We start from the raw sequence: 67,784 nt of genomic DNA on the forward strand, positions 1-67,784 counted from the left end.
GGGAACGGGGATGGCAACGTCACAGAGGGGGGGACAGCGAGGGGTACCGAGGGGCACCGGGGGGCACGGGGGACACCGAGGGGCACTGGGGGCACCGGGGGTACCGGGGACAGCGAGGGACAGCGGGGGGCACCAGGGGACACCGAGGGACACGGGGGGTACGGGGGGACACTGAGGGACACGGGGGACACCGAGGGACAGCGGGGGGCACCGGGGGGCACCGGGGGGCACCGGGGGGGACACGGGAGGGCACCGGGGGGACAGCGGGGACAGTAGGGGGACAGCGGGAGGCACGGGGGGCACTGGGGACACCGGAGGGTACGGGGGGACAGCGGGGGAACACCGGGGGACACTGAGGGACACGGGGGGCCACGGGGGACACCGAGGGACACTGGGGGTCACCAGGGGACACGGGGAAAGGGGGGTAATGGGGGGGTCAGGGGGTCACAGGAACGCGCCCGGCGGGAACGGGGATGGCAACGTCACAGAGGGGGGACAGCGAGGGACAGCGGGGGGCACCGGGGACAGCGGGGGGACAGAGGGAGGGCACCGGGGGACACAGGGGACACCGAGGGGCACGGGGGGCACCGGGGGGACACGGGGGCAACGCTCAGGGAGTCACAGGAACGCGCCCCACAGCGCCGGGAGCGCGCCCGGCGGGAACGGGGAGCGCAGCGCCACCGCGGGGGGACAGCGGGGACAGCGGGGGGGAACGGGGGGCACCGGGGGGCACCGGGGGGTACGAGGGGGCACCGGGGGGCACGGGGAAAGGGAGGTAATGGGGGGGTCAGGGGGTCACAGGAATGCGCCCGGTGGGAACGGGGATGGCAACGTCACAGAGGGGGGACAGCGGGGGGCACCGGGGGGATAGGGGGGGACACGGGAGGGCACCGGGGGACAGCGGGGGGACAGCGGGAGGCACGGGGGACACTGGGGACACCGGAGGGTACGGGGGACAGCGGGGGGCACCGGGGACAGCGGGGGGAACACCGGGGGAACACTGGGGACAGTGGGGGGACACGGAGGGCACCGGGGGGTACGGGGGGGGCACCGGGGGGGCACGGGGGGGCACCGGGGGGCACGGGGAAAGGGGGGTAATGGGGGGGTCAGGGGGTCACAGGAACGCGCCCGGTGGGAACGGGGATGGCAACGTCACAGCGGGGGGACAGCGGGGGGCACCGGGGGGACACGGGGGGCACCGGGGGGCACGGGGGGGCACTGGGGGGCACCGGGGGACACAGGGGGGGGACCAGGGGACACCGAGGGGCACGGGGGGGGCACCGGGGGGACAGCGGGGGGGGCACCGGGGGACACCAGGGGGCACCGGGGGGGACAGCGGGGGGGCACGGAGGACACGGGGAAAGGGGGGGTCAGGGGGTCACAGGATCGCGCCCGGCGGGAACGGGGATGGCAACGTCACAGAGGGGGGGACAGCGAGGGGCACCGGGGACACCGAGGGACAGCGAGGGGCACGGAGAGCACGGGAGGCCACGGGGGACACCGAGGGACACGGGGGGGCACCGGGGGACACGGAGGGACACAGGGGGACACGGGGGGACACCGGGGGACACGGGGGGACACCGAGGGACACCGAGGGACACCGGGAGTCACCGGGGGTGACCCAGGAAGGGGTCACAGTAGGATTTGGGGGGGGTGGGGGGGTCCAGGGGGTCAACAGGGCCAAGGGGGGAGCCAGGGGAGCACGGGGGGCTCCCGAGAAATTGGGGGTGGGGTCACAAGAGGTCGGAGGGGGGTCACAGGGGTGACCCAGGAATTTTTGGGCGGGGGGGGGGGTCACAGGGGGGGTCCCCGATGTCTGGGATGGTGACCAGGAGCCTGAAAGAAAAAAAAGGGACGCGGGACGGTGGGGGGGGGAGGGGGTCACAGGGAGTCCCAGGGGATTTGGGGGGGGGGGTCCCAGGGGGGTCAGGGGGGACCCAGGATTCTGGGGGATGGGGGGGGACACAGAGGTCAGGGGGTCACCAGGGGGGTCATGGGGGGACCCCTGGTGCCAAAAGTGGGGTTTTGGGGTGGGGGTTGGGTCTGAGGGGTCCGGGTGGGGGTCCGGGGGAGGGGGGGGGGGTCCCAGTGTCCGGTCCCGCTCCGTACCTGGTGCAGCGCAGGGGCAGCTTTGGGGGGGGTGGGAGGGGAGGGGGGGGTGGGGAGCGAAGTCCCTTGGAGGGGGCAGGGGGGTCACCCGTGTCCCTGTGAGGGGGGGGGAGGGGGTCGCTGTTAATTAATGATCGCCCCCCCTCCCCCCCCCTCAGAGCAAAGGGCGGCGAGGAGGGGGAGGGGCCTCTCTCCAGTAGCTCCGCCCCCTTGGCTTCGCCCTCACCCAAGATGGCGCCTCGCCCTTCAACCCCGCCCCTTTGCCCTCACCCAAGATGGCGCCGGCCCTTCGCTCCCATTCACTCCCTGCCCTCACCAAGATGGCGCCCGCCCTTCGCTTCCATTCACTCCCTGCCCTCACCCAAGATGGCGCCGGCCCTTCGCTCCCGTTCACTCCCTGCCCTCACCAATCCCTGCCCTCACCAAGATGGCGCCCGCCTTCGCTCCCATTCACTCCCCTGCCCTCACCAAGATGGCGCCCGCCCTTCGCTCCCATTCACTCCCTGCCCTCACCCAAGATGGCGCCCGCCCTTCGCTCCCATTCACCGCCTGCCCTCACCCAAGATGGCGCCCGCCCTTCGCTTCCATTCACTCCCTGCCCTCACCCAAGATGGCGCCCGCCCTTCGCTCCCATTCACTCCCTGCCCTCACCAAGATGGCGCCCGCCCTTCGCTCCCGTTCACTCCCTGCCCTCACAAGATGGCGCGGCCCTTCGCTCCCATTCACTCCCTGCCCTCACCAAGATGGCGCCCGCCCTTCGCTTCCATTCACCGCCTGCCCTCACCCAAGATGGCGCCCGCCCTTCGCTTCCATTCACTCCCTGCCCTCACCAAGATGGCGCCCGCCCTTCGCTTCCATTCACCGCCTGCCCTCACCCAAGATGGCGCCCGCCCTTCGCTCCCATTCACTCCCTGCCCTCACCAAGATGGCGCCCGCCCTTCTCTTCCATTCACTCCCTGCCCTCACCCAAGATGGCGCCCGCCCTTCGCTCCCATTCACTCCCTGCCCTCACCAAGATGGCGCCCGCCCTTCTCTTCCATTCACTCCCTGCCCTCACCCAAGATCGGCGCCGCCCTTCTCTTCCATTCACTCCCTGCCCTCACCCAAGATGGCGCCCCGCCCTTCGCTCCCCATTCACCGCCTGCCCTCACCCAAGATGGCGCCCGCCCTTCTCTTCCATTCACTCCCTGCCCTCACCCAAGATGGCGCCGCGGCTTCAAGCCCCGCCCTCGGCTCCGCCCCCCCTTCCCGCGCGGGGCACGCCGGGAACGGGGATTCGGGGATTCCCCAACGCGTGAGGCGCGGGAGCGGCCGGAGGTACCGGGGGGGTCCCCGGGGGGTCCCTGAGGGGATTTTGGGGGGGTCCTGAGGGGATTTTGGGGGGGTCCTGAGGGGTCCCCAGGGGACCTTGAGGCTCCTGGGGGAGCATTGGGGGGGTCTCGGATGGGGTCAGGGGTTCAGCGGGTCCCCCTTAGCCCTGGCGGTTCAATGGGGGAGGGTCCCCATCTTGAGGGGGGCACCCCAAAATCGGGGTCTGGGGGAGTGGGGGAGGGTCCCCAAATTAATGGGGGAGGGGTCGCGCTAATTGGGGGCGGGGGGGGGGTCCGCTAAGTGGGGCCTTCATTGAGGGGGAGGTTTGGGGTGGGGTCCCCACAATTTTGCGGGGGGGGGGGAGGGGGGGGCGCTGTGTGGGGATGTCCTGAGGGGGAGGGGGGGGGGTCCCTAAATCCCCCCCCCCCCCAAATTTTACCCAAATCGGGCGGGTTTGGGCTCATTTTGCTTCCGGGGGGGGGAGGGGGGGGGCTAAGAGGGGGCGTGGCTTAAGGAAAGGGGCGTGGCTTGGGGGGCTCCCCCCCCTTTGCAAAATTTGGGGGGACCCCCCCCCAAAAAAAAGGGGGGGGGGAGGGGATCAGGGGGTCCCTCAGGGTCCCCCTTGTGTCCCCTCCCCCCCCCCCCCTCAGGGGTCTGGGCAGCCCCTCCCCCACCCGGAGGGGGTCCCAGGTGCCGGTGCTGCCCCTCCCCCACTGCGACCCCTCCCCAAAATCATGGCCGAGGATTTGGAGCCGCTTTTGGAGGGCGAAGGATTCCTGGATTTGTGGAAAATGTGAGATTTTTGGGGGGATTCGGGGGGGTTTTGGGGGTGTCTGAGGTGGGGGTGGGGGTGGGGAGGGGGCGTCTCGGTGACCTTTGACCTCTGAATTTCCTCCCCTCCCCCTCCAGGCTCCCTGATAACATCAATTCCTTCCCGGAGAATCCGCTGGAATGGGTGAGCGAAAATGGGGTAAAATCACCCAAAAATGGGAAAAATGGTTGGAAAAGGGGTAAAAGGGTCGAAAAAAGAGGGGGGGGGGGGAGGAATTCCGGTGAAAATGGGGTTTTGGTGGGGTTAGAAGTGCTGAAAATGGGGTTTTTTCACTTAAAGTTGGGTCTGGGTGTTGGGGGGTTTCTTAAAAGTTGGGGGTTTCACCCTGAAATTGGGTTTGGGGTGCTGAGATCCCCCAAAAATGGGATTTTTCGACCCAAAAATTGGGCTTGGGTGTGCTGAGATCCCCCAAAAATGGGATTTTTCACCCCAAAATTTAGCTGACGTGTCCTGAATCTTCCAAAAATGGGATTTTTCACCCCAAAATTGGGCTTGAATATCTTGAAATCTTTCAAAAATGGCATTTTTCACCGCAAAATTGGGCTTGGGAGTTTTGAAATCTCTCAAAAATTGGGATTTTTCATCCAAAATTGGGCCTAGCTGTGCTGAGATCCCCAAAAATGGGATTTTTCACCTCAAAAATGGGATTTTTCACCCCAAAATTGGGCTGGGATGTGCTGAGATCCCCCAAAAATGGGATTTTTCACCCCAAAACTGGGCTTGAGTATCCTGAGATCTCCCAAAATTGGGAATTTTCACCCCAAAATTGGATCCAGGTGTGCCCAAGACCCCCTAAAAGGGTCCCGAGTGCCCCAAAACCCCCCCAAAATGACCCCAGACATTCCAAGACCCCCCAAAAATGACCCCAGACACCCCAAAACCCCCCCAAAAGGGTCCCAAGTGCCCCAAGACCCCCCAAAAATGACCCCAGACACCCCAAGACCCCCCCCAAAAAGGTCCCAAGTGCCCCAAGACCCCCCAAAAAGGATCCCAGACACCCCAAGACCCCCCCAAAAATGGTCCCAGATACCCAAGACGCCCCCAAAAAGGGTCCCAAGTGCCCCAAGACCCCCCCCAAAAGGGTCCCAGACACCCCAAAACCCCCCCAAAATGATCTGAGGTGTCCCAAAGCCCCCCCCAAATGACCCAGACATCCCAAGACCCCCCCAAAAAGGGTCCCAAGTGCCCCAAGACCCCCCCAAAATTACCCTAGACATCCCAAAACCCCCCAAATATGATCCCAGACACCCCAAGACCCCCCCAAAATGACCCCAGACATCCTAAGAGCCCCCCAAAAAGGGTCCTAAGTGTCCCAAGACCCCCCCCAAAAATGATCCCAGACATCCCAAGACCCCCCCAAAATGATCCCAGACATCTCCAGACCCCCCCGAAATGACCCCAGACATCCCAAAACCCCCCCCAAAAATGATCCCAGACATCCCAAACCCCCCCAAAAATGGTCCCAGATACCCAAGACGCCCCCAAAAAGGGTCCCCAAGTGCCCCAAGACCCCCCCAAAAAGGGTCCCAGACACCCCAAAACCCCCCCAAAATGATCTGAGGTGTCCCAAAACCCCCCCAAATGACCCCAGACATCCATGACCCCCCAAAAAGGGTCCCAAGTGCCCCAAGACCCCCCCAAAATGATCTCAGACACCCCAAAACCCCCCCAAAAGGGTTCCGAGTGCCCCAAACCCCCCCCAAAATGACCCCAGACATCCCAAGACCCCCCCAAAAAGGGTCCTAAGTGTCCCAAGACCCCCCAAAAATGATCCCAGACATCCCAAAACCCCCCCAAAAATGGTCCCAGATACCCAAGACGCCCCCAAAAAGGGTCCCAAGTGTCCCAAACCCCCCCCAAAATTACCCTGGACATCCCAAGACCCCCCCCAAAATGACCCCAGACACCCCAAGACCCCCAAAAATGATCCCAGATACCCAAGACGCCCCCAAAAAGGGTCCCAAGTGCCCCAAGACCCCCCCAAAAGGGTCCCAGACACCCCAAAACCCCCCCAAAATGATCTGAGGTGTCCCCAAAACCCCCCCAAATGACCCCAGACATCCCAAGACTCCCCCAAAAAGGGTCCCAAGTGCCCCAAGGCCCCCCCAAAATTACCCTAGACATCCCAAAACCCCCCAAAAATGATCCCAGACACCCTAAGACCCCCCCAAATGACCCCAGACATCCTAAGAGCCCCCCAAAAAGGGTCCTAAGTGTCCCAAGACCCCCCCCAAAAATGATCCCAGACATCCCAAGACCCCCCCAAAAATGATCCCAGACATCCCAAGACCCCCCCAAAATGATCCCAGACATCTCCAGACCCCCCCGAAATGACCCCAGACATCCCAAGAGCCCCCCAAAAAGGGTCCTAAGTGTCCCCAAGACCCCCCCCAAAAATGATCCCAGACATCCCAAAACCCCCCAAAAATGACCCCAGACATCCCAAAACCCCCCCAAAAATGGTCCCAGATACCCAAGACGCCCCCAAAAAGGGTCCCAAGTGCCCCAAGACCCCCCCAAAAAGGGTCCCAGACACCCCAAAACCCCCCCAAAGTGATCTGAGGTGTCCCAAAACCCCCCCAAATGACCCCAGACATCCCAAGACTCCCCCAAAAAGGGTCCCAAGTGTCCCAAAACCCCCCCAAAATTACCCTAGACATCCCAAAACCCCCCAAATATGATCCCAGACACCCCAAGACCCCCCCAAATGACCCCAGACATCCCAAGAGCCCCCCAAAAAGGGTCCTAAGTGTCCCAAGACCCCCCCAGAATGATTCTAGGACATCCCAAGCCCCCCCCAAAATGATCCCAGACATCTCCAGACCCCCCTGAAATGACCCCAGACATCCCAAAACCCCCCCAAAAATGATCCCAGACATCCTAAGACCCCCCCAAAATGATCCCAGACATCTCCAGACCCCCCCGAAATGATCCCAGACACCCCAAACCCCCCCCAAAATGATCTGAGGTGTCCCAACCCCCCCCCCAAAATCCTCCCCCCACCCCCAATAACCCCCTCCCCCTTTTCCCCTCTCCCCCCCCCCACAGGAGCTGAGCCCCCTTGGGGTGTCCCCGGAGCCCCCCAGGGGGGTGGAGGACGGGGTGGGGGAGGGGCTGGCGGGTGCCCCCTCCCCCCGCCGAGCCCCCCCCCGCGGCCCCGGTGCCGCCCCCTCCCCCCTCGCCGGTGGTGCCGAGCACGGAGGATTACGGGGGGGGTGCACGACTTCCGGCTGGAATTTCGGGAGACGGGAACGGCCAAATCCGTCACCTGCACCGTGAGTGGGGGGGGGGGCTGGGGGGGGCTGGGGAGGGGTCCTGGGGGGGTTGGGGAGGGGTCCTGGGGGGGCTGGGGAGGGGTCCTGGGAGGGCTTGGGGGGGGCTAGGGGGGCTGGGGAGGGGTCCTGGGGTCTGGGGAGGGGTCCTGGGAGGGCTTGGGGGGGCTAGGGGGGCTGGGGAGGGGTCCTGGGGTCTGGGGAGGGGTCCTGGGGGGGCTGGGGAGGGGTCTTATGGGGGTGGGGAGGGGTCCTGGGGGGGCTTGGGGGCCTGGGGAGGGGTCCTGGGGGGTCTTGGGGGGATGGAGAGGGGTCTTGGGGGGCTGGGGAGGGGTCTTGGGGGGGTGGGGAGTGGTCCTGGGGGGCTTGGGGGGGTGGAGAGGGGTCTTGGGGGGCTGGGGAGGGGTCCTGGGGGGCTGGGGAGGGGTCTTGGGGGGGTGGGGAGTGGTCCTGGGGGGGCTTGGGGGGGTGGAGAGGGGTCTTGGGGGGCTGGGAGGGGTTCTGGGGGCCCTGGGGAGGGGTCTTGGGGGGTGGGGAGGGGTCCTGGGGGGGCTGAGGGCCTGGGGAGGGGGCCTGAGGAGGGGTCCTGGGGGGGCTTGGGGTGGTGGGGAGTGGTCCTGGGGGGGCTTGGGGGGGTGGAGAGGGGTCCTGGAGGGCTGGGGAGGGGTCCTGGGGGGGTTTGGGGGGGTGGGGAGGGGTCCTGGGGGCTGGGGAGGGGTCCTGGGGGGGCTTGGGGGGGGGCTGGGGGGTTGGGGAGGGGTCTTGGAGGGGTGGAGAGGGGTCCTGGAAGGCTGGGGAGGGGTCCTGGGGGGGCTTTGGGGGGTTCTGAGGGGATTTGGGTGCTGAACAAGCTCTACTGGGGGGTTCCCAGCGACTCCCAGTCCCTCCAGTCTCTCCCAGTTCCCTCCCAGTGACTCCCAGTCCCTCCCAGCGACTCCCAGTCACTCCCAGTCTCTCCCAGTTCTCTCCCAGTGACTCCCAGTTCTCTCCCAGTGACTCCCAGTTTTTTCCCAGTGACTCCCAGTCTCTCCCAGTGACTCCCAGTTCCCTCCCAGTGACTCCCAGTCCCTCCCAGTCTCTCCCAGTTCCCTCCCAGTGACTCCCAGTCTCTCCCAGTGACTCCCAGTCCCTCCCAGTGACTCCCAGTTCCCTCCTAGTGACTCCCACTTCTCTCCCAGTGACTCCCAGTTTTTTCCCAGTGACTCCCACTTCTCTCCCAGTGACTCCCAGTTTTTTCCCAGTGACTCCCAGTCTCTCCCAGTGATTCCCACTTCCCCCCCAGTGACTCCCAGTCCCTCCCAGCGACTCCCAGTCCCTCCAGTCTCTCCCAGTTCCCCTCCCAGTGACTCCCAGTCTCTCCCAGCGACTCCCACTTCCCTCCCAGTGACTCCCAGTTCTCTCCCAGTACTCCCCAGTGCTGAACAAGCTCTACTGGGGCGGTTCGTAGTTCCCTCCCAGCGACTCCCAGTCCCTCCCAGTCTCTCCCCGTTCCCTCCCAGTGACTCCCAGTTCCGTCCCAGTCTCTCCCAGTTCCCTCCCAGTGACTCCCAGTCCCTCCCAGCAACTCCCAGTCACTCCCAGTCTCTACCAGTTCTCTCCCAGTGACTCCCAGTTCCCTCCAGTGACTCCCAGTTCCGTCCCAGTCTCTCCCAGTTCCCTCCCAGTGACTCCCAGTCCCTCCCAGCGACTCCCAGTCCCCTCCAGTCTCTACCACTTCTCTCCCAGTGACTCCCAGTTCTCTGCCAGTGACTCCCAGTTCTCTCCCAGTGACTCCCAGTTCCCTCCTAGCGACTCCCAGGTCCCTCCCAGTCTCTCCCAGTTCCCTCCCAGTGACTCCCAGTTCTCTCCCAGCGACTCCCAGTGACTCCCACTTCCCCCCCAGTGACTCCCAGTCCCTCCCAGCGACTCCCAGTCCCTCCCAGTCTCTCCCAGTTCCCTCCCAGTCTCTCCCAGTTCCCTCCCAGTCTCTCCCACTTCCCTCCCAGTGACTCCCAGTTCTCTCCCAGTACTCCCCAGTGCTGAACAAGCTCTACTGGGGCGGTTCGTAGTTCCCTCCCAGCGACTCCCAGTCCCTCCCAGTCTCTCCCAGTTCCCTCCCCGTGACTCCCAGTCTCTCCCAGTGACTCCCAGTCCCTCCCAGTCTCTCCCAGTTCCCTCCCAGTGACTCCCAGTTCCCTCCCAGTCTCTCCCAGTTCCCTCCCAGTCTCTCCCAGTTCCCTCCCAGTCTCTCCCAGTTCCCTCCCAGTGACTCCCAGTTCCCTCCCAGTCTCTCCCAGTTCCCTCCCAGTGACTCCCAGTTCCCTCTCAGCGACTCCCAGTCCCTCCCAGCGACTCCCACTTCCCTCCCAGTCTCTCCCACTTCCCTCCCAGTGACTCCCAGTTCTCTCCCAGTACTCCCCAGTGCTGAACAAGCTCTACTGGGGCGGTTCGTAGTTCCCTCCCAGCGACTCCCAGTCCCTCCCAGTCTCTCCCAGTTCCCTCCCAGTGACTCCCAGTCTCTCCCAGTGACTCCCAGTCCCTCCCAGTCTCTCCCAGTTCCCTCCCAGTGACTCCCAGTTCCCTCCCAGTCTCTCCCAGTTCCGTCCCAGTCTCTCCCAGTTCCCTCCCAGTCTCTCCCAGTTCCCTCCCAGTGACTCCCAGTTCCCTCCCAGTCTCTCCCAGTTCCCTCCCAGTGACTCCCAGTCACTCCCAGTCTCTACCAGTTCTCTCCCAGTGACTCCCAGTTCCCTCCCAGTGACTCCCAGTTCCGTCCCAGTCTCTCCCAGTTCCCTCCCAGTGACTCCCAGTCCCTCCCAGCGACTCCCAGTCACTCCCAGTCTCTACCACTTCTCTCCCAGTGACTCCCAGTTCTCTGCCAGTGACTCCCAGTTCTCTCCCAGTGACTCCCAGTTCCCTCCTAGCGACTCCCAGTCCCTCCCAGTCTCTCCCAGTTCCCTCCCAGTGACTCCCAGTTCTCTCCCAGCGACTCCCAGTGACTCCTACTTCCCCCCCCAGTGACTCCCACTCCCTCCCAGCGACTCCCAGTCCCTCCCAGCGACTCCCAGTCCCTCCCAGCGACTCCCACTTCCCTCCCAGTCTCTCCCACTTCCCTCCCAGTGACTCCCAGTTCTCTCCCAGTACTCCCCAGTGCTGAACAAGCTCTACTGGGGCGGTTCGTAGTTCCCTCCCAGCGACTCCCAGTCCCTCCCAGTCTCTCCCAGTTCCGTCCCAGTCTCTCCCAGTTCCCTCCCAGTCTCTCCCAGTTCCCTCCCAGTGACTCCCAGTTCCCTCCCAGTCTCTCCCAGTTCCCTCCCAGCGACTCCCAGTTCCCTCCCAGTCTCTCCCACTTCCCTCCCAGTCTCTCCCAGTTCCCTCCCAGCGACTCCCAGTCCCTCCCAGCGACTCCCAGTTCCCTCCCAGTCTCTCCCAGTTCCCTCCCAGCGACTCCCAGTTCCCTCCCAGTCTCTCCCACTTCCCTCCCAGTCTCTCCCAGTCCCTCCCAGCGACTCCCAGTCCCTCCCAGCGACTCCCACTTCCCTCCCAGTCTCTCCCACTTCCCTCCCAGTGACTCCCAGTTCTCTCCCAGTACTCTCCAGTGCTGAACAAGCTCTACTGCCGCCTGGCCAAGCCGTGCCCGGTGCAGGTGCGGGTGGGGGGTCCCGCCGCCCCCCGGCGCCCTGGTCCGAGCCGTGGCCGTGTACAAGAAGTCCGAGCACGTGGCCGAGGTGGTCCGGAGGTGCCCCCACCACGAGCGCTTGCGGGGGCGGCGGCGACGGTGAGAGGGGAGCCCCGAAAATGGGGAGGGGGGCCCCGAAAATGGGGAGAGGGGGGCACCGAAAATGGGGGAGGAGAGGGATCCTAAAAAATGGGGAGAGGGGCTCCGAAAATGGGGAGAGGGGCCTCAAAAATGGGGGAGGAGAGGGATCCTAAAAATGGGGAGGGGGGCTCCGAAAATGGGGAGAGGGGCTCCAAAAATGGGGAGGGGGGCTCCGAAAATGGGGAGAGGGGCCCCGAAAATGGGGAGAGGGGCCTCGAAAATGGGGAGGGGGGCTCCGAAAATGGGGAGAGGGGCTCCGAAAATGGGGAGAGGGGCACCAAAAATGGGGAGAGGGGCCTCGAAAATGGGGGAGGAGAGGGATCCTAAAAATGGGGAGGGGGGCTCCGAAAATGGGGAGAGGGGCTCCGAAAATGGGGAGGGGGGCCTCGAAAATGGGGGAGGAGAGGGATCCTAAAAAATGGGGAGGGGGGCTCCGAAAATGGGGAGAGGGGCCTCAAAAATGGGGGAGGGGAGCCCCGAAAATGGGGGAGGGGAGCCCGAAAATGGGGGAGGGGAGCCCCGAAAATGGGGGAGGGGAGCCTGAAAATGGGGAGGGGGGCTCCGGAAATGGGGAGAGGGGCCTCAAAAATGGGGAGAGGGACTCCAAAAATGGGGAGGGGAGCCCTGAAAATGGGAAGGGGGGCCCTGAAAATGGGGAGAGGGAGCCCCGAAAATGGGGAGAGGGGCCTCAAAAATGGGGAGGGGGGCTCCGGAAATGGGGAGGGGGGCTCCGGAAATGGGGAGGGGGAGACCGAAAATGGGGAGGGGGGGCTCTGAAAATGGGGAGGGGGGGCCCCGAAAATGGGGAGGGGGGCCCTGAAAATGGGGAGGGGGGCCCTGAAAATGGGGAGGGGGGCCTGAAATTGGGGAGGGGGGCTCCGAAAATGGGGGGAGGGGAGCCTGAAAATGAGGGAGGAGAGGGATCCTAAAAGTGGGGGAGAGGGACCCCAAAAATGGGGAGAGGGATCCTAAAAATGGGGAGAGGGGCCCCGAAAATGGGGGAGGAGAGGGATCCTAAAAATGGGAGAGGGGAGCCCCGAAAATGGGGAGAGGAGCACCAAAAATGGGGAGGGGGGGCCCTGAAAATGGGGAGGGGGGCCCTGAAAATGGGGAGGGGGGCTCCGAAAATGGGGAGAGGAGCCTGAAAATGGGGAGGGGAGCCCCGAAAATGGGGAGGGGATCCTAAAAATGGGGGAGGAGAGGGATCCTAAAAATGGGGAGAGGAGCACCAAAAATCGGAGAGGGGAGCCCCGAAAATGGGGAGAGGGGCCTCGAAAATGGGGAGGGGGGCTCCGAAAATGGGGGGAGGGGAGCCTGAAAATGGGGAGGGGAGCCCCGAAAATGGGGAGGGGGAGCCCCGAAAATGGGGAGAGGGGCTCCGAAAATGGGGAGGGGGACCCTGAAAATGAGGGAGGAGAGGGATCCTAAAAATGGGGAGAGGGATCCTAAAAATGGGGAGAGGGATCCTAAAAATGGGGAGAGGGATCCTAAAAATGGGGAGAGGGGCACCAAAAATGGGGGAGGAGAGCCCAAAAATGGGGGAGGGGAGCCTGAAAATGGGGGAGGGGGGCTCTGAAAATGGGGAGGGGAGCCCCAAAAATGGGGGAGAGGGATCCTAAAAATGGGGAGAGGGATCCTAAAAATGGGGGAGGAGAGGGATCCTAAAAATGGGAGAGGGGAGCACCAAAAATCGGAGAGGGGAGCCCCGAAAATGGGGAGAGGGGCCCCGAAAATGGGGAGAGGGGCCTCGAAAATGGGGGAGGGGGGATCCCAAAAATGGGGAGAGGGATCCTAAAAATGAGGGAGGTGAGAGATCCTAAAAATGGGGGAGGGGAGCCCGAAAATGGGGGAGGGGGACCAAAAATGGGGAGAGGGAGCCTGAAAATGGGGAGGGGAGTTCCGAAAATGGGGGAAGGGGACCAAAAATGGGGGAGAGGGGCCTTAAAAATGGGGAGAGGGAGCCTGGAAATGAGGGAGGAGAGGGATCCTAAAAATGGGGGGAGGAGACCCCAAAATGGGGGAGGAGAGGGATCCTAAAAATGGGGAGAGGGGCACCAAAAATGGGGGAGGGGAGCCCCAAAAATGGGAGAGGGGAGCCTGAAAATGGGGAGGGGGGCTCCGAAAATGGGGAGGGGGACCCCAATAATGGGGGAGAGGGACCCCAAGAATGGGGGAGGAGAGGGATCCTAAAAATGGGGGGAGGAGACCCCAAAAATGGGGGGAGAGGGATCCTAAAAATGGGGAGAGGGGCCTCGAAAATGGGGAGGGGAGCCTGAAAATGGGGGAGGGGAGCCCGAAAATGGGGAGAGGGGCTCCGAAAATGGGGGAGAGGGACCCTAAAATGGGAGGGGAGACTCCCAAATGGGGGGAGAGGGGCCCCAAAAATGGGGAGAGGGACCCTAAAAATGGGGGGAGGGAACCCCAAAAATGGGGGAGAGTTTGGTTTGGGTTTGGGGTCTGATTTTGGGGTTTGGGGCTTGATTTTGGGGCTGATTTTGGGGTTCTGGGCTTAATTTTGGGGCTGATTTTGGGGTTTGGGATTGATTTTGGGGTTCTAAGTGTGGTTTTGGGGTTCTGGGGCTGATTTTGGGGTTCTGGGCTTAATTTTGGGGCTGATTTTGGGGCTGATTTTGGGGTTTTGGCATCTGATTTTGGGGTTTTGGGCATTATTTTGGGGCTGATTTTGGGGTTCTGGGGTTGATGTTGGGGTTTGGGGCTGATTTTGGGGTTGTGGGGTTGATTTTGGGGTTGTGGGGTTGATTTTGGGGCTGATTTTGGGGTTCTGGGGTTGATTTTGGGTTCTGAGGTTAATTTTGGGGTTGTGGGGTTGATGTTGGGGCTGATTTTGGGGTTTGGGCATCTGATTTTGGGGTTTTGGGCGTTATTTTGAGGTTCTGGAGATGATTTTGGGGCTGATTTTGAGGTTTAGGGTCTGATTTGGGAGTTTTGGGGTTGATTTTGGGGTTCTGGGCTTAACTTTGGGGTTGTGGGGTTGATTTTGGGGCTGATTTTGGGGTACTGGGGTAGATTTTGGGGCTGATTTTGGGGTTCTGGGCTTGACTTTGTGGGGTTGATTTTGGGGCTGATTTTGGGGTCTGAGGTCAGATTTTGGGGCTGATTTCGGCGTTCTGGGGTTGATTTTGAGGTTGTGGGGTTGATTTTGGGGTCCGGGGGTCTGAGGTCAGAATTTGGGGCTGATTTTGGGGTTGTGGGGTTGATTTTGGGGCTGATTTTGGGGTTCTGGGGTTGACGTTGGAGCTGATTTTGGGGTTCTGGGGTTGATTTTGAGGTTGTGGGGTTGATTTTGGGGCTGATTTTGGGGTTGTGGGGTTGATTTTGGGGTTGATTTTGGGGTCTGGGGTTGATTTTGGGATTTGGTGTCTGTGGTCAGATTTTGGGGCTGATTTTGGGGTTGTGGGGTTAATTTTGGGGCTGATTTTGGGGTTTGGGGGTTAATTTCGGGGTTGTGGGGTTAATTTTGGGGTTGTGAGGTTGATTTTGGGGCTTAGTTTGGGGTTGTGGGGTTAATTTTGGGGCTGATTTGGGGGTTCTGGGCTTAACTTTGGGGTTGTGGGGTTGATTTTGGGGCTGATTTTGGGGTTCTGGGCTTGACTTTGTGGGGTTGATTTTGGGGCTGATTTTGGGGTCTGAGGTCAGATTTTGGGGCTGATTTCGGCGTTCTGGGGTTGATTTTGAGGTTGTGGGGTTGATTTTGGGGTTCGGGGTCTGAGGTCAGATTTTGGGGCTGATTTTGGGGTTGTGGGGTTGACGTTGGAGCTGATTTTGGGGTTCTGGGGTTGATTTTGAGGTTGTGGGGGTTGATTTTGGGGCTGATTTTGGGGTTTTGGAGTCTGATTTTGGGGTTGTGGGGTTGATTTTGGGGCTGATTTTGGGGTTCTGGGCTTGATTTTGGCTTCTGGGGTTAATTTTGGGGTTGTGGGGTTGATGTTGGGGCTGATTTTGGGGTTGTGGGGGTTGACGTTGGAGCTGATTTTGGGTTCTGGGGTTAATTTTGGGGTTGTGGGGTGATGTTGGGGCTGATTTTGGGGTTTTGGCATCTGATTTTGGGGTTTTGGGCGTTATTTTGGGGTTCTGGAGATGATTTTGGGGCTGATTTTGAGGTTTAGGGTCTGATTTGGGAGTTTTGGGGTTGATTTTGGGGTTCTGGGCTTAACTTTGGGGTCGTGGGGTTGATTTTGGGGCTGATTTTGGGGTACTGGGGTTGATTTTGGGGCTGATTTTGGGGTTCTGGGCTTAACTTTGGGGTTGTGGGGTTGATTTTGGGGCTGATTTTGGGGGTTCTGGGCTTAACTTTGGGGTTGTGGGGTTGATTTTGGGGCTGATTTTGGGGTCTGAGGTCAGATTTTGGGGCTGATTTTGGGGTACTGGGTTGACGTTGGGGCTGATTTTGGGGTTCTGGAGTTGATTTTGGGGTTAGGGGGTTGATTTTGGGGCTGATTTTGGGGTCTGAGGTCAGATTTTGGGGCTGATTTTGGGGTCCCCCTCAGGCAACGCCCCGGCCCAGCACCTGATCCGGGTGGAGGGGAACCCCAGGCCCGGTACCAGGACGACGAAACCACCAAGAGACACAGCGTGGCCGTGCCCTACGAGCCCCCCGAGGTGACCCCAAAAGCCCCCTGAACACCCCCAAAACCCACCCAGAACCCCCCTGAAGTGACCCCTAAAACCTCCCTGAACCACTAAAACCACCCCAGAACCCCCCTGAACCACTAAAACCACCCAGAACCCCCCAGAACCCCTAAAACCATCCCAAAACCATCCCTAAACCCCCCTGAACCCCTAAAACCTCCCAGAACCCCAAAAACCACCCCAGAACCACCCCAGAACCCCCCTGAACACCCAAAACCACCCCAAAACCCCCCTGAACCCCTAAAACCACCCCAAAACCACCCCAGAACCCCCCTGAACACCCAAAACCACCCCAAAACCTCCCTGAACCCCTAAAACCTCCCTGAACACCTAAAACCACCCCAAAACCCCCCTGAACCCCTAAAACCTTCCTGAACCCCTAAAACCACCCCTAAAACCACCCCAGAACCCCCCTAAAAGCACCCCAAAATCACCCCAGAACCACCCCAAGGTGACCCCAAAAGCCCCCTGAACCCCCCAAAACCACCCCAGAACCCCCTTGAAGTGACCCTAAAACCTCCCTGAACCCCTAAAACCACCCCAGAACCACCCCAGAACCCCTAAAACCACCCCAGAACCCCCCCCCAAACCACCCCAAAACTCCCCTGAAGACCCAAAACCACCCCAAAATCCCCCAAAACCCTAAAACCGCACCAAAACCCCCCTGAACCCCTAAAACTACCCCAGAATCCCCCTGAACCCATAAAACCCTCCCTGAACCCCCTAAAACCACCCCAAAACCACCCCAAAACCCCCCTGAACCCCTAAAACCACCCCAAAACCCCCCTAAAAGCATCCTAAACACCCCTGAACCCCCCAAACCCCCCTGAACTCCTAAAACCACCCCAAAACTCCCCTGAGGTGACCCCAAAAGCCCCCTGAACACCCCAAAACCACCCCAGAACCCCCCTGAAGTGACCCCAAAACCCCCCTGAACCCCTAAAACCACCCCAGAATCCCCCTAAAAGCACCCCAAAGCCACCCCAGAACCCACTGAAGTGACCCTAAAACCTCCCTGAACCCCTAAAACCACCCCAGAACCCCTAAAACCACCCCAGAACCCCCCCCAAACCACCCCAAAACTCCCTGAAGACCCAAAACCACCCCAAAATCCCCGAAAACCCTAAAACCGCCCCAAAACCCACCTGAACCCCCCAAAACCACCCCAGAATCCCCCTGAACCCGTAACCCCTCCCCCGAACCCCCCTAAAACCACCCCAAAACCACCCCAAAACCCCCCTGAACACCCAAAACCACCCCAAAACCTCCCTGAACCCCTAAAACCTTCCTGAACCCCTAAAACCACCCCAAAACCCCCCTGAATCCCTAAAACCTTCCTGAACACCTAAAACCACCCCAGAACCCCCCTAAAAGCACCCCAAAACCACCCCAGAACCCCCCTGAACTGACCCTAAAACCTCCCTGAAACCCCCAAAACCACCCCAGAACCCCCTGAAGTGACCCTAAAACCTCCCTGAACCCCTAAAACCACCCCAAAACCACCCCAGAACCCCTAAAACCACCCCAGAACCCCCCTAAAAGCACCCCAAAACCACCCCAGAACCCCCCTGAAGTGACCCTAAAACCACCCCAAAACCACCCCAGAACCCCTAAAACCACCCCAGAACCCCCCTAAAACCACCCCAAAACCTCCCAGAACCCCTAAAACCGCCCCAGAACCCCCCTAAAACCACCCCAAAACCTCCCAGAACCCCTAAAACCACGACAGAACCCCACTAAAAGCACCCCAAAATCACCCCAGAACCACCCCAAGGTGACCCCAAAAGCCCCCTGAAACCCCAAAACCACCCCAGAACCCCCTGAAGTGACCCTAAAACCTCCCTGAACCCCTAAAACCACCCCAAAACCACCCCAGAACCCCTAAAACCACCCCAAAACTCCCCTGAACACCCAAAATCACCCCAAAATCCCCCCAAACCCTAAAACCGCCCCAAAACCCACCTGAACCCCCCAAAACCACCCCAGAATCCCCCTGAACCCGTAACCCCCCCTGAACCCCCCTAAAACGACCCCAAAACCACCCAAAAACCCCCCTGAACCCCTAAAACCACCCCCAAAACCCCCCTGAGGTGACCCCAAAAGCCCCCTGAATCCCCAAAACCACCCCAAAACCACCCCAAACCCCCCCTGAACCCCTAAAACCACCCCAAAACCACCCCAAAAGCCCCCTGAGGTGACCCCAAAAGCCCCAAAATCACCCCAGAACTCCCCTCAAAGCACCCCAAAATCCCCCTGAACCCCCAAAACCACCCCAAAACCCCACTAAAAGCACCCCAAAACCCCCTGAACCCCCAAAACCCCCCTGAATCCCCTGGGGTGGATTTGGGATGGATTTTGGGGTGGTTTTTGGGGTGGTTTTGGGGTGGTTTTTGGGGTGGTTTTAGGGTGGTTTTTGGGTGGTTTTTGGGGTGCTTTTGGGGTGCTTTTGGGGTGGTTTTTGGGATGGATTTTCGGGTGGATTTGGGGTGGATTTGTGGTGATTTTAGGGTGGATTTTGGGGTGATTTTAGGGTGGATTTTGGGGTGGGTTTTGGGATGGATTTTGGGGTGGTTTTGGGGTGGTTTTTGGGATGGATTTTGGGGTAGATTTGGGGTGGTTTTGGGGTGGATTTGGGGTGATTTTGGGATGGATTTTCAGGTGGATTTGGGGTGGTTTTAGGGTGGGTTTGGGATGGATTTTGGGGCGGATTTGGGGTGGTTTTGGGGTGGTTTTTGGGATGGATTTTGGGGCGGATTTGGGGTGGTTTTGGGATGGATTTTGGGGTGGATTTGGGGTGATTATGGGATGGTTTTTGGGGTAGATTTTGGGATAGATTTAGGATGGTTTTTGGGGTGATTTGGGATGGATTTTGGGGTGGATTTGGGGTGGATTTTGGGGTGGTTTTTGGGATGATTTTGGGATGGATTTTGGGGTGGATTTGGGATGGATTTGGGATGGATTTTGGGCTGGATTTGTGGTGATTTTAGGGTGGATTTTGGGATGGATTTTGGGGTGGTTTTGGGGTGATTTTTGGGGCAGTTTTGGGGTGGTTTTGGGGCAGTTTTGGGATGGATTTTTGGGCAATTTTGAGGTCGTTTGGGGGGGGTTTGGGGTGGTTTTGGGGGGTGATTTTAGGGTGGTTTTGGGGTTGTTTTTGGGGTGGTTTGGGATGGATTTGGGGTGGTTTTTGGGGTGGATTTTGGAGTGATTTTAGGGTGGTTTTGGGGTGGATTTGGGATGGATTTTGGGATGGTTTTAGGGTAGTTTTTGGGCTGGTTTTTGGGGTGGATTTTGGGGTGGTTTTAGGGTGGTTTTTGGGCTGGTTTTTGGGGTGGATTTGGGGTGGATTTTGGGGTGGGTTTTGGGGTTGTTTTTGGGGTAGATTTGGGGTGATTCTGAGGTGGTTTTGGGATGGATTTTGGGGTGGGTTTGGGATGATTTTGGGGTGATTTTTGGGTGGTTTTAGGGTGGGATTTTTGGGTGGTTTTAGGGCGGTTTTGGGGTGGTTTTGGGGTGATTTTGGGGTGGTTTTTGGGATGATTTTGGGATGGATTTTTGGGGTGGATTTGTGGTGATTTTAGGGTGGATTTTGGGATGGATTTTGGGGTGGTTTTTGGGTGGTTTTAGGATGGTTTTTGGATGGATTTTGGGGTGGTTTTGGGATGGATTTTGGGGTGGTTTTGGGATGGATTTTGGGCTGCTTTTAGGGTGATTTTTGAACGGATTTTTGGGGTGGATTTGAGGCTGTTTTTTGGGATGGATTTGGGGTGCTTTTTGGGGTTTTCTCTCCCCTCTAACGGGGTCTCTCCCCCTCTCCAGGTGGGCTCCGACTGCACCACGGTCCTGTACAACTTCATGTGCAACAGCTCCTGCATGGGGGGCATGAACCGCCGGCCCATCCTCACCATCCTCACCCTCGAGGGGCCCGGGTGAGCCCCCCAAAATCCCAGCATCACCCTAAAAACCCCCCAGCCCTCACCCCAAAAACCTTGCGACTCCAAACCCCCAAAAAACCGCATTTTCCTGCCCTAAAATCCCCGGGTTTTTGGCCCTAAAAACGTGGGATTCTCCCCCCCCCCCCCAAAACCTGGGACGCTCCCCCTAAAAATCCCGGGGGGTTCTGCCCTAAAAATTGGGGTTTTCTCACCTTAGGACCCGAAATATCCCAAAATTGGGGTCTTTTCACCCCAAAATTTGGGTCTTTTCACCCCAAAATTTGGGTCTTTTCACCCTAAAATTTGGGTCTTTTCACCCCAAAAATCTCCAACTCCTTGTCCCGAAAACGTGGGGTTTTCACCCCGAAAATTTGGGCTTTCCCTGCCCTAAAATCTGGGATTTTTTTTGGCTCTAAAAATGTGGGAGCACCCCAAAAACCTGGGATCACCCCAAAAACCTGGGTCCCTGTGGGCTTGGGGTGTCCCTGGGTCGAGATTTGGGGGTCCCTGGGTGTGTCAGGGTGGGGTTTTGGGGGTCCCTGGGTGGATTTTGGGGGTCCCTGGGTGATTTTTGGGGTCTCTGGGTGGTTTTTTGGGTTCCCTGGGTGGTTTTTGGTGTCCCTGGGTGGGTTTGGGGTTCCCTGGGTGATTTTGGGGATCCCTGGGTGGATTTTGGGGGTCCCTGGATGATTTTGGAGGTTCCTGGGTGGATTTTAGGGTCCCTGAGTGATTTTTGGGGTCTCTGGGTGATTTTGGGGTCCCTGGGTAGTTTTTTGGGGGTTCTTGGGTGATTTTGGGGTCCCTGGGTGGTTTTTGGGGTCCCTGGGTGATTTTGGGGTCCCTGGGTGGATTTTTGGGGTCCCTGGGTGGATTTTTTGGGGGTCCCTGGGTGATTTTTGGGGTCCCTGGGTGCATTTTGGGGTCTCTGGGTGATTTTGGGGTCCCTGGGTGGTTTTTTGGGTTCCCTGGGTGTATGAGGGTGGGGTTTTTGGGTTCCCTGGGTGATTTTTGGGTTCCCTGGATGATTTTTGGGGGTCCCTGGGTGATTTTGGGTTCCCTGGGTGGATTTTGGGTTCCCTGGGTGATTTTGGGGGTCCCTGGGTAATTTTGGGTTCCCTGGGTGATTTTGGGGTCCCTGGGTGATTTTGGGGTCCCTGAGTGGTTTTTTGGGGGACCTGGGTGAATTTTTGGGGGTTCTTGGGTGATTTTGGGGGTCTCTGGGTAATTTTTTGGGTTCCCTGGGTGATTTTTGGGGTCTCAGGGTGGTTTTTGGGTTCCCTGGGTGATTTTGGGGGTCCCTGAGTGGTTTTTTGGGTTCCCTGGGTGATTTTGGGGTTCCCTGGGTAATTTTGGGTTCCCTGGGTGATTTTGGGGTCCCTGAGTGGTTTTTTGGGTTCCCTGGGTGATTTTGGGGTTCCTGAGTGGTTTTTTGGGGTCCCTGACCCCCGTTGCCCGCAGGGGGCAGACCCTGGGCCGCCGCTGTTTCGAGGTTCGGGTCTGCGCCTGCCCGGGCCGGGACCGGCGCCTGGAGGAGGAGAACCAGCGCAAGAGGGGCGGGGGCGGGGCCAAGAGAGGTGAGGGGCGTGGCCAGTCGAATTTGGGGCGGGGCAAGTGAGATTTGGGGGTGGGCAAGTGAGTTTTGGGTGTGGGCAAGGGAGTTTTGGAGGTGGGCAAGTGAGTTGGGGCGGGGCCAAGCGAGCAGGGGCGTGGTCAACCAAATTTTGGGCGTGGCCAATCAAATTTGGGGTGTGGCCAACCAAATTTTGGGCGTGGCCAACCAAATTTTGGGCGTGGCCAATCAAATTTGGAGTGTGGTCAATCAAGTTTTGGGCGTGGCCAAGTGAGATTTGGGCGTGGCCAAGTGAGATTTGGGCGTGGTCAGTTGAGTTGGGGGCGTGGCCAAGTGAGTTTTGGGGGTGGCCAGGCGAGTTCAGTGCGTGGGCAAGTGAGTTTTGGGTGTGGGCAAGTGAGATTTGGGGGTGGTCAATTGAATTTGGGGTGTAGACAGTCAAATTTGGGGCGTGGCCAAGCGAGTTGGGGGCGTGGCCAATCAGTTGGGGGCAGGGGCAAGCAAGATTTGGGCGTGGTCAGTTGAGTTGGGGGCATGGCCAATCAAGTTTTGGGGGTGGCCAATTGAATTTGGGGCGTGGGCAAGTGAGTTTGGGGTGTGGGCAAGTGAGTTTGGGGTGTGGGCAAGTGAGATTGGGGCGTGGCCAATCAAGTGGGGGCGTGGCCAAGTGAGACTTGGGCGTGGCCAAGCGAGTTGGGGGTGTGGCTAGTTGTGTTTCGGGTGTGGCCAATTGAGTTTTGGGTGTGGGCAAGCGACTTTGGGGTGTGGCAAATCGAGTTTTGGGGCATAACAGGGTAAATCGGGGGCGAGCGAGTTCTGGGTGTGGCCACACGAATTTGGGGTGGGGGCAAGTGAGTTTGGGGTGTGGCAAATCGAGCTGGGGGTGTGCCAGCTGAATTGGGGGCGTGGGCAAGTGAATTTGGGGTGTGGGCAAGTGAGATTTGGGTGGGGCCAAGCGAGTTGGGGGTGTGGCTAGTTGTGTTTGGGGCGTGGCCAATTGTGTTTTGGGCGCGGGCAAGCAAATTTGGGGCGTGGGCAAGTGAGTTTAGGGTGTGGGCAAGTGAGACTGGGGTGTGGCAAGCGAGTTGGGGGTGGGGCTAGTTGTGTTCAGGGCGTGGCTAATCGCGGTTTGGGTGTGGGCAAGCAAATTTGGGGCGAGGGCAAGTGAGTTTGGGATGTGGGCAAGTGAGATTGGGGTGTGACAAGCGAGTTGGGGGTGTGGCCAGTCTAATTTGGGGCGTGGGCAAGTGAATTTGGGGTGTGACAAGTGAGATTTGGGCGGGGCCAAGCGATTTGGGGGCGTGGCTCGTTGTGTTTGGGGCGTGGCCAATCGCGTTTTGGGCGCGGGCAAGCGAGTTTGGGGCGTGGGCAAGTGAGTTTGGGGTGTGGGCAAGTGAGATTGGGGTGTGGCAAGCGAGTTGGGGGTGTGGCCAGTTTAATTTGGGGCGTGGGCAAGTGAATTTGGGGTGTGGGCAAGTGAGATTTGGGTGAGGCCAAGCGAGTTGGGGGCGTGGCTCGTTGTGTTTGGGGCGTGGCCAATCGCGTTTTGGGCGCGGGCAAGCAAATTTGGGGCGTGGGCAAGTGAGTTTGGGGTGTGGGCAAGTGAGATTGGGGTGTGGCAAGCGAGTTGGGGGTGTGGCCAGTTTAATTTGGGGCGTGGGCAAGTGAATTTGGGGTGTGGGCAAGTGAGATTTGGGTGGGGCCAAGCGAGTTGGGGGCGTGGCTAGTTGTGTTTGGGGCGTGGCCAATCGCGTTTTGGGCGCGGGCAAGCAAATTTGGGGCGTGGGCAAGTGAGTTTGGGGTGTGGGCAAGTGAGATTGGGGTGTGGCAAGCGAGTTGGGGGTGTGGCTAGTTGTGTTCGGGGCGTGGGCAATCGCGTTTTGGGCGTGGCCACGCAATTGGGGGCGTGGCCAGGTGAATTTGGGGCGTGGCCAAGCGAGATTTGGGCGTGGCCAATCGAATTTGGGGCGTGGCCTGTGTGGGTGTGGCCAAGCGCGGTGGGCGTGGCTAACGGGGGAGGGGGCGTGGCCAAACGCGAGGTGGGCGGGGCTTAATTGGCGACGAGCGGGGTGGGCGTGGCCAGCCGGAAGGGGGCGTGGTCAACCGGAAAGGGGCGTGGCCTGAATGGGGGCATGGCCTTAAATGGGCGTGACCCGAGTGGGGGGGGCTTGATATGCTAATGAGGGGGGTAGCTCATGAATAATGGGCGTGGCCGTGATGGAGCAGGGGGGGTCTCGGGGGGGGTCTCTGAGCCCCCCTCCCCCACCCACCCCTCCCCCCCCAGCCCTGCCCCCCCTGGGTGAAGCCCCCGAGAGCTCCAAGAAAAGGGTCCTGGAGGCCGAGCCTGAAATCTTCTACCTGCAGGTCTGAGGGATTTGGGGGGTCCTGGGGGGATTTTGGGGGGGTCTGGGGGGGGGTTTGGAGGGGATTTGGGGGGGTCTGGGGGGGGATTTTGGGGGGTCTGGGGGGGATTTTTGCGGGGGTCCGTGGGGGATTGGGGGATTTTGGGGGGTCCGGGGGGATTTTGGGGGGGGTTGGGGGGGATTTGGGGGGGGCTGGGGGGCATTTTGGGGGGGCTGGGGGGCATTTTGGGGGGTCTGGAGGGGATTTTTGGGGGGGTCCGTGGGGGATTGGGGGATTTTGGGGGATCTGGAGGGGATTTGGGGGCTCTGGGAGGCATTTTTGGAGCGTCTGGGGGGGGATGCCCCCAATTTTGGGGGTAGGGGGGCTCTGGAAGGATTTTCAGCCTCCTCGTGACCCCAAATTTTTTTTGGGGTGGGGGGCTCCTTTTGGGAGCCCCTGAGCCCCATTTTTGGGTGGGGTGGGGGGCAGGTGCGGGGCCGGCAGCGCTTCGAGATGTTCCGGATGATCAACGAGGCCCTGGAGGCCACCGAGGGCAGGGGCACGGTGGCCAGGACGTGAGTCCTCAACTGGGGTGGGGGCTGGGGGTCGATTTGGGGGAGCTGGGGGTCACTTTTGGGGGGATTCGGGGGGCTGGGGGTGACTTTGGGGGGATTTGGGGTCATTTTGGGGACCTGGGGGTCACTTTGGGTGGGTTTGGGGTCACTTTGGGGGGGCTAGGAGGGGTTTGGGGTCAGTTTGGGGGGGTTTGGGGTCACTTTGGGGGACCTGGGGGTCACTTTGGGGGGGTTGGGAGGGGGCTGAGGGTCATTTTGGGGGGGATTCGGGGGGCTGGGGGTGACTTTGGGGGCATTTGGGGTCACTTTGGGGGGGGTTTGGGGTCACTTTGGGGGACTGGGAGGGGGCTGGGGGTCACTTTTGGGGGGTTTGGGGTCACTTTGGGGGCCTAGGGGTCATTTTGGGGGGGCTGGGAGGGGTTTGGGGTCACTTTGGGGGGGTTTGGGGTCACTTTGGGGGGAGATTTGGGACAGAATGGGGCCCTGGGGGTGACTTTGGGGGAATTTGGGGTCCTGGGGGTGATTTTGGGGGGGATTTGGGGTCACTTTGGGGTCCTGGGGGTGACTTCGGGGGGGATTTGGGGTCACCTGGGGGGAATTTGGGGTCACTTTGGGGTCCTGGAGGTGACTTTGGGGGGAATTTGGGGTCACTTTGGGGGAATTTGGGGTCACTTTGGGGTCCTGGAGGTGACTTTGGGGGGAATTTGGGGTCACTTTGGGGGGATTTGGGGTCACTTTGAGGGGGCCTGGGGTTCATTTTGGGGGGCCTCTGGATGACTTTGGAGCCGAGTCGGGGTGAAGTGGGAGAGAGAATTAAGGAAACTTGGGGACCCCCAGGGGTCTCTTTAAGGGAATTTGGGGGCTCCAGGATTTTGGGGGACGCTCGGGGAGGGGGTCCCTAAGTGTCTCCCCCCCCCCCCTCGTCCCCTCCCCCACCCTCAGGACCAAAGGGCGCCGCCCGCGGGGGGAGGGGCCGGTGCCCCGTGGGAAAAAGCTGCTGCTCAAGGGGGAGTCGGGGGACTCGGATTGACCCCGCCCCCTTCACCTGGAAGCCACGCCCCCTTCACCTGGAAAGCCACGCCCACCCCTTGAAAAGCCACGCCCACCCCCCGACCACGCCCACCCCATCCCCTCTTCCCATTGGCCCAACCGCCCAGCGGAGCCCCGCCCGATTCGCTCGTAGCCACGCCCCCCCGCCCTGTCAATCAAGTCACGCCCCTTTAGGCCACGCCCACCGACGTTACGTCATCGATTAACCCACGCCCCTCGGAATCAAGCGCCGCCCTCGCTTTTTAGCCACGCCCACTTTGATTAACATATTCCCATATTAATTAACCACGCTCCCTTGGATATGAGCCACGCCCCCCCCAGCCCTGCATGACGTCATCTGCGGTCACGCCCCTCCCCCCCCGCAGGTTTTTTAAGCTTTTTTATACAATAAAGGGATTTTTATACTGCCCCTCCCCCTCCTGAGCGTGGGGGGGGTTCCCAGTTTGGGGGGGGCACTGGGAGCCCAGTTTAGGGTGGGTGTCCCAGTTTGGGGGGGGCACTGGGAGGCCAGTTTGGGGTGGTCCCAGTTCGAGGGGTGGTCCCAGTTTGCGGGGGGCACTGGGAGCCCAGTTTGGGGTGGGTGTCCCAGTTTGGGGGGGGACACTGGGAGCCCAGTTTGGGGTGGGTGTCCCAGTTTGGGGTGTCCCAGTTTGGGGGGGCACTGGGAGCCCAGTTTGGGGTGGGTGTCCCAGTTTGGGGTGTGCCAGTTTGGGGGGGGGGGGCACTGAGAGCCCAGTTTGGGGTGGGTGTCCCAGTTTGGGATGGGTGTCCCAGTTTGGGGTGTCCCAGTTTGGGGGGGGCACTGGGAGCCCAGTTTGGGGTGGGTGTCCCAGTTTGGGGTGTCCCAGTTTGGGGTGGTCCCAGTTTGTGGGGGGGCACTGGAGTCCCAATTTTTGGGGTTCCCAGTTTGGGGTGGTCCCAGTTTGGGGGGCACTGGAGTCCCAGTTTGGGATGGGTGTCCCAGTTTGGGGTGTCCCAGTTTGGGGGGGGCACTGGAGTCCCAATTTTTGGGGTTCCCAGTTTGGGGTGGTCCCAGTTTGGGGGGCACTGGAGTCCCAGTTTGGGATGGGTGTCCCAGTTTGGGGTGTCCCAGTTTGGGGGGCACTGGAGTCCCAGTTTGGGATGGGTGTCCCAGTTTGGGGTGTCCCAGTTTGGGGGGGCACTGGAGTCCCAATTTTTGGGGTTCCCAGTTTGGGGTGGTCCCAGTTTGGGGTGGTCCCAGTTTGGGGGGCACTGGAGTCCCAGTTTGGGATGGGTGTCCCAGTTTGGGGTGTCCCAGTTTGGGGGGCACTGGAGTCCCAGTTTGGGATGGGTGTCCCAGTTTGGGGTGTCCCAGTTTGGGGGGGCACTGGAGTCCCAGTTTGGGGTGGGTGTCCCAGTTTGGGGTGTCCCACTTTGGGGGGGGACACTGGGAACCCAGTTCGAGGGTTGGCCCCAGTTTGGGGGGGCACTGGTGGCCCAGTTTGGGGTGGTCCCAGTTTGGGGGGGCACTGGAGTCCCAATTTTTGGGGTTCCCAGTTTGGGGGGGCACTGGGAGCCCAGTTTGGGGTAACTGGGAGGGGAGGGGTGTCCCAGTTTGGGGTAACTGGGATGGGAAGGGCTGTCCCAGTTTGGGGTAACTGGGAGGGGGCGATTATGGAATGTCCCACTTTGGCGTAACCGGGGGGGGGGGTTGAATCTGCTTTGTCCCAGTTTGTGCTACTGGGAGCCCAGTTGGGGGTAACTGGGACAGCGGGGGGGGTGTAACTGGTCCCAGTTGGGGCTCCCGACTGGGAGGGGGAGGGGTTAAAGGGGGGGGCGGGGCCTCCCCGGCCTCCCAGGCCCCCCCTCCCCCCCCCCATTCCCGGCTCCTGCCAAGGCTCAGCCTGGAAAATTCCTCGTCCCCTTCACTTGACCTTGGAACCACCGGGGGGGGGGGGGGTCGGGGGGGGGGCTGGAATTTGGGGGGGGGGGTCCAGGAATTTGGGGGGGGGGGGTCCAGGAATTTGGGGGGGGTCCAGGAATTTGGGGGGGGTCCAGGAATTTGGGGATCCCCTAAAATGGGGCCAATTCGCCCCAAAAAAGGACCCCGCGATCCCAAAAAGGGGGGGATGGGAAGGTGGGGGGAGGGAGGCACCATCTGGCCGGGATTAAGGGGTGGAGGGCTGGAATGTGGGGGGGGGGGGGTCCAGGAATTTGGGGATCCCCTAAAATGGGGCCAATTAGCCCCAAAAAAGGACCCCGCGATCCCAAAAAGGGGGGGGATGGGAAGGTGGGGGGAGGGAGGCACCATCTGGCCGGGATTAAGGGGGGGGGGCTCGGCGGGGGTCGGGGGGGTCCAGGAATTTGGGGATCCCCTAAAATGGGGCCAATTCCGCCCAAAAAAGGACCCCGCGATCCCAAAAGGGGGGAGGGGATGGGATGGGAAGGGGGGGGGAGGGAGGCACCATCTGGCCGGGATTAAGGGGGGAGGGCTCGGGGGGGGGGGGGGGGGTGGTCCGGGAATTTGGGGATCCCCTAAAATGGGGCCAATTCGCCCCAAAAAAGGACCCCGCGATCCCAAAAGGGGGGGGGGGGGAATGGGATGGGAAGGGGGGGGAGGGGGGGGAGGCACCATCTGGCCGGGATTAAGGGGGGGGAGGGGCGGGATCAGGCGGGATTTGCCCCCCCCCCTTCCCCCCCCCGAGGGCGATGTGGGTCAGGAGGGGGAGGGGAGGGGGTGGCTGAGGGGGTAATTAACGGGGTAATTAAGGGAGGGGTGATTAATGAGGGGTAATTAATTTTGGGGAGGGGGTAAATTTTGGAGAGGGGTTTATGGGAGGAATTCCAGGGGGAGGGTTTATGGTGGGGGGGGTAATTAAAGGTTAATTAAGCGGGGGGTTAATTAATTTGGGGGGGGTTCATTAAGGGTTTAATTAATGGGGAGTTAATTTGGGGTGGCTATGGGGGGGTAATTCCAGGGGGGGCAGATTGGGGTGTTTGTTAATTAAAGTGGGGTTAATTAGAGGGGTTAATTGGGTGTTGTTAATTAATTGGGGGGAGGGGAGTGTTTATTAGGGGCTGTTAATTACTGGGGTCGCTATTAGGGGTTATTAATTGAGGGGGCTGTTAATTACAGGGGTCTCTATTAGAGGTTGTTATAGGGGGGAGTTAATTGGGGTGTCTATTAGTGGTCATTAATTAGGACAGGTAATTAGAGGGGCCAATATTAGGGGCTATTAATTGTACATTAATTTGGGGGAGTGTCTATTAGCAGCCATTAATCAGAGGCTGTTAATTAGAAGGATGCCTATTAGAGGCCTCTATTAATGACTATTAATTGGGGAGGCTGTTAATTGGGGTTTCTATTAGCAGGCATTAATTAGGAGCTATTAATTAGACAGGTCTCTATTAGGGCTTATTAACTGAGGGAGTATTAATTAGGGGGGGGCTTCTATTAGTGCCTGCTAATGAGAGGCTGTTAATTGGAGAAATCTGTATTAGGGATTATTAATTAGGGGGCTATTGGGGATCTCTATTAGCAGTAATTAATTAGGGGCTGGTAATTAGAGGGACCTCTATTTAGAATTATTTATTGGGGGCTGTTAATTGGGAGGTGCTTATTAAGAACTATTAATTGGGGGGGTCTATTGGAATATCTTAATGAGAGTATTAATGGGGGCGTTAATTAGGAGCTGTTAATTAGGGGTCATTAATAGGGCTCTGTTAATTGGGGGTGCACTGGGGATGCTATAGGGGAGCATTAATTAGTGGCCGTTTAAATTGGGTCATTCATTGGGGGCTCCTAATTAGGGGCTTCATTAGGGAGAGGGAATTCGGGGTGTCAATTGGGGGGGGGTCTTAATTAGAAGGGGTTCACTAAGGAGGACGATTCGGGGTGTTAATTGGGGGGGTGTTAATTAGGGGAGTTCCTTAGGGAGGGGAGTTTTGGGGAGCGTTAATTGCGTCTCTGTTAATGGGGAGCGTTAATTGGGGGGGGGGTTAATTGGGCCCTGGCCCTTGTGGGAGATTTGGGGTAAATTGGGCCGGTTTTGGTGTTTTTCCCCTCCCCAATGACGTCATCACCGTGGCCCCGCCCCCTGGCCTGAATGGGGGTCCCCCCTGCCAAGGAGGGGGAGGGGACCCCAGGTCTGGGCACGGGGCCCTGGCAGGGCTGCCCTAATGAGCTCATCAGGCTCATTAAGCACCCCCTGCCCCCCCCCGTGGCCTAATTACCACCCCCGGCAGGACCCAGGGCCCCTTGGCTGCCCCTGGGGGGGGGCAGGAGGCAAAAAAGCACCAAAACCCACCAAAATCACCAAAAACACCCCCAAAAAAACACCTAAACCACCCAAAAAAGCACCAAAAACCAGTAAAATCATTTTAAAAACCCAAAAAAACCACCAAAATCATCCAAAAAGCACCAAAAAACAGTAAAATCATAAAAAAAACCCCAAAAAACCCACCTAAACCACCCAAAAAAGTATCAAAATCACCAAAATCATCCAAAAACATCCAAAAAAACCACCTAAACCACCCAAAAAAGTACCAAACCCCACCAAAATCATAAAAAAAACACCCCAAAAAACCACCAAGATCATCCAAAAAAGCACCAAAAAACACCAAAATCATCAAAAAATACCCCAAAAAACCACCTAAACCACCCAAAAAGCACCAAAACCCAGCAAAATCATAAAAAAACCTAAAAAAAACCCAAAATCATCCAAAAAAGCACCAAAAACCACCAAAATCATCAAAAAACACCCCAAAAAACACCTAAACCACCCAAAAACCCACCAAAACCAGCCAAAAACCAGCAAAAAACCACCAAAACCCAGCAAAATCATCCAAAAAACACCCAAAAAACCCACCTAAACCACCCCAAAACCACCAAAACCAGCAAAAAACATGAAAAAAACCACCAAACCCCAGCAAAAATTAGCAAAAAACCACCAAAAACCACCCAAAAAAACCATTGAAAAGACCCAAAAAACACCAAAACTCGCCCAAAAACCGCAAAAACCCCCAAGAAACCATCAGAAAACACCAAAAATCACCAAAAGCCACCAAAAAGCACCAAAATCCACCAAAACAGCACCAAAACCTGCTAAAAATTCCTAAAACCCACCAAAATCCACAAAAATAACACCAAAAACCGCTAAAAATGCTGAAAAACCACCAAAAACCACCTAAATCCACTAAAAAGACCCCAAAAGCCACCAAAAAACACCAAAACTTGCCCAAAAACCCCAAAAACCACCAAGAAACCACCAGAAAACACCAAAACAACACCAAAACCTGCTAAAAACACCAAAACCCCCCAAAATCCACAAAAACAACACCAAAAACAGCTAAAAACTCCTTAAAAACTCCAAAAAACACCTAAAAAGACCCCAAAACTCAAAAAACTTGCCAAAAAAACCCCAAAATCACCAAAAATCCCCCAGAAAACACCAAAAAAGCCCCAAATCCCCCCCAAATCGGGCATTTTTTCAAAAATCTGGAGGTTTGAAAATAAAGGGAGCCCCTCCCCCACCCCGATTGTTCCCAAAAATTGCCAAAATCACCCCAAAATGAGGGGGGGAGGGGTGAACACAGCGGCGGGCAGCTGGGGCAGGGACTGGGGTGATTCAAGATGGCGGCGGAGCAAGATGGCTGCCGGGGGGGGAGGGGAGAAGGTGGTGGAAGGGATAGGGAGGAGGAGGAGGAGCCAAGATGGCCGACAAGATGGCCACCAGGGATTAAAAATGGCCACCAAGATGGCGGCTGGGTTCTTCTATGGGCACTGGGATCCAAGATGGCCGCCAGGAGTTGGTAGGGGCAGGGGGATTAAAGATGGCCACCGAGGGTCAAAGATGGCCACTGAGGGAGCAAAGATGGCCACTGAGGGAGCAAAGATGGCCACCAAGATGGCCGGCAGGGATTAAAGATGGCTGTCAAGATGGCCACCAGGGTTTAAAGATGGCCACCAAGATGGTCACCAGGGTTTAAAGATGGCCACCAAGATGGCCACCAGGGGCTAAAGATGGGTGCCAAGATGGCCACCAGGGATTAAAAATGGCTGCCAAGATGGCCATTGAGGGATTAAAGATGGCCACCAAGATGGCGGCTGGGTTCTTCTATGGGCACCAGGATCCAAGATGGCCGCCGGGTGTTGGTAGGGACAGGGGGATTCAAGATGGCCACCGAGGGTCAAAGATGGCCACTGAGGGATTCAAGATGGCCACCAAAATGGCCACCAGGGATTAAAGATGGCCGTCAAGATGGTCACCAGGGTTTAAAGATGGCCACCAAGATGGCCGGCAGGGTTTAAAAATGGCCGCCAAGATGGCGGCTGGGTTCTTCTATGGGCACCGGGATCCAAGATGGCCGCTGGGTGTTGGTAGGGGCAGGGGGATTCAAGATGGCCACCAAGGGTCAAAGATGGCCACTGAGGGAGCAAAGATGGCCAACAGGATGGCCGGCAGGGATTAAAGATGTCCGTCAAGATGGCCACCAGGGGTTAAAGATGGCCACCAAGATGGCCACCAGGGGTTAAAGATGGCCACCAAGATGGCCACCAGGGGTTAAAGATGGCCACCAAGATGGCCGCCAGGGTTTAAAAATGGCCGCCAAGATGGCGGCTGGGTTCTTCTATGGGCACCGGGATCCAAGATGGCCGCCGGGTGTTGGTAGGGGCAGGGGGATTCAAGATGGCCACCGAGGGTCAAAGATGGCCACTGAGGGAGCAAAGAGGGCCACCAAGATGGCCACTGAGGGATTAAAGATGGCCACCAAGATGGCCACTGAGGGATTGAAGATGGCTGCCAAAATGGCCACCAAGGGATTAAAGATGGCTGCCAAAATGGCCACCGAAGGATTAAAGATGGAGACCAAGATGGCACCAGGGTTTAAAGATGGCCACCAAGACGGCCACTGAGTGATTAAAGATGTCCACCAGGATGGCCGGCAGGGTTTAAAGATGTCCACCAAGATGGCCGGCAGGTCTTAAAGATGGCCACCAAAATGGCCGGCAGGTATTAAAGATGGCCACCAAGATGGCCACCAGGGTTTAAAGATGGCCTCCAAGATGGTTGCTAGGGATGAAAGATGGCTGCCAAGATGGCCACCGAGGGATTAAAGATGGCCACCAACGATCAAAGATGGACACCGAGGGATCAAAGATGGCCACCAAGATGGCCACCAGGGTTTAAAGATGGCCACCAAGATGGTCGCCAGCTCCTCCTGTGGGCAGCAGAATCCAAGATGGCCGCCCAGTCACCATGGTAACAGCACCATCGAAGATGGCCGCCAGGCCCAGTCACCGCTACCAATGGGGAGCCAAGATGGCCGCCAGTGGCCGCCATATTTGGCTGTGGGCGGGGCCATCTTGGCCCTGTCAGCCAATGGCTCTGCGAGAATCTTGGCAGCCATCTTGGACCTCATTTGCATAATGACGGCCATCTTGGCCAGCTCAACCAATGGCAGCCTTGCCCTTTCACCGTGTTGGCGGCCATCTTGGACCTCATTTGCATAACGACGGCCATCTTGGCCAGCCCAGCCAATGGCAACCTTGCTATACCAGCTCTTTGTCGGCCATCTTGGACTTCATTTGCATAATGACGGCCATCTTGGCCAGCTCAACCAATGGCAGCCTTGCCCTTCCACCATGCTGGCGGCCATCTTGCCCTCGACCAACCTCCATCTGCTGCCGCCATCTTGCTCCTGACTTACCCAACCAACGTCAGCCATCTTGGTGTGCTGGCAGCCATCTTGATCCCACCAGAACCAACGGCAGCCATTTTTACCCCAATCAACACCGCCGTGTCCTTTACAGCGGCGGCCATCTTGCTCCCGCCAACCCAACCAGCGTCAGCCATCTTGGCTGCCCTCCTGGCGGCCATCTTGAGCTCAACCAAACCGCAGCCACCCTGCCATGCAGCGCGGTGGCCATCTTGGTTACCATCCCTACACCCAGTGGCGGCCATCTTGACCCCACACCCTGCTCAGCACCAACCCCACTGTGGCAGCCATCTTGCTCGTTATCCCCACAACCCACAGCGGCCATCTTGGCCCACGGCCCGGCAGCCATCTTGGCCTCCCCTCATATCAACAAACCACCTACAAAACCCCCCAAAAAACCACCGTAAACCCCCCCAAATTTCCCAAAAAACTCACCCTAGCGAGCCCTGAACCGGCTCAACCCCGCCAAGGCGGCGATTTTTGGGGACAAAACACGGACATTCGGCACACGAGGGAGGAGGGAGGGGACGAGCCAGGGCCCTACTGCACCGTTTAATAGATTTATCATATAAAAAATATCTATGTACATTTATTATTCTTAGATTAGGAGCATCCCGACGGGGGCGGGGAGGGGGATTAGACCCGAGCGGGGGGCGGTGGCGGCGTGGGGGGAGGAACCGGGGGGCTACGGGGAGGTCCAGGGGGGGTCAGTCGCGGTTGATCCGGAGGCGGAAGGCGACGCGGCCGGCGAATTTGTCGCGCTCGTCGTCGGTGCGGAGCCCGGCGGCGTTGAGCCGACATTCCACGTGGTGGTCCACGTTGGCCGTGGCGTTGTAGAACTGGACGGCCACCACCGGCTGCGTGTAGTTCACCTGCGGGGGGGACGAAAAAATGGGGGGGGAAAGGTGTGGATGGGGCGGGAAAAATTCCCGGTGTTTTAGGGATTTGGGGTTTTGGTTGGAGGGGGGGGGGAATATCCTCATTGCCAAGGACTGGGGTGAGCCCCGAAACTCGCGTTTCCCCATGATTCAGGTGTCCAGGGGATCCCAAAAATCTCTGTTTCCAGGGATTTGGGGGTGTGGGGAGTCCCAAATGCTCCTCCCGAAGAGGGATCCAGGTGGCCAAGGGGACGAAGTCTCCGTTGCCAGGGATCCAGGAGCTCCCAAATCCCCCCAAAAAGGGATCCGGGGGTGTCCAGGGGGGTTCAATCCCCACTTTCTGGGAGACTGAGGAGTCCTGGGGCTGCCCACACCTTCCCCCAGGGGGATCCTAAACTTCCAGGAAAAACCCCCCCATGACCCCTCGGGGGTGTCCCAAACCTCCAGGAAACCCCCCCAAATTCCCTCCGGGAGATCCCAAACCTCCAGGAAAAAACCCCAAAACCCCTCGGGGAGATCCCAAATCTCCAGGAAACTCCCCCAAAACCCCTCCGGGAGATCCCAAACCACCAGGAAACACCTCCAAAACCCCTCAAGGTGATCCCAAATCTCCAGGAAACCCCCCCAAAACCCCTCCGGGAGATCCCAAATCTTCAGGAAACCCCCCCAAAACCCCTCGGGACAATCCCAAACCTCCAGGAACCCCCCCAAAACCCCTTGGGGGTGTCCCAAACTTCCAGGAAACCCCCCCAAAACCCCACAGGGGGATCCCAGGTATCCATGAACCCCCTCCCACCGGGATTTTGGGACCCCTCCCAACCACCCCCGAGGGATCCAAGGTTTTGGGGTCCCCCCTCGCCGGGGCTCTCGGGGTTCCGGGCTCACGTGGACTCGTTTTCCGTAGTACGGGAAGTACATGAGGTCGATGGAGCCGTTGGGGGGGAAGAGCTGCATGGGGCCCAGCAGGGCCGCGTCCTCCTCACGCTGTGGGGCAGGGGGGGACACATGGGGGTCCCCAAGTGTCCCCTGGGGGTGGGGGGACCACCCTAACCCTCTCAGTGTCCCCCCAATATCCCCAACCCTCCCAAAACCCCTCGGGACAATCCCAAACTTCCAGGAAAAAATCGCCCCAAAACCCCTCGGGGAGATCCCAAATCTCCAGGAAACCCCCCCAAACCCCTGGGGGTGTCCCAAACCTCCAGGAAACCCCCCCAAAATCCCTTGGGATGTCCCAAATCTCCAGGAACCCCCCCCCAAAACCCCTCGGGGAGATCCCAAATCTCCAGGAAACCCCCCCAAAACCCCTCGGGGAGATCCCAAACCTTCACGAAACCCCCCCAAAACCCCTCGGGGAGATCCCAAATCTCCAGGAAAACCCCCCAAAACCTCCCCTCTTAAATATCAACCCCAACCCCTCTGAAATTCTCCCCAAAAGATCTTTGGGGGCCCTAAAAATCCCTAAAAAACCTCCCTGACCCCCTCCCCAAATATTCCCAGGACCTCCCCAAATCCTCTCAGGATCATCCCCCCCCCTAAAATCTCCCCTCGAATGTTCCCCCCCCCATCGCCCCGTATTAAATCCCCCCCCCAAAAGACCCCGATGCCCCCTGAGACCCCCAAAATCATCCCTGAATACCCCCCTGACCCCCCCAAAATACCCCCAGGACCACACCCCCCCCAAATATTCCCAACCCCCCCCCCCCAAAATACCCCCCAAGGACGCCCCCCCCCCTTTAAATCCCCTCCCCCAAAGGCCTCCCCACCCCCCCCCGGGACCCCCGAAATTCCCCTAGACCCCCATAAATTCCCAAATCGCCCCCAAAATCCGCCCAAATCCTCCTCAACCCCCCCAAAATTCCCCCAAATCACCCCAGTACCCCTCAAAACCTCCCCAATTCCCCCCCCAGCCCCTGAGTGCCCCCCAAACCCCCCCCCCCCCCAAAAAAAAGGTCCCTCGGTCTCCCCCAGGCCCCCCCAGCGCCCCCCAGTATCCCCAGTGTCCCCCTGGTGTCCCCAAATCCCCCCCCAAGGACCCACATTTGTGCCCCCCAGTGTCCCCCAGTTTGTCCCAGTGCCCTCCCAGTTCCCCCTTGATATCCCCAAACCCCTCCCGGGACCCCCATATTCCCGCCCCAGTTTGTCCCAGTTTGTCCCAGTTTGTCCCAGTTTGTCCCAGTGCCCCCCCAGTTTGTCCCAGTTTGTCCCAGTGCCCCCCAGTTTGACCCAGTGTCCCCCAGTTTGACCCAGTGCCTCCCCAGTGGCCCTTTGATGTCCCTAAACCCCTCCGGGGACCCCCCCATATTCCCCCCCCAGTGCCCCCCAGTTTGTCCCAGTGTCCCCCAGTTTGACCCAGTGCCCCCCCAGTGCCCCCCAGTTTGTCCCAGTGCCCCCCCAGTGCCCCTTTGATGTCTCCAAACCCCGCCGGGGACCCCCCATATCCCCCCCAGTGTCCCCCAGTTTGTCCCAGTGTGCCCCCAGTGCCCCCCCCAGTGTCCCCCAGTTTGTCCCAGTGCGCCCCCAGTGCCCCCCAGTTTGTCCCAGTGCCCCCCCAGTGCCCTTACGGTGGTGGCCGAGTGTCCCTGGGCCCCGTGGGCAGCAAGAGAGAGACGGTCAGAGGGACACGGGGACATTGGGGACATTGGGGACACTGGGGACACTGGGGGACATCGGGGGGACCTTGGGGACATTGGGGGACATTGGGGACATTGGGGACATTGGGGGGACATTGGGGACATTGGGGACACTGGGGACACTGGGGGACATCGGGGGGACATTGGGGACATCGGGGGGACATTGGGGACATTGGGTGGCACCAGGACAGGGACACTGGGAACACCGGGGACACCACGGGGACATTTGGGACAGGGACATGGGGATGTTGGGGACACTGGGAACACTGGGGACATTGGGGACACGGGACAGGGACACTGGGTGGCAGCAGGACAGGGACACTGGGGACACTGGGGACAGCACTGGGGACACTGGGACAGGGACATGGGGACATTGGGGACACTGGGGACAGCGGTGGCATTGGGGACATCAGGGGGACATTGGGGACACAGGACAGGGACACTGGGGACACTGGGGACAGCACTGGGGACATGGGGACGTTGGGGACACTGGGGACAGTGGTGACATTGGGGACATCAGGGGGACATTGGGGACATTGGGGACACTGGGGACATCGTGGTGACATTGGGGACATCAGGGGGACATTGGGGACACTGGGGACACTGGGTGGCAGCAGGACAGGGACACTGGGGGACACGGGGGACACCACGGGGACATTGGGGACATCAGGGGACATTGGGGACAGCAGTGACATTGGGGACAAGGGACAGGGACATTGGGGACATTGTGGGAACATCGGGGGACATTGGGGACACTGGGTGGCAGCAGGACAGGGACACTGGGGACATTGGGGACATTGGGGACATTGGGGACACAGGACAGGGACACTGGGTGGCAGCAGGACAGGGACACCATGGGGACATGGGGGACATTGGGGACACTGGGGACAGCGGTGGCATTGGGGACATCAGGGGGACATTGGGGACACGGGACGGGGACACTGGGTGGCAGCAGGACAGGGACACCATGGGGACATGGGGGACATTGGGGACAGCGCTGGGGACATGGGACAGGGACACGGGGACGTTGGGGACACTGGGGACAGCGGTGGCATTGGGGACATCAGGGGGACATTGGGGACACAGGACAGGGACACTGGGGACACTGGGGACAGCACTGGGGACACGGGGACGTTGGGGACACTGGGGACAGTGGGGACATTGGGGACATCAGGGGGACATTGGGGACATTGGGGGGACATTGGGGACACGGGACGGGGACACTGGGTGGCAGCAGGACAGGGACACTGGGGACACTGGGGACACTGGGGACATCGTGGGGACATTGGGGACATTGGGGACATTGGGGACACCATGGGGACATTGGGGACATCGTGGGGACACTGGGGACAGCCAGCAGGATTTGGGGACGAATCCCCCCGATTTTGGGGACACCCAGCGAGGTTTTTGGGGGGGTGAAAATCGGGGATTTTGGGACACCTGGAAGCGTTTTCGGGCTGAGCGGAATCGACTTCGGGGCACCCGGAAGGATTTTGGGGTGAAATGATGGGGTTTTGGGGGCATTTACCGGGATTTTTGGGGTGAAAAGAGCGCATTTTGGGATTCCTAGAGGGGTTTTGGGGTGAATCTTCCCGGTTTCGGGATTCCTAGAGGGGTTTTGGGGTGAACCATCCCGATTTCGGGATTCCTAGAGGGGTTTTGGGGTGAATCTTCCCGATTTTGGGATTCCTAGAGGGGTTTTGGGGTGACTCTTCCCGATTTCGGGATTCCTAGAGGGGTTTTGGGGTGAATCTTCCCGATTTTGGGATTCCTAGAGGGGTTTTGGGGTGAATCTTCCCGATTTCGGGATTCCTAGAGGGGTTTTGGGGTGAATCTTCCCGATTTCGGGATTCCTAGAGGAGTTTTGGGGTGAATCTTCCCGATTTCGGGATTCCTAGAGGAGTTTTGGGGTGAAACAAGTGGATTTTAGGATCCTTTAGTGGGATTTTGGGGCGAAACAAGGCTATATTGGAATTCCTAGAGGGATTTTGGGGTGAAAAGAGCAGATTTTGGGATTCCTAAAGGAATTTTGGGATGAAACTAGTGGATTTTGGGACTCCTAGAAGGATTTTGGGGTGAAACAAGTGGAGTTTGGGATGCTCCAGATGGATTTTGGGGTGAAACAAGTGGATTTTTGGATTCTTAAGAGGGATTTTGGGGTAAAATAATTGGATTTTGGGATTCCTAGAGGAATTTTGGGGTGAAATAAGTGGAGTTTGGGACTTAGAAGGATTTGGGAGGGGATTTACCCAATTCTAGGAGCTCCAAAGAACTTTTGGGGTGAAATCAGAGGATTTTGGGGATTCCTAAAGGGATTTTGGGATGAATCTAGCCGATTTTGGGATTCCTGGAGGGATTTTGGGGTGAAAGGACGGGATTTTGGGATGCTCCAGAGGGACCCCCCACCTCCCTTACCAGGTCACCCTTGGTCCGGGGCCGCTGGGCAGAGACAAGAGACAGTGAGGGGACATTGGGGACATCATTGGGGACATTGGGGGGACATTGGGGACATTGGGGGACATTGGGGACATCATTGGGGACATTGGGGGGACATTGGGGGACATTGGGGACATCATTGGGGACATTGGGGGGACATCATTGGGGACATTGGGGGACATTGGGGACATCATTGGGGACATCATTGGGGACATTGGGGACATCATTGGGGACATCATTGGGGACATCATTGGGGACATTGGGGACATCATTGGGGACATTGGGGGACATTGGGGACATCATTTGGGACATCATTGGGGACATTGGGGGGACATTGGGGACATCATTGGGGACATCATTGGGGACATCATTGGGGACATCATTGGGGACATTGGGGGGACATTGGGGGACATTGGGGACATCATTGGGGACATTGAGGGGACATTGGGGGGACATTGGGGATATTGAGGGGACATTGAGGGGACATTGGGGACATCATTGGGGACATTGGGGGACATTGGGGGACATTGAGGGGACATTGGGGGGACATTGGGGGGATTGGGGACATTGGGGGACATTGGGGACATCATTGGGGACATTGAGGGGGACATTGGGATTGGGGACATTGGGGAGACATTGGGGGGACATTGGGGGGACATTGGGGACATCATTGGGGGACATTGGGGGGACATTGGGGACATTGGGGACATTGGGGGGACATTGGGGACATCATTGGGGACATTGGGGGACATTGGGAGGACATTGGGGGATTGGGGACATTGAGGGATTGGGGACATTGGGGGGATATTGGGGGGACACAGAGAGGGGACATGGGGGGCACAAAGAGGGGGACATTGGGGACGTCATTTGGGACATTGGGGGGACATTGAGGGGACATTGGGGGGACATTGGGGACATTGGGGGGACGTGGGGGGCACAGAGAGGGGACACTGAGGGGACATTGACATCATTTGGGACATTGAGGGGACATTGGGGGATTGGGGACATTGGGGGGACATTGGGGAACATTGGGGGACATTGAGGGGACATTGGGGACATCATTGGGGACATTGGGGGATTGGGGACATCATTGGGGGGACATTGGGGGACATTGGGGGACATTGGGGGGACATTGGGGACATCATTGGGGACACTGGGGGACACTGGGGGACACTGGGAGGGTGACACTGGGGGGGGTTGGTGACACTGGGTGACACTGGGGGACACTGGGGGTGACACTGGGGGACACTGGGGGTGACACTGGGGGACACTTGGTGACACCAGGGGGGTTGGTGACACTGGGGGTGACACTGGGAGGGTGACACCTGGGGGGGGTTGGTGACACTGGGGTGACACTGGGAGACACTGGGAGACACTGGGTGACACTGGGGGACACTGGGGAGGACACTGGGGAGGACACTGGGAGGGTGACACTGGGGGTGACACCGGGGGGGGTTGGTGACACTGGGGGGGTTGGTGACACTGGGGGGGTTGGTGACATTGGGGGTTGGGGGGTTGGTGACACCGGGGGGGGGGGGGTGGTGACACTGGGGGTGACACTGGGAGACACTGGGAGACACTGGGTGACACTGGGAGTGACACTGGGTGACACTGGGAGACACTGGGTGACACTGGGTGACACTGGGAGTGACACTGGGTGACACTGGGAGACACTGGGTGACACTGGGTGACACTGGGAGTGACACTGGGTGACACTGGGGGACACTGGGAGACACTGGGTGACACTGGGGGACACTGGGGAGGACACTGGGGAGGACACTGGGGGTGACACTGGGAGACACTGGGTGACACTGGGGGACACTGGGTGACACTGGGGGACACTGGGAGACACTGGGGGTGACACTGGGGGGGTGACACTGGGGGGGTTGGTGACACTGGGGGTGACACTGGGGGACACTGGGGGGGGTGACACCGGGGGGGGTGGTGACACTGGGGGTGACACTGGGGGACACTGGGTGACACTGGGGGACACTGGGAGACACTGGGGGTGACACTGGGGGGGTGACACTGGGGGGGTTGGTGACACTGGGGGACACTGGGGGACACTGGGGGGGGTGACACCGGGGGGGGTGGTGACACTGGGAGTGACACTGGGGGACACTGGGAGGGTGACACGGGGAGGGTGACACTGGGGGTGACACTGGGGGTGACACTGGGGGACACTGGGGGACACTGGGAGTGACACTGGGAGACACTGGGTGACACTGGGGGTGACACTGGGGGACACTGGGAGACACTGGGGGTGACACTGGGGGGGTGACACTGGGGGGGGTTGGTGACACCGGGGGGGATTGGTGACACTGGGGGTGACACTGGGGGGGGGTTGGTGACACCGGGGGGGGGTTGGTGACACTGGGGGGGGTTGGTGACATCGGGGGGGTTGGGGACACTGGGGGTGACACTGGGGGGGGTGACACCGGGGGGGATTGGTGACACTGGGGGGGGGGGTTGGTGACATCGGGGGTTGGGGGTTGGGGACACCGGGAGGGGACGGTGACGTCACCTTGGCGGCGCAGATGATGTTGATGCTCTTGTTCTTCCCCGGGAAGAAGTTGATGACCTGTGGGACCAGTACGGACCAGTATGAACCAGTATGAACCGGTATGGACCAGTACGGACCAGTATGAACCAGTATGAACCGGTATGGACCAGTATGGACCAGTATGAACCAGTATGAACCAGTACAGACCAATATGGACCAGTATGAACCAGTATGGACCAGTATACACCAGTATGGACCAGTATAAACCAGTACAAACCAGTACAGACCAATATGAACCAATATGAACCTGTACAGACCAATATGGTCCAGTATGAACCAGTATGGACCACTATACACCAGTATGGACCAGTATAAACCAGTATAAACCAGTGTGAACCAGTACAGACCAATATGGTCCAGTATGAACCAGTATACACCAGTATACACCAGTATACACCAGTACAAACCAGTATGAACCAGTACAGACCAATATGGTCCAGTGTGAACCAGTATGGACCAGTACACACCAGTATAAACCAGTATGGACTAGTATGGACCAGTACCAACCAGTACAGACCAGTAGGGACCAGTACAGATCAGTATTAGACCAGCATGAACCAGTGCAGACCAGTACTGACCAGTATGGACCAGTATGAATGGGAATGGACCAGTATACAACAGTATAAACCAGTATGGGCCAGTATGGACCAGTACAGACCAGTAGGGACTAGTAGGGACCAGTACAGATCAGTATTAGACCAGTATGAACCAGTACAGACCAGTACAGACCAGTACTGACAAGTATGGACCAGTATGAATGGGTACGGACCAGTACAGACCAGTATGAACCAGTACAGACCAGTACTGACCAGTATGGACCAGTATGAGTGGGTATGGACCAGTACAGACCAGTATGGACTGGTATGGACCAGTATGAACTAGTACAGACCAATATGAGCCAGTAAGGACCAGTACCGACCAGTATGGACCAGTACGGACCACTACAGACCAGTATGAGCCAGTATAGATCAGTATAGACCAGTATGAACCAGTATGAACCAGTATGAACCAGTATGAACCAGTATGAACTGCTACGGACCATTATGGACCAGTATGGACCAGTGCAGAGCATGGAGCTGCATTAAGCAGCAGCCTCCCAGTACTCCCAGTGCCTCCCAGTCCCTCCCAGTGCCTCCCAGTCCCTCCCAGTGCCTCCCAGTCCCATTCAACCCAACGATACAACACAATAACCGCCAACAGTCACACTCCCAGTGCCTCCCAGTGCTTCCCAGTGCCTCCCAGTCCAACACAACTCATGGCCAGGGACCACCAGACACCATCCCAGTCCCTCCCAGTGCCTCCCAGTCCATCCCAGTCCCATCAAACCCAACACTCCACCACCACAACTGCCCACAGCTGCTCTCCCAGTCCATCCCAGTCCCTCCCAGTCCATCCCAGTCCCTCCCAGCACCTCCCAGTCCATCCCAGTCCAACACAACTCACAGCCAAGCACCACCAGACACCATCCCAGTCCCTCCCAGTCCATCCCAGTCCCTCCCAGTGCCTCCCAGTCCATCCCAGTCCCATTCAACCCAACAATACAACACAATAACCGCCAACAGTCACACTCCCAGTCCCTCCCAGTCCATCCCAGTCCCTCCCAGTCCATCCCAGTCCAACACTACTCACGGCCAAGCACCCCCAGACACCATCCCAGTCCCTCCCAGTCCATCCCAGTCCCATTCAACCCAACGATACAACCCAATAACCGCCCACAGTCACACTCCCAGTCCATCCCAGTCCCTCCCAGTGCCTCCCAGTCCCTCCCAGTGCCTCCTAGTTCATCCCAGTCCCATTGAACACAACATTCCAACACAATAACTGACCACAGCTCCTCTCCCAGTGCATCCCAGTGCTTCCCAGTCCCTCCCAGTCCATCCCAGTCCCATTCAACCCAACGATACAACACAATAACTGCCAACAGTCACACTCCCAGTGCCTCCCAGTGTCTCCCAGTGCCTCCCAGTGCCTCCCAGTGCCTCCCAGTCCATCCCAGTGCCTCCCAGTTCAACACAACTCACGGCCAAGCACCACCAGACACCATCCCCGTCCCTCCCAGTCCCTCCCAGTCCATCCCAGTCCCATTCAACACAATGATACAACACAATAACCGCCCACAGCCGCTCTCCCAGTGCCTCCCAGTCCCTCCCAGTCCCTCCCAGTCCCTCCCAGTCCAACACAACTCACGGCCAAGCACCCCCAGACACCATCCCCGTCCCTCCCAGTCCCTCCCAGTCCATCCCAGTCCCATTCAACCCAACGATACAACACAATAGCCGCCCACAGTCACACTCCCAGTCCCTCCCAGTCCCTCCCAGTGCCTCCCAGTTCATCCCAGTCCCATTGAACACAACATTCCAACACAATAACTGACCACAGCTCCTCTCCCAGTGCATCCCAGTGCTTCCCAGTCCCTCCCAGTCCATCCCAGTCCCATTCAACCCAACAATATAACACAATAGCTGCCAACAGTCACACTCCCAGTGCCTCCCAGTGCCTCCCAGTGCCTCCCAGTCCATCCCAGTGCCTCCCAGTCCAACACAACTCACGGCCAAGCACCACCAGACACCATCCCCGTCCCTCCCAGTCCCTCCCAGTCCCTCCCAGTCCATCCCAGTCCAACACTACTCACGGCCAAGCACCCCCAGACACCATCCCAGTCCCTCCCAGTCCATCCCAGTCCCATTCAACCCAATGATACAACACAATAACCGCCCACAGTCACACTCCCAGTGCCTCCCAGTCCATCCCAGTGCCTCCCAGTCCCTCCCAGTGCCTCCCAGTTCATCCCAGTCCCATTGAACACAACATTCCAACACAATAACTGACCACAGCTCCTCTCTCAGTGCATCCCAGCGCCTCCCAGTCCCTCCCAGCCCATCCCAGTCCCATTCAACCCAACGATACAACACAATAACCGCCCACAGTCACACTCCCAGTCCATCCCAGCGCCTCCCAGTCCCACCCAGTCCATCCCAGTCCCTCCCAGTCCATCCCAGTCCAACACTACTCACGGCCAAGCACCCCCAGACACCATCCCCGTCCCTCCCAGTCCCTCCCAGTCCATCCCAGTCCCATTCAACCCAACGATACAACACAATAACCGCCCACAGTCACACTCCCAGTGCCTCCCAGCACCTCCCAGTCCCTCCCAGTCCATCCCAGTCCATCCCAGTCCCTCCCAGTCCATCCCAGTCCAACACTACTCACGACCAAGCACCCCCAGACACCATCCCAGTCCATCCCAGTCCCTCCCAGTCCATCCCAGTCCCATTCAACCCAACGATACAACACAATAACCACCCACAGTCACACTCCCAGTGCCTCCCAGTCCATCCCAGTCCATCCCAGTCCCATTCAACCCAACGATACAACACAATAACCGCCCACAGTCAAACTCCCAGTCCCTCCCACCGCCTCCCAGTCCATCCCAGTCCATCCCAGTCCCATTCAACTCAACGATACAACCCAATAACCGCCCACAGTCACACTCCCAGTCCCTCCCAGCGCCTCCCAGTCCCTCCCAGCACCTCCCAGTGGCCGCGGCTCACCCGGTTGACCTTGACGAGGACGCAGGGCTGGCCGGAGCCGTAGCCGTAGTCGCCGTGGGGGCCGAGGCCGGCGCAGGGCCCCAGCAGGGAGCGGTTGAAGCGACAGGCGCGCTTGGGGTAGTTGGGGACGCTGTCGTCCGGCTGCTCGTTGTAGCGGCCGGCCGGGCAGGCGGCGTTGCGGGCGGCCTGGACGCTGTCGTTGTACGCTGCGGCCACAGGGGAGCGCTCAGGGGCTGACCAGTGCTGCCCAGTATGGACTGGGAGCCACCCAGAGCATAGCCGGTGGTGGTTTGGTCCGTCCCAGTATGGGTTAGGGTCATCCCATTATGAGTTAGAGTCATCCCAATATCAGATGGGTCATCCCAGTATGAGTTAGGGTCATCCCAGTATGGGTTAGAGTCATCCCAGTATGGGTTAGGGTCATCCCAGTGCTGACCAGTATGGACTGGGAGCCACCCAGAGCATAGCCGGTAGTGGTTTGGTCCGTCCCAGTATGGGTTTGGTCCATCCCAGTATGGGTGACGGTCATCCCATTATGAGTTAGAGTCACCCAGTATGGGTTAGGGTCATCCCAGTATCAGATGGGTCATCCCAGTATGGGTTAGCGTCATCCCAGTATGGGTTTGGTCTATCCCAGTATGGGTTAGAGTCACCCAGTATGGGTTAGGGTCATCTCAGTATCAGATGGGTCATTCCAGTATGGGTTAGAGTCATCCCAGTATGGGTTTGGTCCATCCCAGTATGGGTTAGGGTCATCCCAGTATGGGTTTGGTCCATCCCAGTATGGGTTAGGGTCATCCCAGTATGGGTTTGGTCCATCCCAGTATGGGTTAGGGTCATCCCAGTATGGGATGGGTCATCCCAGTGCTACCCAGTATGGACTGGGAGCCACCCAGGGCCTGGCCGGTAGTGGTTTGGTCCATCCCAGTATGGATTTGGTCCATCCCAGTATGGGTTAGGGTCACCCAGTATGAGTTAGGGTCATCCCAGTATGGGATGGGTCATTCCAGTGCTGCCCAGTATGGACTGGGAGCCACCCAGAGCCTGCCTGGTAGTGGTTTGGTCCATCCCAGTATGGGTTAGGGTCATCCCAGTATGGGTTTGTTCCATCCCAGTATAGGTTAGAGTCATCCCAGTATGGGTTAGGGTCATCCCAGGCATCCCAGTGCTGACCAGTATGGACTGGGAGCCACCCAGAGCCTGCCCAGTAGTGGTTTGGTCCATCCCAGTATGGGTTTGTTGCATCCCAGTATGAGTTAGGGTCACCCAGTATGGGTTACAGTCATCCCAGTAGGAGTTAGGGTCATCCCAGTATGGGTTAGGGTCATCCCAGGCATCCCAGTGCTACCAAGTATGGACTGGGAGCCACCCAGAGCCCACCCAGGAGTGGTTTGGTCCATCCCAGTATGGGTTAGAGTCATCCCAGTATGGGTTAGGGTCATCCCAGTATGGGTTAGGGTCATCCCAGTGCTGCCCAGTATGGACTGGGAGCCACCCAGAGCCAATCCAGTAGTGGTTTGGTCCATCCCAGTATGGGTTTGTTCCATCCAGTATAAGTTAGGGTCACCCAGTATGGGTTAGGGTCATCCCAGTATGGGTTACAGTCATCCCAGTATGAGTTAGGGTCATCCCAGTATGGGTTAGGGTCATCCCAGTATGGGTTTGGTCCATCCCAGTATGGGTTTGGTCCATCCCAGTATGGGTTGGAGTCGTCCCAGTATGGGTTAGAGTCATCCCATTATGGGTTTAGTCCATCCCAGTATGAGTTAGGGTCATCCCAGTATGGGTCATGGTCATCCCAGTATGGGTTAAGGCCATCCCAGTATGGGTTAAGGCCATCCCAGTATGGCTCAGGGCCATCCCAGTATGGATTAGGGCCATCCCAGTATGGGTTAAGGCCATCCCAGTATGGGTCAGAGCCATCCCAGTAGGGGTCAGGGCCATCCCAGTATGGGTCAGGGCCATCCCAGTATGGGCCATGGTCATCCCAGTATGGATTAGGGCCATCCCAGTATGGGTTAAGGTCACCCCAGTATGGGTCAGGGCCATCCCAGTATGAGTTAGGGTCATCCCAGTATGGGTCATGGTCATCCCAGTATGGGTTAAGGCCATCCCAGTATGGGTTAAGGCCATCCCAGTATGGCTCAGGGCCATCCCAGTATGGATTAGGGCCATCCCAGTATGGGTTAAGGCCATCCCAGTATGGGTCAGAGCCATCCCAGTAGGGGTCAGGGCCATCCCAGTATGGGTCAGGGCCATCCCAGTATGGGCCATGGTCATCCCAGTATGGATTAGGGCCATCCCAGTATGGGTTAAGGTCACCCCAGTATGGGTCAGGGCCATCCCAGTATGAGTTCAGGTCATCCCAGTATGGGTTAAGGCCATCCCAGTATGAGTTCAGGTCATCCCAGTATGGGTTAAGGCCATCCCAGTATGGGTTAGGGTCATCCCAGTATGGGTCAGGGCCATCCCAGTATAGGGTAGGGTCCTCCCAGTATGGGGTTGGGCCATCCCAGGGCACCCCAGTGTCCCAGTGCCCAGCAGCCCCTCCCAGTCTCTCCCAGTCCCCTCCCAGTCCCCTTCCAGTCCCCTCCCAGTCCCCTCCCAACCCCTCCCAGTGCCTCCCAGTCCTCTCCCAGTCCCCTCCCAGCCCCTCCCAGTTCCACCCAGTCCCTCCCAGTCCCCTCCCAGTGCCTCCCAGTCCTCTCCCAGTCCCTCCCAGTCCCCTCCCAGTGCCTCCCAGCCCCTCCCAGCCCCTCCCAGTGCCCCCAGTGCACTCACGCTCCAGGAACTGGTGCAGGGCTCTCACGTACTGGTGCCAGGTCTGGCTCTGGCTCACGTTGAAGGTGACATCGAGACCCTCGGCGCAGGGACGGATCATCAGCCCTGGGGACAGCGGCGACATCAGGGGGCATCGGGGGGCATCGGGGTCACAGGGGGCATCGGGGGGCATCGGGGGGGCATCGGGGGGGGTATTGGGGTCACAGGGGGGCATTGGGGTCACTGGGACATTGGGGGACATTGGGGACATTGGGGGGCATTGGGGGGCATCAGGGTCACAGGGAGCATTGGGGGGCATTGGGGTCACAGGGGGGCATTGGGGTCACAGGGGGCATTGGGGGGCATTGGGGACATTGGGGGCATTGTGGACATTGGGGTCACTGGGACATTGGGGTCAGAGGGGGCATTGGGGGGACATTGAGGGCATTGGGGACATTGGGGTCACAAGGGGCATCGGGGGCATGGGAGGCATTGGGGGCATTGGGGGGACATCGGGGGGCATTGGGGGGACATCGGGGGGCATTGGGGTCACAGGGGGCATTGGGGACATCGGGGACATTGGGGACATTGGGGGCACTGGGGGAACAGGGGGCATGGGGGGCATGGGGGGCATTGGGGACATTGGGGACATCAGGGGCATTGGGGTCACAGGGGGCATCGGGGACATCAGGGGGACATCGGGGGGACATTGGGGACATTGGGGGGCATTGGGGGAGCATTGGGGGGACATTGGGGTCACAGGGGGCATTGGGGACATTGGGGACATTGGGGTCACGAGGGGCATGGGGGGCATGGGGGGCATGGGGGGCATGGGGGGCATTGGGGGACATCGAGGGGCATTGGGGTCACAGGGGGGCATTGGGGTCACAGGGGGCATTGGGGGACATTGGGGTCATCAGGGGGCATTGGGGACATTAGGGTCACTGGGACATTGGGGGCATGGGGGGCATTGGGGACATCAGGGGGGTATTGGGGACATTGGGGTCACAAGGGGCATCGGGGGCATCGGGGGCATTGGGGGGCATTGGGGTCACAGGGGGCATTGGGGGGCATTGGGGACATCAGGGGGCATTGGGGTCACTGGGACATTGGGGGCATGGGGGGCATTGGGGGGACATTGAGGGCATTGGGGACATTGGGGGGCATTGGGGGGGCATTGAGGGGACATTGGGGTCACAGGGGGCATTGGGGACATTGGGGTCACGAGGGGCATTGGGGGCATGGGGGGCATGGGGGGCATTGGGGGACATCGAGGGGCATTGGGGTCACAGGGGGGCATTGGGGGACATTGGGAACATCAGGGGGACATCGGGGGGACATTGGGGACATTGGGGACATCAGGGGGCATTGGGGACATTGGGGGCATTGGGGACATTGGGGTCACTGGGACATTGGGGGCATGGGGGGCATTGGGGACATCAGGGGGGTATTGGGGACATTGGGGTCACAAGGGGCATCGGGGGCATCGGGGGCATTGGGGGGCATTGGGGTCACAGGGGGCATTGGGGGGCATTGGGGACATTGGGGACATCGGGGGGGCATTGGGGACATTGGGGTCACAAGGAGCATCAGGGGCATGGGAGGCATTGGGGGCATTGGGGGGACATCGGGGGGCATTGGGGACATCAGGGGGACATTGGGGGAACATTGGGGGGACATTGGGGGCATCAGGGGCATTGGGGACTTTGGGGACTTTGGGGTCACAGGGGGACATCGGGGGGCATCGGGGGCATTGGGGTCACCAGGAGGAGGTGGCATTGGGGGGTGGATCATCAGCCCTGGGGACATCGGAGACATCAGGGGACACCAAGGGACATTGGGGACATCGGGGGCTTCGGGGTCACAGGGAGCATCGGGGGCATCAGGGGGACATCGGGGGGACATTGGGGTCACAGGGGGCATTGGGGACATCGGGGTCACCAGGAGGAGGTGGCATTGGGGGGGTGACACTGGGGGTGACACGGGGGGGAATCACCAGCCCTGGGGACATCAGGGGGCACCAGGAGACGTTGGGGACATTGGGGTCACAGGGGGCATCGAGGGTCACAGGGGGCATTGGGGACATTTGGGGTCACAGGGGGCATTGGGGTCACAGGGGGCATTGGGGACATTGGGGTCACAGGGGGCATCGAGGGTCACAGGGGGCATTGGGGACATTTGGGGTCACAGGGGGCATTGGGGTCACAGGGGACATTGGGGACATTTGGGGACATCAGGGGAAGGTGGCATTGGGGGGTGACACTGGGGGTGACACGGGGGGGATCACCAGCCCTGGGGACATCAGGGGACATCGGGGGAGGTGGCATTGGGGTCACAGGGGGCATTGGGGTCACAGGGGGCATTGGGGACATTTGGGGACATCAGGAGGAGGTGGCATTGTGGAGGGGGCACTGGGGGGGATCACCATCCCTGGGGACATCAGGGGGCACCAGGGGACATCGGGGGAGGTGGCATTGGGGTCACAGGGGGCATTGGGGACATTTGGGGACATCAGGGGAAGGTGGCATTGGGGGGTGACACTGGGGGTGACACGGGGGGGGATCACCAGCCCTGGGGACATCAGGGGACATCGGGGTCACAGGGGGGTGACATTGAGGGGGTGACATTGAGGGGACACGGGGGGGTCGCATCGGGGTCACGGGGGGAGGGGGTCACATGGAGTGGGGGGAGGACACTGGGGGACACACGGGGGGGTCGCAGTGACCCCAAACCTTCACCGCCCCCACCCCAAATCCTCCCCCAGGAGCCTCATTCCAGGACCCCCATCCAGGACCCCCATCCAGGACCCCCATCCGGGACCCCCATCCAGGACCCCCATCCAGGACCCCCATCCAGGACCCTCCCCCTCATTCCAGGACCCCCATCCAGGACTCCCATCCAGGACCCTCCCCCTCATTCCAGGACCCCCATCCGGGACCCCCATCCAGGACCCTCCCCCTCATTCCAGGACCCCCATCCGGGACCCCCATCCAGGACCCTCCCCCCCCGCCGTGCCAGCCCCCCCGGGGGGTCCCAGTGATCCCAAACTTTCACTGCCCCCACCCCAAATCCCCTCCCCCCCAGGTCCCTCATTCCAGGACCCCCATCCAGGACCCCCCCCTCTCATTCCAGGACTCCCCTCCTCCTTCCAGGACCCCCATCCAGGACCCCCCCCTCATTCCAGGTCCCTCATTCCAGGACCCCCATCCTGGACCCCCATCCAGGACCCCCCCCTCTCATTCCAGGACCCCTATCCAGGACCCCTCCTCTCATTCCAGGACCCCCCCTCTCATTCCAGGACCCCCATCCGGGACCCCCTCCCCCTCATTCCAGGTCCCTCATTCCAGGACTCCCATCTGGGACCCCCATCCAGGACCCCCCCTCTCATTCCAGGACTCCCCGCCTCATTCCAGGACCCCCATCCAGGACCCCCCCCACTCATTCCAGGACCCCCCCCCTCATTCCAGGACCCCTCCTCTCCTTCCAGGACCCCCATTCAGGACCCCTCCCTCATTCCAGGTCCCTCATTCCAGGACCCCCATCGGGGACCCCCATCCAGGACCCCCCCTCTCATTCCAGGACCCCCCTTCTCGTTCCAGGACCCCCATCCAGGACCCCCCCCCTCATTCCAGCCCCCCCGGGGGGTCTCACCGGGGGTCAGCAGCCGGTCCTGGTACTTGGGCACGTGGGGGTCGACGCTCTGCAGCATCACCCACATGGTGAGGGCGAAGAGCCCGGCCAGGAACCCGTAAAACACCAGGTAGAACAGCAGGATCAGCCCTGGGGAGGGGGAAATTTGGGGGGGTCAGGACCCCCAAAGTTGAACCCCCCAGGGGGAAAAACCCCCCCGGGGTCAGCGACCCAAAAATCGCCCCCAAAATGGGTGAAACGGCCCCAAAATAGGGAAGGAATCTGAAAATAAATCAGGTTGGAAGAGCAGGATCAGCCCTGAGGGGGGGAAATTCGGGGGGGTCAGGACCCCCAAAATTGAACCCCCCAGGGGGAAAAACCCCCCCGGGGTCATCAACCCAAAAATCCCCCCCAAAATGGGTGAAACGGCCCCAAAATAGGGAAGGAATCTGAAAATAAATCAGGTTGGAAGAGCAGGATCAGCCCTGGGAGGGGGAAATTTGGGGGGGTCAGGACCCCCAAAGTTGAACCCCCCAGGGGGAAAAACCCCCCCGGGGTCGGCGACCCAAAAATCCCCCCCAAAATGGGTGAAACGGCCCCAAAATAGGGAAGGAATCTGAAAATAAATCAGGTTGGAAGAGCAGGATCAGCCCTGAGGGGGGGAAATTTGGGGGGGTCAGGACACCCCAAAATTGAAACCCCCAGGGGGAAACCCCCCTCCCGGGTCGGCGACCCAAAAATCCCCCCCAAAATGGGTGAAAAATCCCTAAAATTGGAGATAAATCCCAAAAGAAATCAGGTTGGAAGAGCAGGATCAGCCCTGGGGGGGGGGAATTTGGGGGGTCAGGACCCCCAAAATTGAACCCCCCAGGGTGAAAAACCCCCCCGGGGTCGGTGACCCAAAAATCGCCCCCAAAATGGGTGAAAAATCCCTAAAATTGGGGATAAATCCCAAAATAAATCAGGTTGGAAGAGCAGGATCAGCCCTGAGGGGGGGAAATTTGGGGGGGGTCAGGACACCCCAAAATTGAACCCCCCAGGGGGAAAAACCCCCCCGGGGTCATCGACCCAAAAATCCCCCCCAAAAAGGGTGAAACGGCCCCAAAATCGGGAAGGAATCTGAAAATAAATCAGGTTGGAAGAGCAGGATCAGCCCTGAGGGGGGGAAATTCGGGGGGGTCAGGACCCCCAAAGTTGAACCCCCCAGGGGGAAAAACCCCCCCGGGGTCAGCGACCCAAAAATCCCCCCCAAAATGGGTGAAACGGCCCCAAAATAGGGAAGGAATCTGAAAATAAATCAGGTTGGAAGAGCAGGATCAGCCCTGGGGGGGGGGGAATTTGGGGGGTCAGGACCCCCAAAATTGAACCCCCCAGGGTGAAAAACCCCCCCGGGGTCGGTGACCCAAAAATCCCCCCCAAAATGGGTGAAAAATCCCTAAAATTGGGGATAAATCCCAAAATATATCAGGTTGGAAGAGCAGGATCAGCCCTGAGGGGGGGAAATTCGGGGGGGTCAGGACCCCCAAAAAATGAAACCCCCCCCAGGGGGAAAAACCCCCCAAAATTTCCCTGAGCCTTAAAATTCCTCCCAACCCCCCCAAAATTTTAACAGATCCCCCCCCAAAACTGCCCTGAAACCCCTCAAACTCGCCCCAAAATCGCCCCAAAGACACCCCAAAAGCGCCTCAATGGCATCAAAACCCCCCAAAAAATTGTCCTTAGAGCCAAAAATGACCCCAAAATTCCGACGGGGACATGGAATACCCCCCAAAAACCGCCCCAAGCCCCCCCAAATTCCCCCATGAACACCAAATACCCCCCAAAATTGCCCTAAATACCCCCAAAATTTGCCCCCAAGCCCTAAATGATACCAAATACCCCCCAAACTGCCCCAAATTTCCCCAAAAATCCAAGAAATCGCCCCATTTATATGAAATACCCCAAAAAAACCCTGCCCGGGCCACCCCAAAACCTCCCCAAACGACCCCAGAATCCCCGAAATATTCACAAAATTGCCCCGATGACGTCAAAACCCCCCCAAAATCACCCCAAAAACTTCTAAATTCCCCCCTAAATTGGTCTGGGGATCCCAAAATTGTCTCGAGAACATCGAGCACCCCAAAAAGGGCTCGCAGAGACCCCCCCAAAAACCGCCCAAATTTCACCAAGAGCTTCAAATCTCCCCCAAAATCGCTCCGAGAATGGAAAATCCTCCACAAAAACCGCCCCGGCCACATCAAAGCGCCCCCAAAACGGTCCCAAATTTCCCCCAAAAACTGCGCCGGTGACATTCAAGACCCCCCCCCCAAATTCCACCCCACCCCCCCCTCCCCAAGTCAACAAAACCTCCCCAAAATCGCCCCAGAGACCCCCCCCCAAATGATCAGGAATTTGCCCCAAAAGCATCGAACACCCCCCGAAATTGCCCCAAATCCCCCCAAAATCCCTAAAAGCGCCTCGATGACATCAAAGAGCCCTCAAAGTGCCCCGAAACCCCCCCCCAAAACTGCCCTGAACCCCCACAAATGGCTCCGAACACCCCAAAATCTGTCCTGAACACCCCAAATCTGCCCCGAATCCCAACGCCCTAAACAAACGGCCCCTGAACACCCCAAATCTGCCCGAACCCCCCCAAATCTTCCCCGAACCCCCCCAAATCTGCCCTGAACACCCCAAATCTGCCCCGAATCCCCCCAAAACTGCCCTGAACACCCCAAATCTGCCCCGAACCTCCCCAAAACTGCCCCGAACCCCCCTAAAACGGCCCTGAACACCCCAAAACTCCCCCGAATCCCCCTCCAAACGTCCCTGAAGACCCAAAACTGCACCGAACCTCCTCAAATCTGTCCCGAACCCCCCCAAATCTCCCCCTGAACACCCCAAATCTCCCCCGAACCCCCCCAAAACGGCCACGAATCCCCCAACATCTGCCCCGAACCCCCCCAAATCTGCCCCGAGCACCTCAAAACTGTCCCGAACACCCCCAAATCTGCCCTGAACATCCCAAATCACCCCCGAACCTCCCCAAATCTGCCCCCAACCCCCCCAAATCTCCCCTGAACACCCCAAAACTGCCCCGAACCTCCTCAGATCTGCCCCGAACCCCCCCAAATCTGCCCTGAACACCCCAAATCTGTCCCGAACCCCCCCAAATCTGCCCTGAACATCCCAAATCTGCCCCGAACCCCCCTCCAAACTGCCCTGAACACCCCAAAACTGCCCCAAACACCCCCAAATCCCCCCCCAATAACCTCAAACATCCCCCCCCTAAAAAAACGACCCCCCCCTCCTTAAAACCCAGCCCCCCCCACCCCCAAAATCCCCCCAACCCTGAACTTTTCCCCCACCCCCCAAATAAAAAGACCCCAACCCCATCCCCCCCCCCTCCCCCCTCAACTCGCGGAACCCCCGCCCCCCCAAAATCCCCCCCTAAATCCCCCCCCAGACATTTAAATCCCCATCAGAGCCATCTGTCCCCGGGGGGGGGGGTGGGGCCGGGGGGGCGGAATCATGGGGGGGTTTTGGGGGTTCCCCCTCCGCCTGACCCCAATTTTGGGGAGGAGGGGGGGGGGTCCCCGGTTATGGGGAGGGGGTGAGGGGGGGGGGGGTCCATCTGGTGTCCCCCCTCCTTCCCTGGGGTGGGGGGGGGTCCCCGTCGTTCCCATCCCCCACCCCCCGACCGTGACCTACTTTTGCAGCCACAGCGCGACAGATGGGGGGGGGGGGGGGGGGGCGGGGGTGAGGGGGGGGCCGCAAGCCACCCCTGGGCCCCCCCCACTCACCTCCTTCCCATCCCCCCTCCCCCCAATTTGTCCTCTTGAACCCCCAAATTCCCCTCCCCCCATCGCCGCCTCCTCGGGGTGGGGGGAGGGGGCGGGAGGTTGGGGGTTCACCCCCTCTTCGACCCCCCCCCCTAAAAAAAAAAAGAGGGAGGGAGGGGTCTCAAATTTGGGGGGGGGGGTCTTGTGTTGATTCCTCTCCCCTCAAGAGGAGCCCCCCCCCACCCCAAAATCGTGGCTTTAAAAAGGGGGGGGGGGGGGTCCCCAAATCCCACTCATTTTGGGGGGGGGTCCCCAGGGAACAGCCCCCCCCCCACCACGAGTTGCACCCCTGTGGAGGGGGGGGGGTCTCTGAGCAGCCCCCCCACCCAATTTAATGGATTAAAGGGGCGCCCTTTAGACCCTCCCCGCCCCCCCACATCGCCCCCATATTTGGGGACCCCTTCCCATCCCACCCCTATTTAGGGGAGGGGGGGTCCTTATGCACCCCCCAACCCCATCGCACCCATTTTGGGGCTGGGGGGGGGGGTGCTCCCTAAACCCCCACCCCCCCCTTGAGGTGGTGGGGGGGCTGGGGTGGGTGTTGAGGCGAAGGATACGGGGGGGGGGGGGAGGTGGAGCGGGGGAGGGGGGTCCCCAAATTCCCCCTCATCAATTATCCCACCCCCAATTAGAGGGGGGGGGGGGGTGTCCCATGGGTGCCGCACCCCTTCAACACCACACCGAGGAGGGAGGGGGAGGGGGGAAAGGAGAATGGGGGGGGGGGGTCCCATCCCATCCCGTCCCATCCCATCCCACCCCCACCTCCAAACTCACCCCCAACTGGAACCAGTCCTGCCCAGGAACTGGCGGGTGCGGGGGTCCCAGAGGAACGCCCTCCACTCGGCCACCACCTGCCCGCAGCTGCGCTTCTCCTTGTCCCGCGCCATCTCCGGGGGGGCTTCGGCCGCTCTGTCCCCCCCCCCCCCGACCCCCTGCTGTCCCCCCCCCCCACGCTGCTTTTCCCACCACCCCCTCCCCTTATTTTTTTTTTTTGCCCCCTCCCCCCCCTTTTCAATCGCCGCCGCCGCTCCGGCTCCGGCTCCGGCTCCGCCCGCGCCGGGACTCGAACCCGCGACTCCCCTCGGCCGCCGCCGCGCTGCCCTTTATGGCCTCGGAGGCCACGCCCCCTTTGTCGGCGTGGCCACGCCCACACGCTGGCCGCGAGCGCGCCCACCACCCCCCCGAGGACACGCCCCTTATGCTAATGAGGGGGTGATCCACCCCCAGAGCCATGCCTCTTATGCTAATGAGGCGATTAACCATCCCGGAGCCACGCCTCTTATGCTAATGAGGCGGTTAGCCACCCCCAGACCCACGCCTCTTATGCTAATGAAGCGGTTAACCACCCCCAGAGCCACGCCTCTTATGCTAATGAAGCGGTTAACCACCCCAGAGCTACGGCTCTTATGCTAATAATGAGCGGTTAGCCACCCCCAGAGCCACGTCTCTTATGCTAATGAGGCGGATAAACACCCCCAGAGCCACGCCTCTTATGCTAATGAGGCGGTTAACCACCCCAGAGCCACGGCTCTTATGCTAATGAGGCGGTAAACCACCCCCAGAGCCACGCCTCTTATGCTAATGAGGGGGTTAGGCACCCACCAATGCCACGCCCCTTATGCTAATGAGAGGGTTAACCACCCCCAGGCCACGCCTCTTATGCTAATGAGGGGGTTAACCACCCCCCCAGAGCCACGCCTCTTATGCTAATGAGGCGTTGTAACCACCCCCGAGCCACCCATCTTATGGTAATGAGGGGGTTAACCACCCCCAGAGCCACGCCTCTTATGCTAATGAGGCGGTAAACACCCCGGAGCCACGCCTCTTATGCTAATGAGGGGGTTAGCCACCCCCAGAGCCACGCCTCTTATGCTAATGAGGGGGGTTAACCACCCCCAGAGCCACGCCTCTTATGCTAATGAGGCGGGTAACCACCCCCAGAGCCACGCCTCTTATGCTAATGAGGGGGTTAGGCACCCACCAGTGCCACGCCCCTTATGCTAATGAGGGGGTTAACCACCCCCAGGGCCACGCCTCTTATGCTAATGAGGCGGGTAACCACCCCCCGAGCCACCCATCTTATGCTAATAGAGGTTATAAACCCCATCTGCCACGCCCCTTATGCTAATAGCCCAATCTGAAGCTGCCTAGCCCCACCCCTTATGCTAATGAGGGACCCAAAGCCTCCATACCACGCCTTTTATGCTAATGAGACGTGAAACCCCCATTGCCCCGCCCCCCTTCATGAATAGAACGGGATTGACGCGTCTCGCCGCCCCCTTATGCAAATGAGGCAGCGGGAGCCCCCCTGTGATTGATTCGCTCGCCCCGCCCCTATGCAAATGAAGGGGGCGTGGCCTCCATCGGTTCCCACCCTCCCCCATTGAGAGATATGGGGACGGGAGTGGGGGGGGGGGCCTTAAAGGGCCCGCGCGATGTGGGGGGGGAGGGCAGAGGATACTGGGGGGGACTGGGAGGACTGGGGGGGGTTACTGGGAGCTCGGTGGGGGGTAACTGGGAGCATCTGAGGGTTACTGGGAGCGCTGGGGGTGGTTGCTGGGAGCTAACTGGGGAGCATCTGAGGGGTTACTGGGAGCGCTGGGGAGCACTGAGGGGTTACTGAGAGCGCTGGGGGTGGTTACTGGGAGCACTGGGGAGCACTGAGGGGTTACTGGGAGCACTGGGGGTGGTTACTGGGAGCTAACTAGGAACACTGGGGGTTACTGGGAGCACTGGGGGGTGGTTACTGGGAGCACTGGGGAGCACTGGGGATCACTGAGGGGTTACTGGGAGCGCTGGGGGTGGTTACTGGAGCTAACTGGGGAGCACTGAGGGGTTACTGGGAGCACTGGGGGTGGTTACTGGGAGCACTGGGGAGCACTGAGGGGTTACTGGGAGCACTGGGGGTGGTTACTGGGAGCTAACTGGGGAGCATCTGAGGGGTTACTGGGAGCGCTGGGAAGCACTGAGGGGTTACTGGGAGCGCTGGGGGTGGTTACTGGGAGCTAACTGGGGAGCATCTGAGGGGTTACTGGGAGCGCTGGGGAGCACTGAGGGGTTACTGGGAGCGCTGGGGGTGGTTACTGGAGCACTGGGGAGCACTGGGGGTGGTTACTGGGAGCACTGGGGAGCATCTGAGGGTTACTGGGAGCGCTGGGGAGCACTGAGGGGTTACTGGGAGCGCTGGGGGTGGTTACTGGGAGCACTGGGGAGCACTGAGGGGTTACTGGGAGCATTGGGGTGGTGTTACTGGGAGCACTGGGGAGCACTGAGGGGTTACTGGGAGCGCTGGGGGTGGTTACTGGGAGCACTGGGGAGCACTGAGGGGTTACTGGGAGCACTGGGGGTGGTTACTGGGAGCTAACTGGGAACACGGGGGTTACTGGGAGCGCTGGGGGATGGTTACTGGGAGCACTGGGGAGCACTGAGGGGTTACTGGGAGCACTGGGGGTGGTTACTGGGAGCACTGGGGAGCACTGAGGGGTTACTGGGAGCACTGGGGGTGGTTACTGGGAGCTAACTAGGAATACTGGGGGTTACTGGGAGCACTGGGGGTGGTTACTGGGAGCACTGGGGAGCACTGAGGGGTTACTGGGAGCACTGGGGGTGGTTACTGGGAGCTAACTGGGAAGCACTGAGGGGTTACTGGGAGCGCTGGGGGTGGTTACTGGGAGCACTGGGGAGCACTGAGGGGTTACTGGGAGCGCTGGGGGTGGTTACTGGGAGCACTGGGGAGCATCTGAGGGGTTACTGGGAGCACTGGGGGATGGTTACTGGGAGCACTGGGGAGCACTGAGGGGTTACTGGGAGCACTGGGGGTGGTTACTGGGAGCACTGGGGAGCACTGAGGGGTTACTGGGAGCACTGGGGGTAGTTACTGGGAGCACTGGGGAGCACTGAGGGGTTACTGGGAGCACTGGGGGTGGTTACTGGGAGCACTGGGGAGCACTGGGGAGCACTGAGGGGTTACTGGGAGCACTGGGGGTAGTTACTGGGAGCACTGGGGAGCACTGAGGGGTTACTGGGAGCACTGGGGGTAGTTACTGGGAGCACTGGGGAGCACTGAGGGGTTACTGGGAGTGCTGGGGGTGGTTACTGGGAGCACTGGGGAGCACTGAGGGGTTACTGGGAATGCTGGGGGTGGTTACTGGGAGCACTGGGGAGCACTGAGGGGTTACTGGGAGCACTGGGGGTGGTTACTGGGAGCACTGGGGAGCACTGAGGGGTTACTGGGAGCACTGGGGGTGGTTACTGGGAGCTAACTGGGAACATTGGGGGTTACTGGGAGCACTGGGGGTGGTTGCTGGGAGCTAACTGGAAACACTGGGGGTTACCGGGAGCACTGGGTGTGGTTACTGGGAGCTAACTGGGAGCCCTGGGTGTTACTGGGAGGCTACTGGGAACACTGGGGAACCCTGAGGGATGTTTACTGGGAGCACTGGGGACCACTGGGGGTTCACTGGGAACCCTGAGGCATGCTTACTGGGAGCACTGGGAGGCTACTGGGAGGGCTGCGGTTCACTCAGGAGTTACTGGGAGCACTGGGGGAGGGTTACTGGGAGCACAGGGTGGTTACTGGGAGGCTACTGGGAGCACTGGGGAGCACTGGGAGGCTACGGGGGGATTACAGAGAGCACTGGAGGGTTACTGGGAGTACTGGGAGCGGGAACTGGGAGCACTGGAGGGTTACTGGGAGCACTGGGAATAATGGGGAGCTCGGTGGGGGGTAACTGGGAGGGCTGGGGGAGTAAGTGGGAGCACTGGGAATGGGAACCGGGAGCTCTGGACGGTTACTGGGAGCACTGGGAATGGGAACTGGGAGCTCTGGGAGCACTGGGAATGGGAACCGGGAGCTCGGGAGGGTTACTGGGAGCACTGGGAATGGGAACTGGGAGCTCGGGAGGGTTACTGGGAGCACTGGGAATGGGAACTGGGAGCTCGGGAGGGTTACTGGGAGCACTGGGAATGGGAACTGGGAGCTCGGGAGGGTTACTGGGAGCACTGGGAATGGGAACTGGGAGCTCGGGAGGGTTACTGGGAGCACTGGGAATGGGAACTGGGAGCACTGGGAGCACTGGGAATGGGAACCGGGAGCTCTGGAGGGTTACTGGGAGCACTGGGAATGGGAACCGGGAGCTCTGGAGGGTTACTGGGAGCACTGGGAATGGGAACTGAGAGCTCTCAGGGTTACTGGGAGCACTGGGAATGGGAACTGGGAGCACTGGGAGCACTGGGAATGGGAACTGAGAGCTCTCAGGGTTACTGGGAGCACTGGGAATGGGAACTGGGAGCACTGGGAGCACTGGGAATGGGAACTGGGAGCTCTGGAGGGTTACTGGGAGCACTGGGAATGGGAACTGGGAGCTCGGGAGGGTTACTGGGAGCACTGGGAATGGGAACTGGGAGCACTGGGAGCACTGGGAATGGGAACTGAGAGCTCTCAGGGTTACTGGGAGCACTGGGAATGGGAACTGGGAGCACTGGGAGCACTGGGAATGGGAACTGGGAGCTCGGGAGGGTTACTGGGAGCACTGGGAATGGGAACTGGGAGCTCTGGAGGGTTACTGGGAGCACTGGGAATGGGAACTGGGAGCACTGGGAGCACTGGGAATGGGAACTGGGAGCTCTGGAGGGTTACTGGGAGCACTGGGAATGGGAACCGGGAGCACTGGGAATGGGAACCGGGAGCTCTGGAGGGTTACTGGGAGCACTGGGAATGGGAACTGAGAGTTCTCAGGGTTACTGGGAGCACTGGGAATGGGAACTGGGAGCTCGGGAGGGTTACTGGGAGCACTGGGAATGGGAACTGGGAGCACTGGGAGCCCCCAGGCCCGTCCGTCCTCGCGCGGTAATTAACGAGGGGGGGGGGGCTAATTAATTGGGGGCGGGGCCTACGCGGGGTCACTCGAGGTCAAGTTTGTGGCCGCCCCTCCCCCCTCCCCCTCCAGGGGGAGACCCCCAAAATTCCCAGCCCCGCTCCCAGTTCGCCCAGTCCCAAACTGGTCAGACTGGGAGACCCCTCCTCAAATTGGGGGGCGGGGGGAGTCGGGGGTCTGGGGGAGGGGTCCCAGGGGTTTTTTGGGGCAACCAAATATTTGGGGGGGTCAGGAATTTTGGGGGGGTCAGGAATTTGGGGGGGGTGTCAGGAATTTTGGGGGGTCAGGAATTTTTGGGGGGGGATTAGGAATTTTGGGGGGGTGTCAGGAATTTTGGGGGGTCAGGAATTTTTGGGGGGATCAAGATTTTGGGGGGCTCAAGAATTTTGGGGGGATGTCAGGAATTTTTTGGGGGGGATCAGGAATTTTGGGGGGGTGTCAGGAATTTTGGGGAGGGTCAGGAATTTGGGGGGGTCAAGAATTTTGGGGGGGTGTCAGGAATTTTGGGGGGTCAGGAATTTTGGGGGGGATTAGGAATTTTGGGGGGGTGTCAAGAATTTTGGGGGGTGTCAGGAATTTTGGGGGGGTCAGGAATTTTGGGGAGGGTCAGGAATTTCGGGGGGGGTGTCAGGAATTTGGGGGGGGTCAGGAATTTGGGGGGGGCAGGAATTTTGGGGGGGATTAGGAAATTTGGGGGAGTCAGGAATTTGGGGGGGGGTCAGGATTTTGGGGGGGTGTCAGGAATTTTGGGGGGGTGTCAGGAATTTGGGGAGGGTCAGGAATTTGGGGGGTGTCAGGAAATTTTGGACGAGTCAGGAATTTTGGGGGACTCAGGAATTTTTGGGGGGATTAGGAAATTTGGGGGGTTCAGGAATTTGGGGAGGGTCAGGAATTTTGGGGGAGTCAGGAATTTGGGGGGATCAGGAATTTTTTGGCGGGGATCAGGAATTTTGGGGGGGGGTCAGGAATTTCGGGGGGGATCATAAATTTTGGGGGGGGGATCAAGAATTTCGGAGGGCCAAGAATTTTGGGGGGGTTCAGGAATTTGGGAGGGGAGGGTCATGAAATTTGAGGGGAGGGTGCCAGGAATTTTTTGGGGGGGGGGGGAGGGGTCCCCAAAAATCCAGGGGGGTTCCATTCCAGCTATGGGGGGGGGATCCCCAGGAATCCATGGGGAGCCCCCAAAATTCCAGTGGGGGGGGGGAAAGTTCCAGGAGTTCTGGGGGGAGGGGGGGAGGAGCTCAGACCTTGGTGGGGGCTCAAATTTTGGGGGTGGGGGAGGACCACGGGACGGGGGGGGCCCCAAAAGGGACGGGGGGCCCCAAAAGGGACGGGGGGACCCCAAAAGGGACGGGGGGGGGCCCCAAAAGGGACGGGGGGCCCCAAAAGGGACGGGGGGACCCCAAAAGGGACGGGGGGGGGCCCCAAAAGGGACGGGGGGACCCCAAAAGGGACGGGGGGGGCCCCAAAAGGGACGGGGGGACCCCAAAAGGGACGGGGGGGCCCCAAAAGGGACGGGGGGGGGCCCCAAAAGGGACGGAGGGGGCCCAAAAGGGACGGGGGGGGCCCAAAAGGGACGGGGGGGGCCCCAAAAGGGACGGAGGGGGCCCCAAAAGGGACGGAGGGGGGCCCCAAAAGGGACGGGGGGGCCCCAAAAGGGACGGGGGGGGCCCCAAAAGGGACGGGGGGGGGGCCCAAAAGGGACGGGGGGGGCCTCAAAAGGGACGGGGGGGCCCCAAAAGGGACGAGGGGGGCCCCAAAAGGGACGGGGGGGGCCTCAAAAGGGACGGGGGGGGCCCCAAAAGGGACGAGGGGGGCCCCAAAAGGGACGGGGGGGCCCCAAAAGGGACGGGGGGGGCCTCAAAAGGGACGGGGGGGGCCTCAAAAGGGACGGGGGGGGCCCCAAAAGGGACGGGGGGACCCCAAAAGGGACGGGGGGGGCCCCAAAAGGGACGGGGGGGGGCCCCAAAAGGAACGGGGGGGGGCCCCAAAAGGGACGGGGGGGGCCCCAAAAGGGACGGGGGGGCCTCAAAAGGGACGGGGGGGGCCCCAAAAGGGACGGGGGGGCCCCAAAAGGGACGGGGGGGCCCCAAAAGGGACGGGGGGGCCTCAAAAGGGACGGAGGGGACCCCAAAAGGGACGGGGGGGGCCCCAAAAGGGACGGGGGGGGGCCCCAAAAGGGACGGGGGGGCCTCAAAAGGGACGGGGGGGGGCCCCAAAAGGGACGGGGGGGCCCCAAAAGGGACGGAGGGGGGGCCCCAAAAGGGACGGGGGGGGCCTCAAAAGGGACGGGGGGGCCCCGTCCGGCAGCGCGTGCCCGGCCGAGCGCTCGCGGCTCCCCGGTAACGGCGCGTCCCGGCCGCGGCCGCCGCCAAAGCCCCCCCCGGACCCCCCCCCCCACCGGTCAGAGGCCACCGTGTCCCCCCCCCCCCCCCACCACCCACACACCCACCCCGAGCCACCGGGGGGGGTCCCGAATTTCCGGGGGTTCCCCGATTTCATTGGGGGGAGCGGGCGGGGGGGGGGGGGGGGTCCGGGAATTCTTGGGGGGTTGTGGATTCGTCCTGAATTCTTGGGGGGGGGTTCCGGATTCTTGGGGGGGGGGGGGTTCCGGAATTCTTGGGGGGTTCCGGATTTATGGGGGGGGGTCCGGAATTCTTGGGGGGTTCCGGATTTATGGGGGGGGGGTCCGGAATTCTTGGGGGGTTCCGGATTTATGGGGGGGGTCCGGGAATTCTTGGGGGTTCCCCGATTTATGGGGGGGGGTCCGGAATTCTTGGGGGTTTCCCGATTCACGGGGGGGGTCCCGAATCCTTGGGGGTTTCCAGATTCACGGGGGGGGTCCGGAATTCTTGGGGGGTTCCGGATTCGGGGGGGGGGGGTTCCGAATCCTTGGGAGTTCCCCGATTTATGGGGGGGGTTCGGAATTCTCGGGGGTTCCCCGATTCATGGGGGGGGGTCCTGGAGGGTTTGGTATCCTGGGTTTAATGGGGGGGGGTCCGGAATTCTTGGGGGGTTCTGGATTTATGGGGGGGGTCCGGGAATTCTTGGGGGGTTCCGGATTTATGGGGGGGTCCGGGAATTCTTGGGGGTTTCCAGATTTCATGGGGGGGTCCGGGAATTCTTGGGGGGTTCTGGATTCGTCCTGAATTCTTGGGGGGGTTTCCGGATTCATGGGAGGGGGGGGGGTCCCGGAGGGTTTGGTATCGTGGGTTTAATGGGGGGGGGTCCGGAATTCTTGGGGGGTTCCGGATTTATGGGGGGGGTCCGGAATCCTTGGGGGTTCCCCGATTTATGGGGAGGTTCCGGAATTCTTGGGGGATTTCCAGATTTCATGGGGGGGTCGCGAATTTCTGGGGGTTTCCCGATTCATGGGGGGGGGTCCCGGAGGGTTTGGTATCGTGGGTTTAATGGGGGGGGGGGGTCCGGAATTCTTGGGGGTTCCGGATTTATGGGGAGGGTCCCGAATTTCCGGGGGGTTTCCGGATTCACGGGGGGTGGTCCGGAGGGTTTGGTATCCTGGGTTTAATGGGGGGGGGGTCCGGAATTCTTGGGGGGGTTCTGGATTTATGGGGGGGGTCCGGGAATTCTTGGGGGGTTCCGGATTTATGGGGGGGTCCGGGAATTCTTGGGGGTTTCCAGATTTCATGGGGGGGTCCGGGAATTCTTGGGGGGTTGTGGATTCGTCCTGAATTCTTGGGGGGTTTCCGGATTCATGGGAGGGGGGGGTCCCGGAGGGTTTGGTATGGTGGGTTTAATTGGGGGGGTCCGGAATTCTTGGGGGGTTCCGGATTTATGGGGGGGGTCCGGAATCCTTGGGGGTTCCCCGATTTATGGGGGGTGGTCCGGAGTTCTTGGGGGTTTCCCGATTTCACGGGGGGGGTCGCGAATTCTTGGAGGTTCCGGATTTATGGGGGGGGTCCGGAATTCTTGGGGGTTTCCCGATTCAGGGGGGGGTCGCGAATTTCTGGGGGTTTCCCGATTCATGGGGGGGGTCCCGGAGGGTTTGGTATCCTGGGTTTAATTGGGGGGGGTCCGGAATTCTTGGGGGGTTCCGGATTTATGGGGGGGGTCCGGAATCCTTGGGGGTTCCCCGATTTATGGGGAGGTTCCGGAATTCTTGGGGGGTTTCCAGATTTCATGGGGGGGTCGCGAATTTCTGGGGGTTTCCCGATTCATGGGGGGGGGTCCCGGAGGGTTTGGTATCGTGGGTTTAAGGGGGGGGGGGGTCCGGAATTCTTGGGGGGTTCCGGATTTATGGGGGGGGTCCGGAATTTCCGGGGGGTTTCCGGATTCACGGGGGGTGGTCCGGAGGGTTTCGTATCCTGGGTTTAATGGGGGGGGGGGGTCCCGAATTTTTGGGGGTTCCCCGATTCATGGGGGGGGGTCCGGAATTCTTAGGGGTTTCCCGATTCACGGGGGGGTCCCCGGATTCATCGGGGGGGGGGGTCCCGAATTCCCGGGGCTTCCCGGATTCACGGGGGGGTCCCGAATTCCCGGGTCCCCTGGGATCAATGAGGGGGGAGATCCCCGGGATCAACGGGGAGGTCCTCGACCTTAATGGGGGGGGGTCCCAGGTACCGGACCCCCCCGGCGTTAATGGGGGAGGGGTGTCCCGGCATTATTTGGGGGGGTCGCAGGTACCTGAGCCCCCTGGGGTTAATGGGGAGGTGTCCCGGGATTATTTGGGGGGGGTCCCAGGTACCTGAGCCCCCTGGGGTTAATGAGGGGGTGTCCCGGGATTATTTGGGGGGGGTCCCAGGTGCCTGAGCCCCCCGGGGTTAATGGGGAGGGGTCCCGGGATTATTTGGGGGGGTCCCAGGTACCTGAGCCCCCCGGGGTTAGTGGGGAGGGGTCCCGGGATTATTTGGGGGGGTTCCCAGGTGCCTGAGCCCCCCGGGATTAACGGGAGGGGGGTCCCGGGATTACTTGGGGGGGTCCCAGGTGCCGGACCCCCCCTGGGGTTAATGAGGGGGTGTCCCGGGATTATTTGGGGGGGGTCCCAGGTGCCGGAGCCCGCCGGGGTTAACGGGAGGGGGGTCCCGGGATTATTTGGGGGGGGTCCCAGGTGCCTGAGCCCGCCGGGGTTAATTGGGGGGAGGTGTCCCGGGATTATTTGGGGGGGTCCCAGGTGCCTGAGCCCGCCGGGGTTAATGGGGGAGGGTTAGGGTTTATTATTAGGGATTATTTGGGGGGGTTCCCAGGTGCCTGAGCCCCCTGGGGTTAGTGGGGGTGGGTTCCCGGGATTATTTGGGGGGGGTCCCAGGTGCCGGAGCCCCCCGGGATTAATGAGGGGGTGTCCCGGGATTATTTGGGGGGGGTCCCAGGTGCCGGAGCCCCCCGGGATTAATGAGGGGGTGTCCCGGGATTATTTGGGGGGGGTCCCAGGTGCCGGAGCCCCCGGGGGTTAATGGGGGAGGGGTCCCGGGATTATTTGGGGGGGGTCCCAGGTACCTGAGCCCCCTGGGGTTAATGGGGAGGGGTCCCGGGATTATTTGGGGGGGTCCCAGGTGCCGGAGCCCCCCGGGGTTAACGGGAGCCCCCGGCCCGCGGATCCCCCGGGGCTTCTCACCCCGGGGGTGGTTGGGGGGGGGGGGGGGAACTGGGGGGGTTTGGGGGGGGGTCGGGGGGGCCGCCCCCGGGGGATTTGTTTAATCCCCGGGCGGGGCTAATCCGACCCCGGGGCACCGGACCCGCCGCGGGTCGGGGCAGCTGCGCAGGTGAGAACGGGGGTCCCGAAGGGGGGGGGGGGGCGAGGGGGGGGGCAGGGGTCGTGGGGAGGGGTCCCGAGGGGGTCGTGGATCTCTTGGGCTCGTGGGGTCAAGGGTCGGGGTCTCCGGGATGTCCGGAGGGGGGTCCGGGATGTTTTAAAGCCCTGGGGTCAATGGGGAAGGGGGGGGGAGGGGTCCCGTGGGGTCAGGGGTCGCCGGGGGGGGGGGGGTGGGGGTCCCCTGGGATCAAAGGTTGGGGTCCGCCGGGGGTGGTGGTGGGGGGGGAGGGGGGGTCACAGGGGGCGGGGGAATTTTTTGGGGGGATCCCCTGGGGTCAGTGCGGGGGGGGTTTCAGGGGTGGGGGGTCTGTGAGGGTCCTGAGGGGAGGGTGGTCTCTGGGCGGGGGTCGTGGGTGCCTGGGAGCCTGGGGTCAGAGGTCAGGGGTCTCCCGGATGTCCGCGGGGTTTAAGGGGAGGGGTCCCCGGGGGGAGGGGGGGATCCTGGATTTAGGGTGGAGTTTGGAGGGGGGGGGGTGGTCCCGGAGTTGGGGGTCTCCGGGGGTGGTGGTGGGGGGGGGGGGTCCCTGAATTTATGGAGGTCCCTGGGTTTAGGATGGTCCCGGTGATTGGGGGGGGGGGGGGCGTGGGGGTCCCAGGTCCCCCTGTCTCCCAGGGTCAGGGGTCTCCTGGACACCCACGACTCCCGAGGAGAGCGGGGGGAGGGGGTCCCGATGGTCCGGGGGGAGTGAGGGGGGGGTCCCTGGGGTCTCTCCCCATCATCCCCAGTAAGATCCACCCCATGTTGG

General features: G+C 60.1%; 2 protein-coding genes across 3 annotated transcripts; one reads left to right on the forward strand and one right to left on the reverse strand.

The window, feature by feature from the left end:
• Positions 1–3,347: 3,347 nt before the first annotated feature.
• On the forward strand, positions 3,348–25,852 carry TP53 (tumor protein p53). Its single transcript, XM_068998683.1, is given in 16 exon segments — positions 3,348–3,426; positions 4,071–4,213; positions 4,330–4,375; positions 7,301–7,381; positions 7,383–7,469; positions 7,471–7,527; positions 11,090–11,155; positions 11,157–11,258; positions 11,260–11,278; positions 15,829–15,870; positions 15,873–15,940; positions 19,790–19,899; positions 21,364–21,479; positions 23,760–23,839; positions 24,308–24,393; positions 25,336–25,852. Coding segments are annotated over 15 exon segments (1,107 nt in total). The 5' UTR covers positions 3,348–3,426; positions 4,071–4,154; the 3' UTR covers positions 25,424–25,852.
• Positions 25,853–33,826: 7,974 nt separating this feature from the next.
• ATP1B2 (ATPase Na+/K+ transporting subunit beta 2) lies at positions 33,827–51,716 on the reverse strand. 2 transcript variants are annotated; one of them, XM_068998679.1, is made up of 6 exons: positions 51,593–51,716; positions 47,963–48,067; positions 45,191–45,387; positions 41,592–41,648; positions 34,887–34,985; positions 33,827–33,995 (listed from the first exon to the last, which is right to left on the reverse strand). In XM_068998679.1, the coding sequence occupies exons 1-6, from the start codon at positions 51,657–51,659 to the stop codon at positions 33,831–33,833; spliced, it is 690 nt and encodes a 229-aa protein (XP_068854780.1). In that variant the 5' UTR covers positions 51,660–51,716; the 3' UTR covers positions 33,827–33,830. The 2 variants fall into 2 exon arrangements, with proteins under 2 accessions (XP_068854780.1, XP_068854779.1); XM_068998678.1 differs by having other exon boundaries at positions 45,182–45,387.
• Between the last annotated feature and the right edge of the window lie 16,068 nt (positions 51,717–67,784).

Source organism: Aphelocoma coerulescens, unplaced genomic scaffold (genome assembly GCF_041296385.1).
Source record: "Aphelocoma coerulescens isolate FSJ_1873_10779 unplaced genomic scaffold, UR_Acoe_1.0 HiC_scaffold_143, whole genome shotgun sequence".
In the NCBI taxonomy this organism is placed as follows: Eukaryota; Metazoa; Chordata; class Aves; order Passeriformes; family Corvidae; genus Aphelocoma; species Aphelocoma coerulescens.

What these genes read in the sequence shown, in the direction of transcription:
- ATP1B2 (XM_068998678.1), bottom strand. Translation starts at nt 51,659, where the DNA reads ATGTGGGTGATGCTGCAGAGCGTCGACCCCCACGTGCCCAAGTACCAG. An exon ending in GGACCGGCTGCTGACCCCCG is followed by an intron (nt 48,068 to 51,592) that starts GTGAGACCCCCC and finishes CGCTGTCCCCAG; the next exon opens with GGCTGATGATCCGTCCCTGC. An exon ending in TCCTCGTCAAGGTCAACCGG is followed by an intron (nt 41,649 to 45,181) that starts GTGAGCCGCGGC and finishes CTGGTCCCACAG; the next exon opens with GTCATCAACTTCTTCCCGGG.